Source organism: Chelon labrosus (assembly GCF_963514085.1).
Source record: "Chelon labrosus genome assembly, chromosome: 15".
Taxonomy (NCBI): Eukaryota; Metazoa; Chordata; class Actinopteri; order Mugiliformes; family Mugilidae; genus Chelon; species Chelon labrosus.
This window is the reverse complement of record NC_140348.1, coordinates 27031214-27103302: the sequence shown is the minus strand read 5'-3', so window position 1 is coordinate 27103302 and position 72089 is coordinate 27031214. Positions and strand designations below refer to the sequence as shown.

General features: G+C 42.7%; 2 protein-coding genes across 4 annotated transcripts in view; one reads left to right on the top strand and one right to left on the bottom strand.

Annotated features, from left to right (window-relative positions):
* Positions 1-10514, bottom strand: part of LOC311500423 (high-affinity choline transporter 1-like) — a 10771-nt gene extending 257 nt beyond the window's left edge. Inside the window, exons 1-8 of one of the 2 annotated variants that reach the window (XM_084561821.1) lie at positions 10042-10514; positions 7455-7571; positions 3310-3465; positions 2979-3127; positions 2725-2868; positions 2371-2524; positions 1310-1527; positions 1-1152 (exon numbers count right to left, since the gene is read on the bottom strand). The exon at positions 1-1152 is cut by the window's left edge and continues 257 nt beyond it. In XM_084561821.1, coding sequence (XP_084417947.1) covers positions 619-1152; positions 1310-1527; positions 2371-2524; positions 2725-2868; positions 2979-3127; positions 3310-3465; positions 7455-7571; positions 10042-10225 — 1656 coding nt within the window. In that variant the 5' untranslated portion in view covers positions 10226-10514 and the 3' untranslated portion in view covers positions 1-618. The remainder of the gene's footprint in view (positions 1153-1309; positions 1528-2370; positions 2525-2724; positions 2869-2978; positions 3128-3309; positions 3466-7454; positions 7572-10041) is intronic. The other variant, XM_084561822.1, reaches the window with a different exon arrangement.
* A 4847-nt stretch (positions 10515-15361) lies between these two features.
* On the top strand, positions 15362-58104 carry LOC311500581 (kinesin-like protein KIF20B). 2 transcript variants are annotated; one of them, XM_084562079.1, is made up of 34 exons: positions 15362-15414; positions 16813-16921; positions 17071-17160; positions 17260-17382; positions 17508-17646; positions 17812-17996; positions 18822-18876; positions 19012-19218; positions 19384-19495; positions 20261-20335; positions 20539-20685; positions 20802-20964; positions 21082-21234; positions 21330-21449; positions 21632-21771; positions 21943-22063; positions 23207-23354; positions 24295-24446; positions 25080-25535; positions 25695-26848; positions 27704-27842; positions 27961-28083; positions 28255-28315; positions 28571-28696; positions 29338-29468; positions 29672-29827; positions 30065-30235; positions 31886-32008; positions 32660-32767; positions 35287-35496; positions 52473-52547; positions 53515-53632; positions 55203-55354; positions 56719-58104. In XM_084562079.1, exons 2-34 carry the CDS (start codon positions 16814-16816, stop codon positions 56791-56793), a joined length of 5616 nt encoding a protein of 1871 aa, XP_084418205.1. In that variant the 5' UTR covers positions 15362-15414; position 16813; the 3' UTR covers positions 56794-58104. The 2 variants fall into 2 exon arrangements, with proteins under 2 accessions (XP_084418205.1, XP_084418204.1); XM_084562078.1 differs by lacking the exon at positions 15362-15414 and having other exon boundaries at positions 16757-16921.
* Positions 58105-72089: the final 13985 nt, after the last annotated feature.

The following is a 72089-nucleotide window of genomic DNA, read 5'->3' as shown; positions in this document are numbered from 1 at the left end:
ACAAAAAAGGATGTGGATAGTCTGCAAATAAAGGCATTTTGGATTTAAAGTAAGAAAGTTTCAGCATCAGTTTCTCTGAGACACACGTGAGAACAATCTACAAATTAGCAACCAGTAGCGACTGAAAATTGGGACACGGTCAGTACAATGGTGATGATATTGGTTACAAAGGCCCCCTAGAAATGTTTGCCCAGGGGCCCCAGTAGTCTCTCGAATCACCTCTGTCCAAGGAAAATTTTAAAATACATACAGCCTGTGACTTTCCGGTTGGTCATTAGAGAGAATCCTGCCACTGTCGCTGTAAACGTTGTCTCAAGCTTCTCCTGTTGAACACCAGAAACAGAAACGGTTCTCATCACAGCAACTCTATGAGCACACTGTATACACACCAAGCTGTTCTACAATGAACAGTTCATTCCCATAAGATCTAAATAAATTATGGAACATGCATCATGCAAGAACTTAAATAAATCCTTGCACTTTGTATTGTACATTCTTTATTAGTTCATTTTTGAGCAACACAATCTTGGACAGTAGACAGTTTCCCGTAATACCGTTTTGAAAACATGCCCAGAACGATGTACTTTTGGTCTTTATTCCTCTTCAGGAATACAGATGCTACACTGATGTTGATCTAATCATCGGCTGAGATGCGTCAACATGAGATGTGCTTCTTTTCAACTTCTCATCTTCATTCTGTTCTGTCGCAGCAGCTGCTTTCACATTGAACACATCCCACTTGTCAGGGAGCAGGTTGTGGTTGAAGATAACAGATGCCAGGTAGGAGAACAACAAGATGGCACCAATGGCAGACATCGCGGCGATGGTCCTAACTGGAGCATACTGGACGTAGACGCCGTCCTCCAGAGTACATCCTGGGAAGTGGATAACAGCTGGGATTCCTAGTATTTGGTGTCCACTAAGCAGTCGTAACAACAATCCCACCAGACAGCCCATGATAGCCCCGTAACTGTTTGAGATTTTGAACAATATAATGCAGAAGATTTGTGGGAAAATTAGAATGTAGGCAACTTCAGAACCAAGCAACCAGAAGATTACAACGCTGCTGTTCAGGCTGGTGAGTGATGTACCAACCAAGCCCACTATAACCACAACAGCACGAATCACCCACTTAGTCTCTCTGTCTAGAGCCTGAAGGAGAAAGTAGAGAGGGAGAGGAAAAGTTAAGTTCAAATGACAGGAGAAAAGAGTGCTTTCTTTTGTTTTTGCTTTGTTTCTCCATTCAGCAAATGGATGGAGACTCTTTCAAAATAATCAAACAGTGGATTTGTCAGTTACAGTTTTTCACCTGAGGCCTCAAGACGTTCTTATATATGTTGGAGGTGAAAACAGAAGCTGAAGAAAGCATGGCAGAGTCAGCTGATGACATGACGGCAGCAGCCACACAGCCAGTACCAATAATGGAGATGAAGGACGGGGTGAGGTGCTGCAGGGCGATGGGCAAGATTAGTGCTGCTTCCCCTCGTTCAAATGGAGATGGAGACCCATAGGAGGTTTGGTTCCAATCTGTAGCATGGTCAGAGAAAAGTGAGAGACTGAAAAATGGTCACACTATCTCATTTGAGTGACTTTATGAAAGTATACTAACTAAAACTGGGTAAAAGAAATTATGGAGTTGATCTTTTTTGACCAAGGCCTACTATTCAAGTCACTCAGGTCATTGAAATAATATGAATCTACAGATAAATATAAACAAAACTAAACAATCTTAATCTTTTAGTCAACATTAGAGTTGCCCTGCATAATATTGCACCCAACATTAACAGTTTCTGACTGGTTTTTACAGACACACGACTTTAAGTAAATAATCCATCTATACGCAGATGATACCGTCTTCTATTTTGTTGTTGATTCTGTTGATGTATTTTCTTTTCTGTTAAGCCTTGTAACATTAATTTAAGATTAAAATATTTGTTTTGAAGTTATTTTGTTTACATTTGTAGTGTCTTGGTTTGGTGGTTTTTATTTCAACCTTTGCATCTTAAAAATGGTTTAGTCCAAAGGGTATCTAATATCATGTGTTAAGGCATTCTCCCACTTTTTTTTTGTGGGCTTGGTTTACCAATTGTTCTACAAACAAAAGACCTCTTGGCCTCTGCTTGAGACATGCTGAGCAAGTTTTATACTTTTTGATGTGTTTGAAATACGATGGCAGCCTACTGAGTTAATCTGTTCAAGGTTTCAGTGTACAGGGTTAATGACTAAATAGGGGTTTACAGATGCCTGGGGGGAGGCTTTTTCAACAGAGCTATTGATTTCAATCTCTAATCACTGTGTTTCAGGTGGCATGATCCTAATATAGACTTCACTTTTCACAGTTTACCCCCCGTATTTAAAGGTTATCATTACCTGTAGACGAGACTGCAGCCCCAAGCAGGATTGAAGGAATCCCCAACACAAGAATAGCAAAAGCAGCAACAAAGCAAACGAGCTTAGCTGTGTAAGAGGAAGATGCCGACAAGGTTCTCTGGTGGAAGCTCTGATATCCCATATTGCCCAGTGACTGGTAAGAAAGGTGTTTTGTTGAAGAGTCCAATCAGGAAAAAAGGTTAGAAATAAAGACAGAGTACATGACATTTCAACTTGGAACACAGCCTCAGCCCACAACCTGTCCACCAAAGGTATTATCATTAAAGTATAACCTATATGTCGTAACTAGAGCCAAATGCATTTGATATGAGCCACATTTAGACTTCATCCCACCAGGTATAAGAAATCATCAATCATTATCCCAGTCTTCTTTAGCTCCAGTTTGCCAATCCAGGGAGAGTGTAAGGTATTGTTCATCATCGTCTGGCCAATGTTCACGGTGTGGGGGTTCATCAGAACAAAGGGAATGCAGAGGTACTGAGGAGACAAATCAAAACGGGAGTCAAAAACATGGCTTCTAAAAGTGTCCCGTAGATTTTAGGTGCTTCGTGTAGCTGTGTTCGCTCTGAACAAAAACTCAAACTCACCAAGCCGCAGAATATGAGGACAAGCTGTATGACATCCGTGTAGGCCACAGAGTACAGACCTCCCATCAACGTGTAGGTAATGGCAACGGCAGCAGAGATCCAGATGCATTCAGAGAAGGGCAAGTCCAAGACCACGCTCATGGTTCCTCCTGTCAAGCACATTCCCAGCCAATCATTGTTCACATTCATTGTAATGAGCCATGTTTAGACCACATTCCCATACACTCCATGTACTATAAACCATTTTGTACTTAAGAGGAAAAGGAATTCTAAGCATACTAAAAATACAGTCCTCTATTTCTGTGAAGTAATAGTAGTGTATAGTGTGTACCTAGACCAATTAGTGTTGAGGCCAACCAGAATATATCAAGACAAATTGAGACGAGGGATAGTCCAGCTGTTAGCACTTTCCCATATTTGATTTGGAATGGGTCCATCATGGTCACATATTTTTTGTCTCTCATTGGTTTGGCAAACACCAAGCCGCCTTGAAAGAAAACAGGACATCACAATTAGAAAATGATTCAGCATTGACAACCAAAAGGAGAAATGGCAAAAATATGTATTTTTCTATGACTTCTTCTTTTGTGCAGAAAATAATTTTACAGTAGCCTGAGGTTCTGAAAAAGAATTGTGGTCCAATGGAATATTTATGTTCAGTGGTCCACTAATTTAATGATTGTAAAACAAATGACCAACTTCCACACTAAGAAACACATTTGCAAAAAAATATTTACTCGTAAAATTGTGTTTCCACCTCTTCATTAAGCAACATTTCAGGTTTTATTTGTCAAATTACCCAGTCAGGAGGCAGATTTTTGTCTTTTTTCATATTAAAAACATCACAGAGAATAACATGTTAAAATAACCTTTCATTTATTTGACATGTTTTTTCCCTATCTATAAATAATTTACAAAACCAACAATGTAATATATTATCATAATATCAACCAACAAGGCTCAAAATTAAAAATTGTTCAACAGTCCATTATTCCTGAAAGAGAACAAGAAACAAGCATCATGGTTACTATTACATTACTGCAGCAAATACAACAATAATACATCTCTTTACACATATTCAAAGGAGTTACCTAAATGTACCTATCGAGCTTTGAGTAGTTGTGTGTGTGCGAGTCAAACTGCGTACTGTCAACTATTTTGACATATCATTATCAAAATGTTCACACAACTGTACAGATTCATACAAAATATATATTAAAGCTGTATGATGTATATTTTTGAGCTATGATCATCTGTTCAAAAGCAATATATCTCAAAAAGTACAGTTGGCAAACATTTGGATTTAATTATGTCTGTGTATCTCAGAAATTGAATGACTAGCAGTGGTTAGAAAATGTGTACAAAATGAGAAATTAGCGACTTGTGCTAGGCTGTTCACACTGACTGCTTACACTGGCAACTCAACCTAGCGGTTGACCGCGTTTTCTGAAGAATCATAGATAGAGCATTTTATTGTCTGACAAATTATATGATTGTTTCTAGAAATGATATCTGCAAATATTTTTTCTAACCTCAACTTTCACACATACTGCTGGACATTTTTGAGGAAATGCGCAGCACCAAGTCACTGCGGTTTTTTTCGACAACTTTCAGACAATAATATTTCTGAACTGGGTGGCACCCTAGCACTACTCAGTGAGGTGAATGAGGAGAAATATAATTTTTACTACAAGAAAATGGCAGCGAAAAAAAAAGGTCAACTGTGCGGTTACAATACAAGTCAAACGGTTTCACAAGAGAGACAAAAAAAAAACACCCCAAAAATGTGCATTCATGGATTACCATCTCTCCGAACCCTCACGTGACCTGATGTCTGCTGAGGAAAACACACAATCCACTTTTTCAAATAACATAGAACAAAGAGTTCTATATGAGCATGATATGAATAGAATACAAAACGTAAAATGACAAAAAAGAGTGAAAAACTAAAGGTCAATAAAGTCATAATCTTTAATTATATTTTATTTGAGCATATTGATTGATCATTTAATGATAAAAGTAACTAATTGTACTGATTACTAATGCCAGTTTCCAGTTATCATATTATGACCAAGCTGCAACCTCCAGGTCTGAGTCGTGAAACCAATGCGGAAGTGCAAAAAACTCCAGTTCATCGAGTGGCCGCTAGAGGCCGGGTCCAAAAGGGAGCAAATCTTTTGGCGCTGCCAGTGGTCGCTAGCTGCTAGCCTTGGTCTCTCTGCTTGACCTCACCTGACCTAATGACAACCTTTCAGCTGAGTTTGAGGTTTTGGTCCAATACAAATAATACCAGGCTGCTTTGCTGCAACTCCTACCAGAACATCCAGTAAGTGAATTTGGAGTATTATTTATATGGTCAGTGTCGGTTTCCTTGACAGCTCAATTCGTCATATTCAAACTGTCATAAAACTCTTTCCTTCATAGGTTTGCTAAAATACTGGCTTGATTCTTGTTTTTTCCAGTCTGACATAGACGGCTGTGGCTCAGTATGTAGAGCAGGTTGTCCACAAACCAGAGGGTTCGCGGACTTGTACATTGGGGAAACCAAACAACCCATCCACAAACGCATGTCCCAACACAGGAGAGCCAGCTCATCAGGACATGATTCAGCGGTCCACCTTCACCTGAAGGACAAAGGAGACTCCTTTGAAGACAACAACGTCCAAATCTTAGCCAGAAAAGAGCGATGGTTTGAAAGAGGAGTAAAGGAAGCCATCTATGTCAGACTGGAAAAATCTTCTCTTAACAGAGGAGGTGGACTGAGATTTAATCTGCCATCAATTTACAATACAGTTTTAACTTCTGTCCCCATTCACACCTTGAGACTGGAGACTCTGATGGACAAAAGGTGGTTAGAGCACCATTCATAGGGAAAGAGGACAGGGACAAAACAGTCTCCCTTAGCAATGTGGTAAGTATCTAATGTTAACGGTAATTAGTTGCACCAGTTTCTGGTCATTAACAGAAACAAGTCCAGCAAGATTCTGATGAGCTACACCCACAGATGTCCCTAAGAACTGATGAGCAATGAAATGTCTCCTCAAAAAATGCTACAAGTCCAGTTGCCTTTTTAAACACTTTTGGGGTAAACTATGACCTGGATCACAGAGAACCTTCACAGACATCCAGACATCCACTGTACAGTTTTGAAGAAAAAGTTAAATTCACACCAGCATGTTTCCTTTTCTTTTCTTTTTTTTTCCAAATCTTCTTTGTGATATTGCACAGTATTTGAAAAAATGTTGTTTTCCTTTTTTAAGAAGGCAAATAAAAAGATCTCTTCCAGATCACATCAGAACCTCTACCAGATGTTAGCACCAAGTCTATACAAATAATAATGGAAATATTTGAAATGAAGTGTCATCAAATGTAACCATTAAATATCACATTGACACAACATCTGCTGAGAATGTTTGGTTTCCCCAATTTACAAGTCTGTTCAAGTACAACTTGTACATTAGCCAGAGAAGGTCAGTAGTTTGAAAGAGGAGTAAAAGTAGTACAGTAGTAGTCAGGGTGACTGTGAACAAGAATCAAGACAATATTTGAGGAACGGGTTTTATGACTGTTTGAATATGAAGAATTGAACTGTCAGGACCCTTTAGTTTTGGTGATGTTGTGAACAAGAATCAAGTCAGTAATCGTGTTAACCCATGAAGGAAACTGGATTTTTGAAATCTGAACCAGAATCCACCAAATTATTTATTTATTTATTTATTTATTGCATTTTGGCCTGTCCTGTAAGTACACAAGTAGACGTGCAAGAAAAATCAAAATAATGTTTTGACTTTAATTTGTAATTTTTTGCTATTAAAATTAATATGATTAATGATTCATTTGTATATATCAGTATCGTAATTGCTTGTTACAGTCAGCACAAAAGACCTAAGGAGTATTGAAATGTGACCCATAACTTGTAACAGAACTGTAAGAGTTTTTTTTTTTTTTTTTTAAAGACATTTGACACTAAATGATGGCTATATTTAAAACTATATAATGTAAAAGTAAACATATAGTCAAACAAAGCTTGTAAAATGAGGCGGGACAAGTAGTATTTCCCGTAGCGAGGCCAATTTGTTAGCCGGCTGCTAGCACCTCGGATAGCGCTTAGCCTAGCTCGGTAGCCTGAGCTAACATGGTTGCGGAGAGTTGGCTGGGCAGGTACAGGCTGCCTTAGGTCCGCCCCAACACGACCCCCATGCCCATATGTGGAGTATACGAATGTGGGCGGAGTAAAGCAAAACCAACATGGCGACTGCAGGCTCCTCCCACTTGGGGGCTTCATTTCGAATTTCAGAATCCAATGGGTGACGTCACGATGGGTTTGTCCTTAGTATATACAGTCAATGAGTATAACTTGTTCTCAGACTTAATATTTAGTGTTTCAGCCTGGGATGCTTTTATTATTTCTGTGGTGGCTGTTGTTTGACACCAACACCATCACTATATCTGACAGATAGAATTAAAACATCTTACCAACAATGAAAGATGAGCTATACGCTGCCAACACTGTGACTGTCCAGGTCAGTCCCATGGAGGGGGTGTACATCATCTCAGTCATTCCAGCGATGAAGCCTCCTCCAACCCACGTAGCTACAAGTTGGATTAACACACAGGAAATCATGTAATAGACATTCATTCATTCATCTTTCCAATTTAGAATCACCAATGAACCTAACGAGCATGTCTTTGGATGTTGGGAGGAAGCTGGAGTACCCGCAGTAGGGTTACCAACTCCCTGAAAAATAAATAAGGGACACCTTGGCAGGGCCGGCTGACCAGATTGCCTTCACCCTTCGATTTTTTTTTAGCCCTTTTCTGTGTGTGTGAAACGAGTTTTTAACTATTTGAATTAGATGCATATTTTTGAGTGAACACATGGAAAACAAATTATTATTCAACAATTTATTTTCGATAGATATTTCATGGTTACATTTGATGACACTTCATTTCAAATATTTCCATTATTATTTGTATAGACTTGGTGCTAACATCTGGTAGAGATTCTGATGTGATCTGGAAGAGATCTTTTTATTTGCCTTCTTAAAAAAGGAAAACAACATTTTTTCAAATACTTTGCAATATCACAAAGAAGATCTGAAAAAAGAAAAGAAAATGAAACATACTGGTGTGAATTTTTTCTTCAAAACTGTACAGTGAAATTACTTGAGGACAGTAAGGATGTCTGTGAAGGTTCACTGTGATCCAGTGTCGAAGGAGGAATTTTCCCTCTCCTTCAGCCCAGGTTCTTTATACCTATTGGAAAGGTTAGTCCGACTGTGAATAGACCACCCGGCAACTTCTCTCCAATTGACAGTTTATTTAGCAGCAGAGAATAGGTCCAGAGTCAGCGCTGAGACTTCAGCTTAACCACCTTATGGGTAGAAAAGGAGAAGCTCCCAACTATGTGTGCACACAAGTTTTATTCTATCTGGGCTCCACCCGAGGACAATAGGAGGAGCGCGGCCTTTCGTGTATCAGTAGTTTTCCATGTGTAGCCGAGGCCGGCTCTAACTGGTTTCTACAAGGTGAAATATTAGAGTGTGGTGCATCTTATCTAGTGAACAAAGCTGCAGCAAAGCGGTAAACAACCCCGTATCTGGTATGATAGAAGAAGAGCACTTCTTTTTGTTTTTGCCCTCACATAACCCTTTAATATCCAACACCAGGTCATAGTTTACCCCAAAAAGTGTTTAAAAAGGCAGCTGGACTTGTAGCATTTTTTGAGAAGACATTTCATTGCTCATCAGTTCTTAGGGACTGGTGATAACATCTGTGGGTGTAGCTCATCAGAATCTTGCTGGACTTGTTTCTGTTAAAGACCAGAAACTGGTGCAACTAATTACCATTAACATTAGATACTTACCACATTGCTAAGGGGGACTGTTTTGTCCCTGTCCTCTTTCCCTATGAATGGTGCTCTAAAGACCTTTTGTCCATCAGAGTCTCCAGTCTCGAGGTGTGAATGGGGACAGAAAATAAAACTGTATTGTAAATTGATGGCAGATTAAATCTCAGTCCACCTCCTCCGTTTAGAGAAGATTTTTTCCAGTCTGACATAGATGGCTTCCTTTACTCCTCTTTCAAACCATCGCTCTTCTCTGGCTAAGATTTGGACGTTGTTGTCTTCAAAGGAGTGTCCTTTCCTGATGAGCTGGCTCTTCCGTGTTGGGACATGCGTTTGTGGATGGGTTGTTTGGTTTCCCCAATGTACAAGTCTGTACAAGAGGAATGTATAGACTTGCACATTTGCCAGATAAGGCCGGTAGTTTGAAAGAGGAGTAATAGTTTTGTTTAGTTTAGTTTATTTCGAAAATGTGCGGGTAACATAACAAAGTAAACTGAAAACAAACAAATCCAATAACAATAGTCAAAACAACAATAATAATGTGAACCCAACATGTCCAAAAAGGAGTAGGATGAAGCATATATGCTTAAAGGAAACCATCTATGTCAGATTGTCTTGGTTATGTCAGAACCAAGAATCAAGCCAATATTTTAGCAAACCTATGAAGGAAAGAGTTTTATGACAGTTTGAATATGAAGAATTGAACTGTCAGGACGCCTTTATTTTTAATACAAAATTAGCAGAATAAAACGAATATCTTTCTTAAACAGAAACCTGTCCTGCTTAACTTAAACTGTATAAATGAATATAAAACAATAGAAAGCAGAACATTCCTCTTGTAATAGTGCAATAAGAAAAGTGCAAACATGACGCGTGAGGAGAAGTTGTTGCTTTGTTGTCTTCCGGCTTCTGTCAGCTGATTGGTCACAGAGCAGGAGACAGCCTGGGAATAAGTTTACCGTAATGTTCATATAAAGCCCACTGTTATTCATCCATTCCATTGACATTTGACACACTATTTTTAATTCTGACGGTAATACGGGACAGAGTGCGACCCGTTTCAGCTCAATACGGGACAATTCCGTTTTTCAAGGGACGGTTGGCAGCCGTAACCCAGGGAGAACCCACGCAGACACAGGGAGAACATGCAAACTCCACACAGAAAGGAACCAGTGCTGACCACCAGCATCCCGTTTTCAGGTGCGTTATTCTCACCTGTCATCGTGAAGATCCCCACCACAAAGCTGATCCCCCGATTCCCCAGCAGAGTCATCTCCATTCCAGTGGCTGCACATTTCTTCTGCTTCCTTTTGGACCTGAACGAACCCCAGATGCCGGTCCCTAGAACCAGCAGGTAGAACAGTACCATCACTACAGTACCTGGGATATTCACAGCCATAATTGATTGGTTCCTTCTCTCCACACCAGCTGAAGTTTGACTGACTGACTGACCGAGAGGTTTAGAGAGGTGAGAAACTTTTAAAACCTCTAATTTACTATCTGCTCAAACTGGGTGGTTTAGATTGGTGAACCTGTCACACCTGTATGGAGCACCGAACACATTGAGCAACGCTTCGATAGTGGAGTCCCACCACCAATGACGCATGCGCAGTTTTCGCTGAAATCCCATTGGGCAGTGATGCCAACTTAGTTAATTTTTGTCACTATATTTATATTTAGTTTAGTTAAAAGCCCACGAGCGACTCTTTTTTCAAAACTAAAAAGCCACCAGAGACAAACCTAGCGACCTTTTCTGGTCTCATTGGAGACTTCTGGAGACTTTATTCTGCTCAACGAGCACTCAGGTGTCCCGAGGCATGTGCGATCCATTGTTTTGCAGCCTGGACGTGGAGGGCTGAATTTCTTTCAAAGCTTTTTTTTGTTTGTTTGTTTATTCCAACTTATACGACCATATAGGTCGTGTGTACATGCTCTCGAATACGACCCATGGGAGCGTTTCTTGTAATAGCGCTCCTACCGGTAGCAGGAGAGTATTGCGGATTGCGGGGATTAATCCACTACATCGGTGTCATAGTTGGACGAATTAAGGTAAGTACAGGAAATGTGTTTAATTGACATTTGAGAACAATATAACATGTTGTCAGCTCGTTTTAATGTTGTTTCGCTGTCTAGTATACTATCTAGAATTACTACGGGGGATAAAATTACCGTTATAAGAGCTAACGTTACATGAAAACAATGCTTGCCAAAAGTTAGGTAGCATTATAACAGCTATGTAAATATGACGTTTAGATGACGTCAGAACATGCACAGGTGAAAGCCTGGAATGGAAAAGGACAGACAGATAAGACAGGTGTCCACTGGTGTCTGTAAGCCGATTTTCAAATGCTATTATCATACTTTACATACTTCATTTACCAATCACAGTATCTATTGTTCTGAAGAGAAAGCGTGTGTTGAAGTAGTTAAGTAATATATTAATTTATAACTGCCCCATGGTCCCTGAGAACCTGAGGCCCTCTTGACAGGTCAGAGTGATCATTGGATCATTTAAAAGTGTGTCATCAGTCATTTTATTGTCACTGTATGAATACCTGTCAAAGTGTTTCAGTGAGAACAGTCTCATTCTAGCCTTCTCTTATCCCATAGCCTGCATCACTGTTTGATTGGCCATGATTTCTACAAAGGAACATAACATGCATATAATAGTAAGATACTGACTGGAAAATAAGGGGTAAACATGAAGTTAAACAGACAGGTAGCTCCTTGATTAGACAGTTGTGCTGATGTCATCCAGCATCAAAAGGACTTAAAGTCAAATCTAATTTTATTTATATAGCCCGAAATCAAATCAATTCAATTTGTCCCAGGGGGTTTACAATCTATACAGTATGTGACATCCTCTGTCCTTAGACCCTCAATGTCACTAAGGAACAACTACTATGATTTGTGTAGGGAAACCAAATTCTGACATAAGTTTCTGCAGGACATTATATTTCTGATGTTAGAAGTATTATGAGTAATGTTATACTGCAAATTAAAAACATGACATGGTGCCTGACTACATAGTATGTACGTTGTGTACTACATGCATATTGTGTTACATAATGCACTTTTTTTTTATCTAACTTGGCTACACTAATTTATCACGTCATCTTCAAATATAGGCTGTTGCATACATATACAGAATGTGGATCATTTTACCAGGTATTACAAAATGCCTGCATACCTGAGGAATCAACGTGTCATTGGAAATTGTACATTTTCCAATAATTTTCAAACACTTTAACAGTAATACTTAAAGCTGTCTATCTGTCTGTCTTGCAGTGGGACAAAGTGGAAAAACTCCTGGGAGCCAAAAGACAACATTCAAAGGTAACATCCTGAAATAGACTGTTACTGTGTCATAGTGATTTTGTTATTGTTGCTGTGTTGTATGACAGTTATGGAGACTGACAGGGGATTATGCCATACTGTGGTAATCAAAAATGTTCAAGTATAGACATGTTTCTTTTTTAATAATTAATTTTTAATGTTTGATTCAGACTGGTATTTAACTGATGACAAGAGTGAAAATCAGTTATATTCTTTGATATAACTGATTTATGATCTGTTTTGCTTGATCTTTGAGGAGGCAGGCTACATGAATGATAAATGTTAATGTCTGTTCATGTTTTAAAATAAAATACCTGCCACCTGTCTCTGTCTGTGTTCATTTCCATTCAGTTCAGTTTCATGACTGTTTACAGTTTATAAATTAGCAGCCTGAATAGGTTTGTTTTCACTAAAAAAGGGTGAGGGGTTAACAGACAACTTCATCCAATCACACCCATTACAGTAGCTTAGCCAGCATAAAAGACAAGCCCATGTCATCGAGAAGTCCATTCTTACCCATCAGATGAATTCTTGTGCTTATACTGCTTGTTAATCACTCAGAATTGATTTAGTTTTGATTAACATTTATTGTTAAAGGCATAAGCTGTGAACCAGTAGTTACACTATAGGTGATGATAGAAGTTACAATATTCTGAAATCAAGGAATGCCCCTGTCACACATCCTCAGTAGTGTTTTGTTGAGATGCTGTTTTTTCATTGAAACACACAGATGTCAGAAATGACCTATTGGACATCATAACAACGGTATGTGTAACTGATTTACTCAAAGTCCCTTGACAAATAGCTGTTGTGATGTTAGTTTACACACGGGTTCAAGATGCCTCTACAGACAGTTCAACCCCCCTCCCCTTCACCATCACCAAGGATCAGGTGAGCAGAGAGCTGAGGAGGCTGCGCCCAAGGAAAGCAGCGGGCCCGGACAAAGTGTGTCCAAGAATGCTCAAGGCCTGCTCTGCTGAATTGGGGGAGCCGCTTCAGCATGTCTTCAACCTGAGCCTGCAGCTGGGGAGGGTCCCCGCGCTCTGGAAGACTTCATGTCTCATCCCGGTTCCCAAAACAAAACACCCCAGGGAGCCGGGTGACTTCAGACCAGTTGCATTAACATCCCACATCATGAAGACTTTTGAACGGCTGCTGCTCCATCTGCTCAGACCCCAGGTCCACCACGCACAGGATCCCCTGCAGTTTGGATACCAGGAGAAGGTGGGCGTGGAGGATGCCATCCTCTATCTGTTACACAGGGCTTACTCTCATCTGGATAAGGAGAGCGGTGCTGTGAGAATCATGTTTTTTGATTTTTCCAGCGCCTTCAACACCATCTGGCCCCTCCTGCTGAGAGACAAGCTGACAGAGATGAGGGTGGACTCACACCTGGTGAGATGGATTACAGACTACCTCACAGAGAGACCACAGTACGTCAGACTGAAGGACTGCACGTCAGACACTGTGGTCAGCAGCACCGGCGCACCACAGGGGACCGTGCTCTCTCCCGTCCTCTTCACCTTGTACACATCTGACTTCCAGTACAACTCTGAGCTCTGCCACATGCAGAAATACTCAGATGACACTGCGATAGTTGGCTGTATCAAGGATGGACGGGAGGAGGAGTACAGGAGCCTGGTCGCGGACTTCATGAGGTGGTGCAGGTCCAACCATCTGCAGCTGAACACCTCCAAGACCAAGGAGATGGTGGTGGACTTCAGAAGGAAGAAATCACATCTCCAACCTGTGTCCATCAACGGGGTCGATGTGGAGGTGGTCCGGACTTACAAATATCTGGGGCTGCAGCTGGACGACAGGTTGGACTGGACAACAAACATGGACACACTCCACAGGAAAGGACAGAGCTGTCTGTACTTCCTGAGAAGGCTAGGGTCCTTCAACGTCTGCAAAAAACTGCTGCGGATGTTTTACCAGTCTGTAGTGGCCAGCGTCCTCTTCTATGCTGTGGTTTGCTGGGGAGGAAGCAGCAAGAAGAGGGACGCTGCTCGACTGGACAGACTGGTGAGGAGGGCTGGCTCAGTGGTGGGCACAGAGCTGGACTCTCTGGTGACAGTGGCAGAGAGAAGGACCCTGGACAAACTGCTGTCCATACTGAACAACGCCCACCACCCTCTGCACAACACCTTCATCAGGCAGAGGAGCGTGTTCAGTGGCAGGCTGCTGTCTCAATCCTGCTCCACCAACAGACTGAAGAACTCTTTCGTCCCCCTGGCCATCAGGCTGTACAAGAGCTCTCAGTGATGGCAGGAGACACAATAGACAATGGACATATTTTGTTGCACCTACTTACTGGACACTCTGTCATTGCCATGTCTGTCTACCTCTGCTACATGTGGTGACTGTGACTTTCATTCATTTATTCATTTCATTCATCTGTTTACAAACTAATTTAATTGCACACAGTCTTCCCCATTTGTAGTTCTCATATTTATAACAAACAAAAACAAAAAAAAAACCTTCTACCTCTATTGGTCACTTTATATTTTTAACAGGTCACTTTATATTTTTAACATAGTTTATAGTTGTATAAAACATTTTATTTCTAGTTACTTTATATTTTTTATATAGTTTTTCCTAGATAGTTTTTGTATTGTATGTTCAATGTATGTTACTGCTACTGGATGCTTGAATTTCCCCCGAGATCAATAGAGTATCTATCTATCTATCTATCTATCTATCTATCTATCTATTCACTTTGAGGGTGTGGGTAGTATTTTCACACTAATCGGCTCGTTTTCTACCCGGGATGACGACAGTAAGACACGTCTCCACTGCACTACATTTTATTGTCCACTAGATGTCCGTCCTAACAGAGCACTGTGTCACTGCTTCAACAAAGCCTCGATTGCCCATCACTCGTTGAAGGATCTTAAGGTTAAAAAACAAACCAAACTTAAGAAAACTAAACTGAAAATCTAAAAACTCACCCTAAAAAAAAACGTCCAAAACATATTTAGGCTGTTCCTAGACTCATTCTTGTCTCTTCTTCTGAGACGTTAGGGAGCGCTCATTGATATTTATACAAATTACGCGATGACGTCATCGAGCAGCTTTTAGGACAGCCAATAGCGACGTTCCTTGCCGAGGAGTAAGCGACGCTGCGATTGGACCGTTTCAAACCGAGACCGCGGCGGCTTTCGTTGTTGTGTTTAGCTCGACATTAGCTGGAGCGCAAAAGAGCATTCTTCTGTACTTAAACGTACTTAATGTGTCCAGCACAACCGTCAGGTGAGTGTTTCTGTTGAGTTATATCACAGGTGAGAATGCAGACCTGTCTCTGGGCGCGTTATCAAAAGATTAAAGTGATATTTGTTGAGCTACGCTACGAATTGTTATCAGTTGACAGGTGCTCCTCCTCCTGCTGCTGCTAGTCAGGTAACGTTTTTTTTTCTTTAGCTAACATGCTAGCTAGCTTAGTGGCACAGCGCGACCGAAATAACGTAAAATAACGTTAGTGTGATTTACCCGCAGTGGCACGAAGTTTTCTAAAGGAGCAATGAAGTTGTGTGAGTTTTTATTTTGTTTTATTTAAATAGACAGCGACAACAAAACGTTAAAAAAAACCCGTAACCGTTTGGTTTGACCTCATTAAAAGCACCAGGGACACCTTGTTAGTAAACCGTTTTCAGGTGAAACCCGGCGAAACAACTGTTAGTTAACAAAGCTGACACCAGTTGTTTGGTGAATGATCTGTTTAACGAAACCAGATCTGAGGCACCAGCTTTGTTTTTAGAAGGGCGTGGTGTTTATTAACTTGAATATCTAGTCATACTGATTATAAGATGACGTTTTATTTTTAAATAATCGATTTAATTAAATTGGAAAAGTTCTCGAGGCCGGGGAAACTGCTGGGAAACTTCTGGACCTGACATTCATTGGTGTGGATGTTACTTAGACATGTAGCACCCACCTAGACCAGACCAGACCAGGCACCCCCACCCCACCTAGACCAGACCAGGCACCCCCACCCCATAGCAATGACACTCCTTGATAGCAGCAGCCATCCCCAGCAGGATGCAGCCTGACACAGACACACACACAAAAACACTTTAGGAACAACTAAAAAAAAAAACATGAAGAACAGCACAAGGTGTTGACCTGGCCTCCAAATTCACTAGATCCCAAACTGATCAAGTATCTGTGGGATGATCCACAGAGGCCCCTCCCCTCAAAGGCCCCCCACTAACAGCAGGACACCCTCAGAAGGCCCATGTCCATTCTCTGATGAGTCACCACAAGGGAGACCTGCACAATATTAGAAAGGTGGTCATAATGTTATGCCTGATTGGTGTAGGTTGAATCAGTAAAGAAAATATTCATATTGAAGCAACACAAATGATTTTCTTAAAAACAAACAAAAACTTGACGTAAAAACGAACAAATAAAAACAACGACCATTTTCTCCTTTTGTTCTCTTTCGGTTTTCTTTTTTTTTTTTTTTCATATATTAAAGGATTAAAGGTAAATACCATAAACTACACGGACCGTAAACCCATATATCTGATCAGGTCATTTTGTTCAGCGTTCATGGAAACGGTTAAGTTTTTAAATCTCCGGTCACGTAGCCACACACAAGTCCTTTGACCCTGTTGATTTAATTTTCATGTTTGTGATCATGCATTGCAGGATGATGGACTCATCCCTCAGCTACAACCCTGACAAACAGGAGCAGGTGGAGGTTGACGGTTTGAAAAGAGACGCCTCGCTGGAGTTGAGCGCCTTACCAGACTCGCAGGTAAACGCAGTTCACAGTTAATTCATCCTGTCAGTGCGTGTCTGTGCAAATACTGTGTAGGATGAATTACTAGGGAAAAATAGAGACACAGTTTACACTGCAGCCACAATTATTATTATTATTTTTTTTACTTATGTGTATGTTTGCAGCATTCCTGCATCGAGGAGAGAGAGCACCTTCAGGTCTACCTCCGAATCCGTCCCTTCACCTCAGCAGAGAGCAGTAACGGAGAGTCACAGGTGACAAGAATAATTCACATGCAGGGAATTGAACTGAAGTGGCCTCTTTAGCTTTTAGCCACCTTAACACGTTTTCTTTTTTGTCTTGTCCGTTACCAGGACTGTGTTACCATCGAGCCTCCTGACACGGTTCTGCTGAAGCCTCCCAGTTTGTCCCTCTCAGCGAGACTTAGCTCTGACAAGTCACTCCCTCAGACCGGACAGCGCTTCCAGTTCTCTCAGGTTGGTGTTTCCTGGTGGATGAGGCAATCAGACACGTTTTCTTCCTCTGGCTTCAGAAATATCTATCCACTCAAGGTCCAAGCTGACTGGAAGAGAGTAAGAACTCCTGATATTTCCTTCTGTAGGTGTTTGGTCCTGAGACAGCGCAGAGTGAGCTGTTTGGTGGGACTGTAAAGGATCTGGTCAAAGATGTTCTTGAAGGAGGGAACTCTCTGGTTTTCACTTACGGAGTCACAAATGCTGGGAAGACCTTTACGTTCTTGGGTATAGTACAGTCCCTCATGTGTTTAAGTTTCCATTTAATAAAACCTGTTAGTCTTGCAACTGTTCCCTCTCTTCTGTTCTCCTTTTGCAACCTTATGCTTTAACTTGCAAAACAAAAGAGCAAGTCTTACATCGAGCCTTTTCAATATGCTTTTGTCACTCAAGGTCCAGACACCGATGCTGGTATCCTACCCAGATCTCTGGATGTAATCTTCAGCAGTATCGATGGACGGGTTTTCCCGGGGATGAGCATCAAGCCTCATCGCTGCCAAGAGTTCACAAGACTCACCAGGGAGAAGCAGGCTGAGGAGGCGCTGTTCAAGAAAAACCTCCTCAGACAGCTCAAAGAGGTAGTCACCTGTCTGAGCAGCATGTTGTCAGAGCAGTGGCTGCAGTCCAGTGAGATGTGTTCAGGAGCTGTGCTGCAGAGCTCAATCTACGAATGCTGTAGTTGTCCAAAAGAGAATAAATAGAACTAAAGCATAACAACTGGCCACTATTTTCTCTCATGAGCAACGCCGTGAAGCGTACTCACATTTCTGGGGAGGTGCACGTCAGGCCACGGTGCTCGGGTCTGCGTAGGTTCAGCGCTGTCGCCGTAGCGTCTAAATCGCTCATTAGACTGGCCAGGGTGTTGTGTTGTGGAGTGGGTGAGAGTCCAGCTCCACCCCTGCAACATCATTACTTGTTGCAGCCTGCTGCCCCAGCATGCAGCGGCATCCAGGAGCGTGCAGGCCACCACAGACTCGTAAAACGTCCTCAAGATTGTGAGGCAGATGTTGAAGGACCTCAGTAAGGATATGGGAAGATAGACAACTGACTGTTAGAATCACTGGAAGCACGGTTGCAGCCATGGTACCACTAATCAGAGCTACAGTGCTATATTTTCACAATTTAGCTCTGAAAACAGACGGACACGTACTGACTTACCATCGCTAGTGATAAAAATCCATTCCTGGTCTTAAGGCTCGTACCTTTTTAAAGTGGACCCTATAAACTGTGAATTAACAGTGGACGATATGTTAAAACGTGAAGATATTTCTTTCTCGAGAGGTTTTTGGTCTTGTTTTGTGTTAGTCGTTACTGCTACTTTTTTTTCTATATAAACGTGTTTGTCATTTACTTATCCAGAATATAACTCTTGTTTCTGAATAGTTTGTTCTTTGCCTTTTTAGAGTGAGAAAAGCAATGCCAGCCTGTTGAACTTCACCAATAAGACTCTTCTTGAAGGTAAGATATGTGGTCAGATATTGGTTTAGTGTTTCTGTAGATTTTTTATTTATTTATTTATTTGCACTGCAGCACAATTAAGATTACATTACAGAAATTAAGTCCAAACTAAATTCATAATGTAACCCTGCGCAGGCTCCTCCGTGCTCGGCACCACTGCAGCAGCAGAGGACAAAATCGGCATGGAGCTGGAAACAAACACTAAGTTCTCAGTTTGGGTTTCTTTCTGTGAAATCTACAATGAGAACATTCACGATCTCCTGGAGGTCGTCCCCAGCGGGGCCCCGAGGAGGACGGCGCTGCGCCTGTCACAGGATGTCAAGGGCAACGCGTTTGTCAAAGGTCTGAAGACACGGCTATCATCTGATCTTTACAAAACCTATGTTTAAATGGAACTTAAACTTTGTAGGACATTCATAAAATCAACAGAAGTAAACAATCTGTTCCACTCTTCCTCCTTAGCCAAGCATAGAACCTGAACTCCTGTTTTTGTGCGTTTGCCCTCAGATCTGCGTTGGGTCCAGGTGAATGGCGCTGAAGAGGCTTACAGAGTCATGAACCTGGGCAAGAAGAACCAGAGCTTCTCCTCCACTCGACTCAATCATCTCTCCAGCAGGAGGTGAGGACGACAGCCAGCAGCAATGACACGTGTGCGGACTTAAGGGTTTTCAAACGGTGCAAAAGTCAAATGAATTTACTGCCTCTGACAATATGAAAGTGTCAGATTTATTACACTTTGACTGCACAAATAGGAGGCCGATAGGAGATTCCACTGTTGATGGAAGTCTTTGCAGGGGCCTTGCTGTAGTGTAGTGTTGATATATCTGTAGTACGTCTGAGTTTACAAGAAACGACCCGAGCAAGTTTCTTTTCATGTTCAGTATCGGCCGATCCAAGATCCTCCCAAAACCTGATCAGAGTGCCGGGGTGGTTGGCAGGACGTTGCATCTATACAAATGATTAAACGTTAGTGAGAGGATCGTGTTTATTGTGACAACGATGGAGACAAATGAGCAAAAACATTCTTTCACAGCTGCAGGGCGACGTTACAGTGTCACTGATTTGATAGAATAAATGTAATATTGATTTTAAATATTGATCTCGGTAACACAATTATTACAAACTAAAGACTTCCCCAGACAGTCTGGTCATGACAGACCTGGACTGAATATTTTTCTCTACCTTTAATCATGGCAAAACTGAAGAATGCAGCACACCTTTAATCACTTATTAATTAAAAGTAAATTAGTTTGAGTGGCTGGTGGTCAGCTGTCTTCTAGGTGTTTTATTTCTCCCATGTTTTTGTGCTAATGGTTTGTTTGTCACATCTTAAATATAAAGGTACTGAGATGTGTGTTTGATTTTCCCTCTCTGTTTTTTACAGTCACAGTATTTTCTCCATTCGAATTTTGAGGATTGAGGATACTGGACCGTTACCAAGGGTCCACGCGGTCAGCGAGTGAGTAGAACGTTAGCTTTAACTGGGACAAACAGTACGTTACTTATTTTAACTTAAGTCTTTTAGTGTTTGAACTGAGTCTTTTACCTGTTTAGCTAAGACTGCACAGATCATTTTATCTGCATTACAGTTGTACGTTTGTTAAAATGTTAATAAAGCTTGATTTGATTTGACTTGATGTATCTGTGTTTCGTTCTCTCCAGGCTGTGTTTGTGTGACCTGGCCGGCTCCGAGCGTTGCGCCAAGACCCAGAATAAAGGAGAGCGTCTGAAAGAGGCGGGAAACATCAACACATCGCTGCTCACTCTGGGGAAATGCATCAGTGCACTACGACACAATCAGCAGGCCAAGTGAGACTTTTACTTCTCTCTCTGTCTTAAACTGATCCTGAGCTGATGTTCCAGTCGCTGCTGCAGCTTCAAAGTGAAAACCTGATGAAGCTAACTTGGTCTGTTCCCTCTCTCAGGCTCCTTCAGCACGTTCCCTTCAGGGAAAGCAAGCTGACCCACTACCTGCAGGGCTTTTTCTGCGGCCGAGGTAAAGCCTGCATGATCGTCAACATCAACCAGTGCGCCTCCATGTACGACGAGACTCTCAACGTCCTCAGATTCTCTGCTCTGGCTCAGAAGGTTCGTACGTTTTTTAAAGTTCCATCTCTGTGGGGAAACTCTGTCTGTATGTCAGTAAATAAACGTGCACATCTAAGATTATTCATTTTATTTGTTCTTTTCTTTTTTTGTTTTCAGGTCGTAGTTCTATCTTCCAGACTCCTTCCCATCATGCCACAGAGGTCCACCAGTGAGGTATCCTTCCTCGTCAACAATGCTGAGAGGAAGGCTCTTCGGAGCAGCAGGAGGAGCTCCCTGATTGGCTGGGAGAGTAGTCTGGAGGATGTACAGGTGTGAACTCATGGTTACACTTTACTACTTTATTATAATGCTGTATTTATCTCCATTTATAAATCTCCATTCTGTTATTTAAACATTGTTTGCAGGAGGATGAGGACGATGAGTATGAGGAAGAAATGAGCCTGATGGAGGACACCATGGATCAGACTGGCTGTGAAGATGATGAAAATAATGATAAAGTTCTCATCTGTAAAAAGACGTTCCAGGTTAGTCCACTTTAGTTTCATGAAACGCTTTAACAAAGAGGTTTCCACTGGATACACAAAATAAGTTTAGGTTTGAAGCTATTCACTGGCTTTAAGACTGGTTGGGTGAAGGTTATACGCCTTTGGAAGTAGGAAATCTTATAATAATCAGGTTGAAAATCCATTTGTGTGTCGTTCCTCAGAGGCAGGTGGCGCTGTTGAAGCAGCTGCAGGTCCAGCTGAAGAAGGAGCGAGCCGAGAGCCTGCTCATGGAGGGACAAGTCAGGCAGGAAATCAGCACCGAGTTCTCCGAGCTTTTCTCTGAGATGCAGAAGGACTACGAGTGAGACGCTTTGTCGTTTATACAAATGTCCAGTAAAGCACTGATGACGGATGTTTCCAAAAAGAATCTTCACAGAATTAAATTAGAAATGATTTTAACTATATTCAAATGCAGTGGTGATTTCCAAGGAGCATATTTAATGTCTTTCTAACGTGTTTGTGTTTGGCTCAGTGACCGTCTGGCGAGGGAGAGAGAGATCATGGAGGAGCGAGCGGAAAGGAGGATGGAGATTCTGAAGAATCTGTTTGATAAAATGGCTGCACCCGGAACCAGTCAAGATGTACAGGCCATGGTAACGCAGTCTTTCTGTTTCTTAGTCCACAATCTGCGAATGATATGTTTTGTTTTCTAATATCTGTCTACTGACACATGCACAACCAGGATGGAAGGACTTGATTTGCTCTGGAACTAATGAAAAGTTTAACAAAACCATCTCTAAAGAGTTTGGAACCCATAAATAATCCACAGTCAGACAGATTGAAGACGACTGTTCCCCTCCACAGGAGTGGTCCGCCAACAAAGATCACTCCATAATAGTCTGAGAGGTCCCAAAGGAACCCAGGGGAACTTCTAAGCAGCTAAAGGCCTCTCTCTCATTGGCTGATGTTAATGTTGATGAATCCACTGAACAACCATGGTGTGATGGACAAAGACACTGCTCTCCAAGAAGAACATTTCTAAACATCATGTGGACAAGACAGAAGACTATTGGGACAATGTCTAGTGGACAGATGAGACCAAAGTAGAATAGTTTGGTTTAAATGAGATGAACCAACACTGCATCATTCCAGCATCAGAACCTCATCCCTCCATCAAACATGGGGGTGCTAATGTCCTGGTTTGGGCCTGTTCTGCTGCATCTGGACCAGGACGGCTTGTCCTCATTGATGGACCAATGAATTCTGAATTCTACCAGTGAACTCTAAAAGAAAATGTCAGGACATCTGTCCATGAGCTGAATGTGAAGAGAAACTGGGTCATGCAGCAAGACAACGAGAACCAAGAACACAAGTGGTTCTACAAACGAACGGTTAAAGAAGAACAAGATGAATGTTTAGGAACGGCCAAGTCAAAGTCCTGACCTTAATCCAATAGAAATGTTGTGGAAGGACCTGAAGCAAGCAGTTGATGTGAGGAAACCCACCAACATCTCAGAACTGAAGTGGTTCTGTTCTGAGGAATGGGCTAAAATTCCTCCAAGCTGCTGTAGACCACTGATCAGCTGTTACCAGAAACATTTAGTGACAAGGAGGTCACAGCAGATACTGGACACAAGGGTTATACAAATGATTAATTGTCTTAAATAAATAAATGCACAGTGTCAAGACTTGTGTTAAAATCTTTACGAAGGGTCAAATAACCTTTAGCTGAGTACGTGGACAGGTGTGGTTTAATAACCTGACTAATTCCTCTGATTGTGTCCTTACTCGTGCAGGACACATGCTTGGATTCCACCGAGGCGTCTCATTCCTGTGGAGGTTCAGGCCGAGCCGGGCCTCGGGTAGACATGACGGCTGTAGAGGAGCTGGAGAGGAAGGTGCTGGAACTGAACAAACAGCAGCAGAACGCCCAAGAGCACAAAGGTAAAAAGACACGAGCTCATCAGTGTGTTAGTCGGTCAGAAAGGTAAGTACAGACTGTGCTGCACACGAAACCATCAAATGGCATGAGGTCACACCTGTAAGCAGATTGTTCCTGCACATATGGACCTATACAGCCAAACAACTTAAATGACGTGGGTGTTATCAAGCTTTAGCAGTGGTTAGCATCTCAAAGTGAAGGTTATGGGTTCTAACCTGCTGGCCTGCTGGGGTCTTTATGAGGAGATTCCATGTTCTCCCTTTGTCGGCTGTGTTTCCTCTCACATCGACATGCATGTTAGGTTCATGTGAGAATGAATGGTGTCCCTCTATAGCAGGGGTGTCAAACATACGGCCCGTGGACCAAAACCAGCCCGTCAGAGGGGCTAATCTGGTCCATGGCATGAATTCTCAAAGTGCAACTGCAAAGAAGCTGTTCCTGTTAGTAAGAGTAGTGGACCAGAACTAAACAGCAGATGGCAGCAGTGCGCTTCTTCTTTTTAGGTTGCTCATAAAATGTTTTGTAAAAGATCATTAAATGTAAACACTTTTATAATGGACGTCTTTGCACTAAAGCAAAGGGGAAACTGTGATATCATGTTAGTGGTCCGCGCCCCCCCGGCTCTAGAGGATAAAACAGATGCATTCCTAATTACGATCAGCTCTACCTATGCTAATTAATGACAGAATACAGTAACAACATATTTATATTATATATTACTTTTGATGAATTATGTCATTTGCCGTTTGTCATTCAGATATACCATTGCTACGTCGGAATAAAATGTATGAGGAAAAGTTCTGTTATGTTTTAGTAGTCTAAACTGCAGCCCTCGTGTTTATTCGTTATCTAATATGTACATTTGTGCCTTTACCTGTATGGTATTGTTCTTAAAGTGATAAATGTCAGGTGACCTCTTTATTTCCTGTTTTTATTTTCCAGCCCGTGAACTTGAGGATGAGGAGAAAACGAGGCTTCTCTCTCAGCTCCGGGACAAGTCCTCAGAGGTCGCCCGGCTACAGAAACAAGTGGGCGACCTGCAGAAGACGGCTGAGCTGAACTCACAGAGCTCACATGAGGGAGGGCAGCTGCAGGTAAGAATCCTCCAGAGCACCTAGCCGGGAGCAGGTGTGGAGTGGCCCGACAGAGGAGAGGTACTGTGACGTCCTCGGTGTCCCAATAACTCTGAGTGGGGCCAGATGTCGGTGAAGTGCAATCTGAGCTTAATGAGTATTCCTACGATGTCGGGGAGTTCATTTTCTTCCTGCACACTCATGTCTCTGTAGGTTCAGGGAGTTCAGTCAGCTCGACTGCCTAAACCCCAGGCTGTGTTGAAAGATGTGTCACTTGTAATATTTAGACTCACACAGACTTTATTCATCCTCAGGGGAAGTTGCTTGGTCACAGCGACTTATCTGATAAATATTTGAGCGTTGTTTCAACTTGTAATGGACGTTGTATGACAATAGAAGAGACAGCTGTCCACAAAAGCACTTTCATTGGGCTTTCACAGCTTTTATTTGAGTTATATTTAGAACCAGCCAATAAACTGTGGTGAAGGATGGCTTTAGTGCGCTCTAATGTCTTTTGCTGTTAATTGGTTTTTATCAGGAAACAACAACAACAACTGATTTTCCAGTCTAAGCTGTCGTCATTTTTCGAAATTAAATAAAAGGGGTTCTTGGCAAGTATGCAAACGTATCGGTGTGCTCTCCTTCTTCAACCAGGAGGCCCTGGCTGCCCTCGAGGAGGAGAAGAAGGCCAGAGAGGACGCTCTCTCAGCTCTGGAGTACCAGACTAAAGGTAAAGAGGAGGCTTTGGCATCCTTGGAGGAGGAGAGGAAAGCAAGGGAGGAGGTTGTTTCCACGCTCGAGGAGCTGAAGCGACGTAAAGAGGAGATGCTGGCGTGCCTCAAAGAAGAGAGGAAAGACAAAGAGGAAGCCATAGCAGCCCTGGAAGCTGAGAGGAGAGCCAAGGAGAGGATGGTTGCCACACTCGCAGAAGAGAAGCGGAGCAGAGAGGAGACACTTGCTGCTGCTGCTGGTGAAGAGAAGAGTGGCAAAGAGGATGTTCAGTCTGGTCTCAGGCTGGTTGAGGAGAGAGAGAGGAGGCAGCAGGAGGGTGATGCACTTCGACTAGAACTTAAAGAGATGGCTGACGAGCTGGAAGCTGCAGAACACCAGGTGAGTCGCAGTAATGTTTAAAACCACACAGCAAATTTAAATAAAGTTTATAGGAGGTGATTTCCTTGAGAATTGCTAAAACTTGATTTTTAACGTGTTCCTCCCAAAGTTTCATTTGTGTTTTGTTAAATACTCTTTGTGCTAAATCAATCACCACAGGTTAGCAGCAAGACGGAGAGAGCTGAACAAGCTTTAATCCAGCTACAAGCTGCTCAGACACAACTCGACCAACACTCCAAGGAGATCCAAGAGAAATCCTCCCTGATCGACACCCTGAAGCAGGAAGTTGAGCGACTGAAACAGGATGTGACGAGCACAGCGGTGTCATCTGGTGGTGTCACGGATCAGCTAAGACGAGAAGTGTCAGAACTCACAAAGAGTCTGGCTGAGGAAAAGGAGAACGGCGAGATCAAGCAACGACAAATACTGGAGCATGAGCAGGAGCTGGCGCAGATGAAACACCAGCTGGAAGACCAGCAGCTGATCTCTGAGCAGTTCACTGAGAAGCTGAATCAGAAGGAGGCGGCTTCAAAACAGCAGCTGGAAGAGCTGAAAAGGAAGCTTGAGGAGAAAGAAGAGAAGAGCTCCTCACTGGAGGAGCTCAGATCTCAGCTCAGGTGTCAAGAACAGGCTTCCAAGGAAGACGTAAAACAGTGGAAAGAAAAACTTGAGGCGCAAACACAAGCTTCAGAAAAGCAGCTGGAGCAGCTCAATGAGAAGCTGCGAGAACAGGAAGTGCTGTCACTGCAGCAGCTGGAAGAGTTAAAACGCAGACTGAGTGAACAAAAAGACTCTTCAGGCCAACTGGTAGACGACCTTAAAGAAAAGCTCAGCGAGCAGGAGAAAACTACAGAGCTGCTCAAGGCTCAACTAGAAGAAGTTAGGTCCAACGGTTCAACCGGTTCCTCTCGCTCTGAGGCTGAAGAAGACCTCAAGAGGTTGAACTCTGACCTCCAGGCTGAGATCGTGTCCCTGAGAGCTAAGGTTTCCAACGTGGAAGAAGCGAAGGAGTCGAGTTTAGAGATGGAGCAAACGCTGAAAGAAAAGGAGAGGCGGGTGGAAGAGCTGGAGAAGACCTCCGCACAGAGAGAGGCAGAGCTGCAGAGCAAGCTGCAGGAGAAGGAGGCGCAGATCACATCCCTGCAGAAGAGTCTGAAGAAGGCGCAGGAGGAGCGGGAAGAGGAGGAGTGCCGAGCGGTGCAGGAGGCCCGGCAGAAGGAGGTGGAGCGGCGCAGGGAGCTGCTGGCTGTGGCGCACGAGGCCATCGCTCAGAAGGAAGCAGAGCTGGAGAAGAGAGACGAGGAGATCAACAGGTAGTCGGTCGTTTTGTTTACAGAGTGTGGTTGGTAATTTAATCTCCTGCTGAATCAAGAGCAAGAGAGTACCAGACGTATCTCTTCTAGTACATCCTTTCACACCAGACCTAAGCCCTATTTGCACGGGATTAGTTTTATCTGAGGACGTCCTGTGATTCAGATATTCCCCCCTACGTCTGTGTTTCTTGTGACTTATTCACACTACTACAGCCTTCATAATTATTAAGAGACGAGGCAGAACAAAGCTGAGAATCAAACAAAACCAACATAGCACAGAGATCTCTTAAATATTCTTAACATTGAAGCCAGATTCCCTTTGTTTAAGTCTAAGCACTAACTCCTGGAACAATGATGAAAGCAGAAAATAAGAAACTACCTTTATTCTTCCCTGTGTGACAGTTTTATTTTCTTCACTTACCTGAGCGTCTTGATATTAAAGTCATTCATCAGCAGGATTAAATACGTTTAGTTCCCTTAGTATTGTACTAGTCAGCTGCTGGTGTCCTTCTTATATTTCAGGGCTTTAATATTTAGTTTGGTAAGTAATGTGAAATGCAGCCTGAACTGTATTCATACATATTTGATGATTTAAGGAGTGATGGCTCCAGCTCCCTCCTTACCTGTCCCTTGAAGGGAGGTAGTTTAAAAGCTTCTGTATTATTTTTATTTGTGTAGACGTCAGTCAGTGGCAAAAAATAAATCAAAACTTTCATTTTACACACACATCTTCTTATATTGTCGTGATGCGGCTGATCGATCTTTTGTGTCCATGTACAGTTTTAATCCGACCACTATATTAAAACCTACCGGTCCCAGGTTCATGTGATTTTATTTTTTACCTCACTCTTGCAGACTAAAAGAAAACGCCAAGCAGGACTCGGAGAAAGTCAAGAGCCTCAGCGCCGACCTCCAGAGGAAAGAGGACGACTCTTCAGACCTCAGAGAGAAACTGGCTGATTATAAGAAGCAGATCCAGCAGGTCCAGAAGGAGGTACGTGTTGTTAAATGTTGTAGAAGCACCATGTCAATATATTTAATGCAACAAATAAAACTATAAATCCATGCGAGGCACACAGCCGACAGATTGAATGTTTTGTTTTCTTCCGCAGATTTCAGCCATGAGAGAAGAGGAAAAAGTTCTGAGGCAGAAGCTGACAGAGGCGGAGAAAGCCAAGAAGCAGCTTCAGTCTGACGTCGCCAACAGAGACAGAACCATCCAGCAACTCAAAGTGGTAAAAAAAATAAACACAATCTGCTTCTCATCAGACTCAAACCTCTCTGGGATTCTATCCTTGTTTGCTCTCGTCCTGTGCGCCAGTTAGAAGTCGAGCAGCGGTGCCTTGGGATGTTAACGTCTCAGTTTAATTCTCTCTCGTCACCGCCTCGTTTTCTTCTCCCTCCAGGAACAATCTTCAAACGCAAAGTCAGACGAGTCGCTGCAGCTCTACCAGAAGGCCTGCAAAGGTAAAACATGGAGGGAGGAAACGGGCGTCTTCACAGTCTATCTTTTCGTGTGACAAACGGCAGTTAGCTTAACTCATTCAGTGTCACAACTGGGATGAATTTCCAAGGTGTCTTTTCTCGTAAAAACGTCCTTGACTAAAACACCTGAATAACCACAACAAGAGGAATACTGTTCTCAGGGACCTACACAGTTTAGTACCTCTTTAATGCTGCTGCATGTAAAACTGCATGTGTTTGTTTGTTGTTCGTTTGTAGGCCTCGAAGCCAAGGAGCGCGTGCTGGAGGACATGCGCTTGGCTCTGACGGAGCAGGAGGAAACACAGGAGCAAATGGAGCAGGTCCTGGAGGAGAAGCTTGACAACATCCAGGAGCTCTCAAGAGGTGAGAGAGAAATCAGAGGAAGAATGTGAACAGAAAACACTGAGAGAAGACACACACATTTCATAGAGTCGTATGAACACACACACATGTCCCATTCTCGTCTTCGGATTTGGGGGAGGGCACCGTTGCACCATGTGATGAGGGTCTGTAACTTTATCAAAACAGTCTCTCACTGTAGGAGGCAGGTTTCTGTAAACTATTTACTGGATCGGTATAAACCACAAGGCTGTGATTTCAGTCCTTACAGCGTTTTTGTGAGCACCAGCATCATGTTTTGTGATAGTTCCCAATCAGGAGAGTGTGTGTGCTGTCCCAATACGAAACCTGTGCTCAGCACTTTTTTCTAAACAAGCATTTCCCAGCTCTCTGCCATATGGACACACGCCTGTAGTCTAATCTCCTTGTCCTTGCAAGAGGTCATAAGACATTACATGAAACTTGCAACAACACTTTTTAATATTGAGTAAAACCAAAATCAATCCATTAAATCAATTAGAGCTGAGCTAATTTTATTTGGTCTGTATTTTATTGTTAATATAGAGAAACGGAGAGCTGTACTGTACAAGTTACAAAGGTTAACTGAAAGCAGTCGCCTTCTTTGCTGAAACTAGTGTCCTGATTGTTCTCTGGACTGTTTTCAGAGGTGGAGAGACTGAAAGGGATGCTGTTGCAGCAGGACGGTGGAAACAAAACACACCGCCTGATCGACAGCCCGTCAGACGAACTCAGAGTGGCCAAGAAGGAAACGGCTCACGCCCAGGAGAGCTTGAAGGTATCGATCCTTCTTAGATAAGGGACACATAATGGGACTAACTTCCCATAGGAGCATTGATTGTTAATGGAGAATAAAGTCAGTGAAAGTAGATTTTAACATTGTTTGAGAAAAAGGAAAGTACGGTTTAATGAGAACCACTAAGACTGAAATTAATTCCACATGCAGACTTCTTTCAGACATCTTTTTCTTTTTCCCATTAGATGTTCACTGAGAAACACCAGGGTGAACGCAAGAAGTGGCTGGAGGAGAAACTCTCCTTGATCGGTCAAGCCAAAGAGGCAGAGGAGAAGAGGAACCAGGAGATGAGGAAGTATGCAGAGGACAGAGAGCGCTACACTCGGCAGCAGAGCCAGTTGGTAAGAAAAAGACGTGCTAAATACTACCTGAAACATGTGGACATGCTACAGTTCTAATCTGCAGAATACCTGCAGCTGAAGATGTTCAGCTTATGGTCTAAAACAGCTTCACTTCTGTCTATCAGAACTCTTGTTTTTGACGTTCGGTCTGCTATGGAGCTCAAATACTCTTATTTTACACTTAGCATTTCTGCATTTCTGCTCAAACATACGCCACCAAATCCGCATTTCCCTCAGGAGTCCCAGCTGAAGGAAAAGGAGCAGACCATGGAGAAGTGGAGGAAGGAGAGGGACACTCTGGTATCAGCCCTGGAGGTCCAGCTAAAGAAGCTTCTGTCCAGCCAAGTGGAGAAAGACAAACTCATCCAGCAGCTACGGCAGAATAACCCCCAGCCAACGCCACCAGAGGTCAGTGTAACATAAAGATGATGAGACGACGTAAAGTCTGACAGAAATCAATAAATCTGACTGAAGACGGTGGTTTAAGACTCAAGATAGAAAGATATATTTAAATCATTTTAGTGATTAAACAAACGATTAAATGAAACAAAACAAAAGAATCTGTCATAAATCAGCCAGAAGGGAACAATTACTAGAAGTTAGAACCTGTATTTAATCCAGTTTATTTACCGTTTAGATGTGATTTAATGGGAGAGTTGAATCCTATTATTAACCAAAGAAAAACATTCCTGTACTCCTGCAGGAAGGAAGCCTCTTCCTGTTAATAAGGAGACATATCTTTGTCCTGCTGCTCGCATCGCTCTCTCACACTTTGTCCTCACGGAGCTTTTGTTTTTCTTCCCAATAACATAATTTCCTCCACTGAGCTCTCCCCCAGGGCTGCAATGATTCACCAAATCAAACTGATGCATGTCTGTATTGATTTATTAATGTGTGTCAGGCTGAATTTAGCGACAGGACTGCAGGTAATTTTTATGCAGGCGTCTCTCGCCGTATCGGGGACGCTCCATAAGTGTGAGGGAGTGAAATAATCCAAGCCACAGAGCGACTCATACGAGGATAATTGAAAGCATTGTTTTAAATAATTCTAGGCTGCGGTCGTGACATGTTGTCGTACTACGTGATGCTTCATGCTGATCGTAAACGAGGAAGCAAAACGTGTTTTAATAGACGGCCAATTACCTGATGCTGACATGCGGGTGTCACGTCGGTGGGAGAATCAAATTAATTCAGAGCAATACCAAGCTCTGGTGAATCTTTCCTCTAATGAGTGTAACACCTCTCTGACACAGCCACGACTTAAAATGACTTCAGTTAGATTGTTAACTGAACCAGACTGCAGTGAAACGACGGCAGACCAGACTGATGGCAATGTGTCTGAGGACAGATTTGAAAATCATTGTTTGATATCAAGAACAATTCAGTTTTTATTTGAGCAGCTCTATTAGCCCAGCACCACTCCACACCAACACTGAACCATTACTGTCAAATCTATTGCTCTGTGCACTGATCAGCCACAACATTAAAACCTCGACCATCTTGTGACAGTTCAGTGTTCTGCTGGGAAACTTCTGGACCTGGCATTCATTGGTGTGGATGTTACTTAGACATGTAGCACCCACCTAGACCAGACCAGGCACCCCCACCCCATAGCAATGACACTCCTTGATGGCAGCAGCCATCCCCAGCAGGATGCAGCCTGACACAGACACACACACAAAAACACTTTAGGAACAACTAAAAAAAACATGAAGAACAGCACAAGGTGTTGACCTGGCCTCCAAATTCACTAGATCCCAAACTGATCAAGTATCTGTGGGATGATCCACAGAGGCCCCTCCCCTCAAAGGCCCCCCCACTAACAACATTCTGTTGATCAGACACCAGAGATGAAGGCTGGTCACCTCACTATTTGAAGTGTGCTGTTCCTTTTCTTCTTGTGTATGAGCTGCACGTGTCGTCTGCTTTGTGTGGGGAAAGTGATTTAATTTCATTATATCCAATCTGCATTATAAAGTATTAGGATATTTGGTGCTTAGAGATTTAATAGTAGTAGCTCTGGATAACACACACGTGTACATAAACTTCCTGTTACAGGATGAGAGTGGTCCCAGTGTGGCAGAGCTGCAGGCCGCTCTGTCTGAGAGGGAGGCCGAGATCCTGAGACTGAACCAGGAGCTCAAGGCCTCAACAGACAGACAGAGGGACACGCTCACACAGGTCAGTGTGTGTGTGTATATATATATGTGTGTGTGTGTGTGTGTGTGTGTGTGTGTGTATATATGTGTGTACTGGAGCCAGAATGAGAATCTTTTTTTGTGTAAATAAACCACCCTTACTTAAAGGAAGCTTTTAAAGATTTGTGGTTTAACCTTCACCAAAGGACAGCAGCATCGCTCATCTAGAGTTTATATCTCTTATAATGTGTTTTTGTGGTGAATCTAAATATTCACACCAACACTGAGAATGCTCGTACATTAATATATGTATATACCGTAGTTTAAAATTTCCATAATGTTACATTTCCCTGGTGCCTGTTCATATGTTCGTTGTCTTCTCAGAAAATGCTCGATGTTCCTTCGCCTTTTACTTTATTTATTCATAGATTGTCTTCATTCAAAGTGAAATAAATGTGAATGCAACTTTACAACTAGATGGAAAAAGGTTGGCTTGTCTTTCATTGAATACTGACATTACCAGGCTGAAACTTGTTGATTTAACAGCCTGAAAGACCGGAGGAGGCTCCTGCATGAGATAATGTTCTTTGAGATAACTGTATTAGAAGCTATGGTTGAACCTGGTAGATACATGTAGGGTGAGAACCATCAACTGTGGATGTTCATTATCTCTTTTTTTATTTTCCTGCCGCAGACTAAAAGCAGTGAGAGCCCTGCAGCGTTGGTCGGGAAACCCAAGCAAACCGAAGCTGTTAACAGGACGTCTGGGAAGAGGGACACCAGGGCGTCAGTCAGCAGTCAGGTAAGCTCACGGCTGTGTAGTACGCTCTAAATGCGGGACATTTCCCACTGAACCAGTTTCTGATCTGACGGGACCATACGACAGAAATTAAACGGCCGAGAGATTCAGACACTGTTTCGTTCGTGGACTTCTTGTCCTTCAACATGAGCTGCTTCTTTCTCTGTCTACTTTTTGAAACTCAAGGAACCACATGTAAGCCTGAACTGAGATTGAAGTGATCTATATGGTACTATGAGGTAAAATGGAGCTGAGGAGGATTTTAAATTCTGGATTTTACAGGGAGCCAATGAATAATGATCTCTCTTGTTAATTCCTGTCGATGCTCTTGCTGCAGCATTTTGAATCTGAGGCTTTTTAAAGAGCTGTTTGGATCCAGACAGTAATGAATGACAGTAATCTTCCTTCCTGAAAGAAAGAAATCCATGAACTAGTTTTTCAGCATCACTCTGAGACAGGATGTTCCTAATTCTGACGATACAAAAGAGATGAAAGAAGGCAGTCCTGGTCACTTGCTTTGTTTGTGAATTAAAGGGCATATCCTGCTCAGACTAGATGTTACATTAACTCACCGTCTAATGTTGTGGCAGTTTTAGTTTTTAATTTTAAGAACATCCGTGGGTGGTGCTCATGACTCAGGAACAACCAGACGGTTTCCAGATAGTTTGTCTTTTGGACAAACTGTTTTTTCTTCACATTTGATTCTGTTCATAATTTAAATTTTGAACATTTCAAATCTAACTTCTTTTCTCTACGTCATTCCTCTGAGCTCTATAGATGCAGTTATGTTACAGAGGATTGTCTAATACCATCTGAAGCTTCCGGTCACACCTTTCTAACTTCAGGTTTACAAAGAGCAGTAAAGGCAAATAAACTAGATCTAGTCAGTATTTGGCAGGGCCACTCCTTTCCTGTATAACGGCACCAGATCTCATTGGAGAGGAGCTCCATGGAGAACTTGCCACAGCTCTTTATGTTCAGATCCGTCCGTCTGTTGCAGGGCTCCTTGTTCTTCTTGTGTCTGCATAAAGCTCTTTATGACTCCGTCTGTCTGGGCCTTGTTTTCCTGCGCTGCATCATCACACAAACATCGCCAGGGTACAAGTACGACGTATTTAAACTAGTTCAAGAGTCGGCAGGTACTTCTCAGCGTTCTTCTTCAAAGGAGAGCAGATTCTGTCTACATCACCAGACTCCATTTTCAGAAACGCCTCTCCAGCCTTCAAAGAGGCTTCAAATGCTTCAAATGCCTGTACCTGTCTCCAGCCCTCAGGCCACATATTTCAAACGTTAACTCAGTATTACAGAGCATCTGCTGACTGACTCCTCCTCCTCCTCCTCCTCCTCCTCCTCCTCCTCCTCCTCCTCCTCCTCAGTGAAGGCTGTACCAGCAGCCCGGTGGGTTCTGCCAGTTCTGATCTCATGGCTCTACTTGACATCTACCAGTTTCAAAGGGGAGCTGGTTTGATGTGTCTTTTATCTGCTGCCCCTTGACAAACACCCTGTGATCCTGGACCCTCAGCGTTGCAGCTTTTCTGCTTTAATATAAAGAAGGAATCTATTTCATATGTGTAATGCAGACAATAGATGTGTCTACGACAAACGCGTCCATTGAAACATTAAAAGTTCCTTCAGTTTTTACACTGTACTGAAGAAAAAGTTAGCAGCAGGTTGAACAAAAGCAATAAACGGTACGCACCTCTGAGAGATCTGGGCTTCTATGGATTTAGATGTGGTTGGAAGAAACTATCGGCCTCAGTAGAGCTGAGTGAAAGAAAAACCTGAACCAGGCTGCTTCTGTCTGTCTGGATGTCAGGCTAGCTTTTCTTTCTTTCTTTCTTTCTTTTTGCGATGCTGTCTTTCTTTCTGATATGCCTTTATTCTTTCTTTCTTTTCTTTCTGAGATGTTCCTTCTTTCTTTTCTTTCTGAGATGTTCCTTCTTTCTTTTCTTTCTGGGATGTTCCTTCTTTCTTTCTGTCTTTCTTTCTTTTTGGGATGCATTCTTTCTTTCATTTTTTCTGGGATACTTTCTTACTTTCTTATTGCAATGCTTTCTTTTCTTTCTTGCTTTCTTCCTTTCTTTCTGAGATGCCTTTTTTCTTTCTTTTCTTTCTGAGATGCCTTTTTTCTTTCTTGCTGGGATTCTTTCTGGGATGTTCCTTCTTTCTTTCTTTATTTATTTCTTTCATGGATTCTTTCTTTCTTGCTGGGATGTTCTTTCTCTCTTTCTTTCTTTCTTTCTTTCTTTCTTTCATGGATTCTTTCTTTCTTTCTGAGATGCCTTCTTTCTTTCTTTCTTTCTTTCTTTCTTTCATGGATTCTTTCTTTCTTTCTGGGATGCTTTCTTTCTTTCTTTCTTTCTTTATTTCTGTCTTTCTTTATTTCTGTCTTCCTCAGCAACAGTGACAGAGGTGTGAATACTGTTGTTGTGGCAACTTGCCGTGACACTTTTCTAGTTCCAGGCTGACTAGCTCAGACCGGATGGAGTAACCTGACCTTGATATCACGTGTGGTTCCACAGGGCTCAACCGGCTTCCCGTCAGTCCTGGACTCCTCCGAGATTTCCACCGAGAATGGCAGAATGAGTCGCTTTCCCCGGCCCGAGCTGGAGATCTCCTTCAGCCCTCTGCAGCCGAACCGCGTGGCCCTGCGACGCCAGGGGGAGGAGAGCGCCGTCACGGTCAAAATCACCCGCTCGACACGCAAGAGAAAGAGCGGCGAGATGGAGAAGGTGAGAGCCGGTAACACAAAAAGCAGCTTTTCCACATGTTCGCCAGATTAAACACTTTTCATATGGAAACTATGAGCAGATTTAAGATGCTTTGGGAGGCAAAACTTTTAATTAATTGGGCATCCTCATGTCTTCTAGGCTTTGTGCACGTGGAAATATTCCTCGGTATGAAGCTGCATTTGTACACCATGTACCCCTCTGTGGTTCCGAAAATAAATCTTCCCTAGACGCCTAAAAAAAAAAAAAAAAAAAAAAAAAGAGACACGAGGCTGAGATGAGATGAGGTTTTGCAGTTATTTTCAGAGATGATCGTTTTTCACACATGTTCCGTGGAGAAAATATCACAGTGAAACCTTTACCCCAGCTTCCAGCTATCCTGCTCTGGTAGCGTGGATTTTCTTCTGGATGTGGAACAATAGCAGTCGACAACACCTCTGGGACGGCAGCGAGTAGCTTCTGTGGCCATTGTTTTACAGCGGTGTTATTCATTTATAGCCAGACAAATACAAACATGCCAGAATCGGTGTCACATAAAAACATATGCCAGAACATGCAATCAAATGCATATAAAACATGTAGTGTGCAGGTCACATAGAATGTTTCGCACGTGTATAAACACATAGAAATGTGTTTTTTTTTTTTCTTAGTCTCACCAAGAGCATTATGACTTTGCCAGAAGCTCAACACGTGCCGTTTATATACTGTGTGACTAGTAACGAGGTCAACAAGACGGCTCCATCTGTGCCATTTGGAAATGGATTGCAGAGTTTTCACGCTGTGAGTCGGTCAATACTACAAATGTTCTGTGAAACAATGTCGCACGTTGCCTTGGAAACCGGGCCCAGTACAGACCGAAGGGGCTTCCAGACGGGATGACGTTTTAAAAGCAGCACTCCACTGGAGGGTGAACAGTGTAGAGGTCGTTTTCAGGACACTGTCTGTGACTGGAGTTTGATTTAATGCACAAGCAGCTGCGTTTATGTAAATGTTGGTTTTCGGCTAATGCTCGGGAAGTACTGGCTACCTTATGGTCCTAAAGGCATGTGACACATGCAAATATACAAATATATATTTTTGCATTTGTCACATGCCCTTCCTATGCCCTAGGGTTGAAAATGTAAATTTCCAAGTATTTCAATGAGTGCCCCATAAAGGGTTAATACATGACAATGAAAGAGCCCATGTTGCCTCAGTGAACTAAATGAAACCCTCACAAAAAATAAGAATAGAATAATAATAATTGACGCTCTTAAACAGGGACGTCCCGATCAGTATCAGGGTCCGACCCAGACATTGTTAAAATGATCGGATAGGACCAGGCTTTTGTTGTTATTGGTTCTGCCATGAACACAAAACCTTGTCCCGGTAGCTTCAAAACCTCTTCAGTTTTTATGGCGGTTTACTAAAATTGAAAAAGAACAGAAGGTCCTGTGTCTGCTGTGTAAACTGAAGGGAGTCAGACAGCAGTTAGTAAATATTGGATTGAATTGAATGTGGATGTCTGGTGAGGTGGTAGTAGTTGATCATCATTCAATACTACCAACCGAGTCCACTCAGTCAAAGGCTGCACCCAAACAACAACAACAAACACTGAACTTTTAAAAGAAGAGAAAAGTTTCCTGGAGACAGCGTCAAGGAGAAACATCTTCCAGAGAGGGTTAGAGAGTTTATGGCAGCGTTGGATGACCAGAACATTTCTGGAGTAGAGAACACAAGGTACCAGCTACCCTCTCCACACTACATTAACTTTGACTGAAAGATTTATTGGACTGAATCCAGTCCACTCTAGGAGAAGACAAGGAAGACAAGGACAGACTTTAGGAAGCTACAGGAGACCAACTCTAGGAGAAGACAAGGAAGACAAGGACAGACTTTAGGAAGACACAGGAGACCAACTCTAGGAGAAGACAAGGAAGACAAGGACAGACTTTAGGAAGACACAGGAGACCAACTCTAGGAGAAGACAAGGAAGACAAGGACAGACTTTAGGAAGACACAGGAGACCAACTCTAGGAGAAGACAAGGAAGACAAGGACAGACTTTAGGAAGACACAGGAGACCAACTCTAGGAGAAGACAAGGACAGACTTTAGGACGCTACAGGAGACCAACTCAAGGAGAAGACAAGGAAGACAAGGACAGACTTTAGGAAGCTACAGGAGACCAACTCAAGGAGAAGACAAAGAAGACAAGGACAGACTTTAGGAAGACACAGGAGACCAACTCTAGGAGAAGAAAAGGAGAGACTTTAGGAAGACACAGGAGACCAACTCTAGGAGAAGAAAAGGAGAGACTTTAGGAAGCTACAGGAGACCAACTTTAAGATCGGATCTGGACTCAGTATTAAAAGATCGGTATCAGATCAAGAGGGGAAAAGCTTGATCAGGACATCCCTACTCTTAAATCATCATAGATTCAATATAATACGTAACTGCAACTAAGACGTGTTTCTAAATATTTTTTAATCTGGTCACAGAAACAGAAGTAAAACTGTTCTTGGCAGTTATTCCTGTAAAGCCTCCAGCACAGTTAGTAAGAACATGCATGTTCACATACCATGTATGACTCTCATTAATCATTAAGGAGCGACATGCATCCGTCCTCCCACATCTTTGATGGTGCACACATACAAACACAAACACACATCACCCCAGAGAGCACATTAAACAAGCTTCCCACTCGTAGGTGCACGAGGTCGAGCGCAGTTCACTTGTCACATCACTCTTCTTCTTCCGTCATCGTCAACTTGTTCGAGAAATAATTTACTTTTTTCCCCTCTTGAAAAACTTTATGAAAACATACCGTGCCAGCGTAGAAAGGAATGCCAAAAATAAGAGGGCACTGCAGAAACTTTATTTTATACATCTTATTTTCACTTCTTTTTAACGGGATATCCAGCACGTTTGCTCCGTGTGCTGCCAAATATACCGGCATAGAAGAGTTGTGTCTTGGATACTCATGTTATATATCATAATTATTGCAGTCTGACAGTCTTGGCTGTTTGTTGCTCATGTAAGCCCTGCATAGTCCTGCTTCAACCTAATCTCCTGTGGCAGTGTGCATGGGAGGTGCTGATACGAGTGCTGAGGCATGAAAATACCTTATGGGCGTAAGTCATATGCACGTGCTCAGTTTTTCAAGTTTACGACTGACAAAGTTACTGCAAGGAGAAACTTGCAGGTTTAACTGTTTCCTAAATTCATATTTAATCATTGTTGTGAAATATCCCTTTTAAAAGTTGTTGCAGTATTTTATCCAGTGCTTCCTTTTCAAAGGCAACCTGGCTACTTTTGTGGGGGTTTTGTATGGATGAGGTGAGTCAGGGTTTCATTGCTGCATCTCTAATGGAGCTTCAGATGGGATGTCTAATGCAGGACTGTGTGAGACTGATGGCTAGGGAGTACTGTCAGACTGTCAGCTCAATGAAATAGTGAATTGTGCACCATATGTCTTCTTTTCTGACTTTTACATAAATATACTATGCCAGCTCTCAGTTTATCCAGATTAGTGTCTGTAAATGACTACACTCCACTAGGGATGTCCCGATTGGGTATCGGGGGACGATCCAGGCATGTGATGCACACAATGATGCAGCTGGTCAGGATGCTCTCAGTGGTGCCTCCGTAGAACGTGCACATGATGGGGGCCGGTGCTCTGGCTTTCCTCAGTTAGGACGGTGGTCATAATGTTATGCCTGATCAGCGTACATATCACTCAAACCTATAGCATCCATGGGATTCTTATATTAGCCAACAAAACCTACTAAGGCACTGACTTTTGTTACCGTTGGTTTTGGACTTCTAGATGATTCATAATAAGACATGAACATATCTTCATACCTGTAGAACGTGGTTAATTTTAGTTTGAAGATATTTCACTTAACTGTAAATTTGAACTTTTGAAGAAAAAGAAGATGCACGTTGACTGAACGCAACTTTCCAAGATAACCTTTTCCTGGTTGAGCACGTTAACCGTGACATCTCCCGTCCTGGAGATGTGTTGGCAGATGAGCATTAGTTTCACATTCTTGCTCAGGGACTTGTTGGCAATATTTTGACAACGATTTTCACACCTCCGATGACGGCAAGATACCCTGAATAATTTATGTCACCAAGGGCACGGGTGTGAATGTTAATGGAAACCATCGTGATTACCTGTAGGCTTTCACCGTGTCAAAAACAATAAACCTGGCAAAGCTCAGTGTGTTTAATATTTTAATTTAGATTTTCAGTGGTTCAGCAGAAGAATATCGAAGAATCATTTAAATAAATTAACAGCGACGCATTTTAACTACAGCAGCTACTCAGGTTTCATTGGTACATTTGCAATGGAAGGTAACCAAAATTGAAATTGCTACCTCATGTAAATGTTCTTGAGGCTCGATTTCCCAGTTGCGTCTTGACTTCATAGTCCACAGAAAACCAAGAGGAAGTTGGCACCAAGAGGAAAGCTATTTGAGAAACTGAATGAGTCAACTGTGTGATGCAGCAGCTTAAGACCATTTGTTCACAACATATTGAGACATAGAGGTGATGCATAGAGCAACGCTTGGAGTTGGCGTCTATGGTTTTTAGTTTTTGTACCTGTGGCACAACCATGTTGGAACTGAGATCTTTTTATAGTCATTTGATGGAAACAATGGATGATCTAGACATCTCCTTTCCGACGTCTTTATGGCGTAGGGGAAACTGTATTTGAAGTTTGTCTCAAAAAAAGAAGTCAGTGATTTAAAGTCTTTGAGTTTGATCGACACAAAGTATTGGGTCAGACTTTGAATGCAGTAGAGACTGGTCATGTGTGATTTAGTGTCAGGAATTATTGTTTGACATAAAAGGAAAAGAGTTGCAATGTGAAATAATATCACATTTACTGACTTAGAATATAGAAGAACTGCTATTGAAAGAGTTTTGTGAGTGTGAGTAAACGCTGTGGTTGTTTTCCAGAAGTTTAACCTTTTTAAAAAAACTTTTATTTTTAAGGAAAACCTTCTGCCCATTAAAAGAATAGTCACACGTTTCATTTGGCCTCATCTGTGTCTTAAAACAGTGACTGGTTAGAAGTGTGTGAAGACATGTTGGTGATGTTTCTCCATGCTGTGACAGAGGCTCATTAGATGAAGCATGTTAGGCCTTGTTCATGTAACAAGCCCTCCTCCATTGTAACCAGGCTCTTTTGACTCCTTGTAGTCTTTGCTTTTGATGCTAGCAGCGGGGCGTATTCATACACGGGTGAAAGCTGTGCGATGAGACCCCAAAGTAATTCCACTAATGACTGCCGTTCTGCTGACTGGGCTGATGTTGAGAGAGAGAGAGAGAGAGAGAGAGAGGGAGAGATCTGGAACAAAAACAGAGAGGAAGTAGATTTAATGAGGAGCCCACAAAAAGACGTACGTGTTTGTGTTGAGCTTCTGCAGCTCATTCAAACTTCAGTCAACATTTATAAACATAAACACTTCCCTTTTTAAGAAGCCAGTACAAAAAGACTGCCATGGGAAATTCTCTCTTTTTCTTGACATAAAAATCTTGGCAATCTTTCAAGAGTCCTGAGTTTTCAGAGAGGGAGGGAAGACTTTTCAGTGCCATTTCTGGCGGTCGCTTTCATTTCATTATGTTTTTACAAACAGTGTTCTTTGAGCATCACCTCTGGTATCGCTGATGCAATGACCCAGTTTCCATTTGAAAGTCCACAGAGGTGAACTCAACTGAACATATGAGAGAAATAATGATACAGAGGATTTGAAATGTCAAGAGCCAACGGATCATGAGTACGAACACATCAATGACCCTGTCATCCCTCACAGAGTAGTGGGCCAGTCAAAGGAGGCTGAAGTAATGTCTTGTACCCAACAGCAAGAGGGTGCATAGAAAAGAAACGGGGAAGTGGGCCGATGTAAACTGAGAGAAAAGAGTACAAAGGGAGGTGTGGGCAGCACAGAAAGAATAAATTGCCAGCCAGAGCAGAAGAAAGTGAAATGGAACAAGACTGGGAGGAAGGACTGATGAAGAATGACGGAAGAAGACAGGGTGGGAGGAAGAGAGGAAATAGCAAAGCGGAAGGAGGGAGAATGGGAAGATAAAAGCAGCAAGCAAGCAGGAATGGAGCGCAGGGAGGAGGGAAGTAACATGGTAAGATGAAAGAACAGGAATTTTCGATGGGAATTCTCAAGGAGGTTAAAAATGAGCAGAAGAACCTGACACAGTGGTGACGGTTGCTGCTGAGAGAGTTTAGAGCAGAGTGGAGTCTTACTGTGCAGCCTGTACTTAATGTACACATCCATTAATGTGACATCTCCTTCGAGCTTTGGCTTTATCACGCCCTTTGAAATGTAGATGTGTATTCTTACTGCACCTCTGCAGATCCGCTGCCATGTTTCATTGTCAGTAAACAATCTAGCCTGTAATTATTAGCTCAGACAGATGGTACAGTGTGTTTACTTTACCATGAGGGAAATATACAGAGGATGAACTAATTGGACCCATCGTACGCATATACAGCACTCAGAACAAACACGGTATCGTCATTGATCCGTCATATTTATGCCCTTACTACGCTCTCAAATTCTAAAGTATTATGAATGAAGCTCCCACCCAGCACTAAAACTAGACTCCATTTGTTTCCACCTCAACCTCTAGTACAGTACTTTTTGTTTTGCTCAAACACTGCGTTCCTTTTCCCATGTCAGCATCACTGTATCTTGTAAACACAGAACCAGACACCCACTCGTATTACTCAATAGCAGGCAGGCAGACAGTAAACACTTCAGTGGAAACACATCTTGATTTAGAGGGGTAACCTACCAAATGCCATTTCCTGCATCCTCTCGTTAGAAATCTCGTCGTTGTCTTGCACGAGACCACGCAGCAAGATTATTCCACATGTAACATTACAAGTTCTGACCCTGAGAGCATCTTCGGACCTGAAAGAACAGAAAACCCAAAGTAAACCCAAACACCTCAAATATTAGGAACCAATGACAACATTAGTTTAAAGTTAAATTGATTCGATTTGGGAATTGAAATTGAATCAATTCATGAAATCAGTAGTGATATTACAGCCCTAGTAGTGATTGAATGAGACCCGAAGGAAAGATGAGCTAGTTATCCCAATCATAGATCCTGTGTTGGTTGTCTCCTCAACGTTCATCACCTTTATTTTACCCTACAGCTTTACATGTATGCACAAAACCACAGAGTATAAATGACACCGCCTGTTCTTAATAACCTGTACTGACTGTATGTGAAGGTTCTCAGTCATCCAGGTCATGGTATACCCAACAAAGGGTCAAAAAAGGCAACTGGACTTGTAGAGTTATTTTGAGAAGACGTTTCACCACTCATCCGAGTAGCTTCTTCAGTTCTAGGAGACTGGTGGGAAGTCTGGGGTTTAAATAGGAACTCCTCCTGAAAAAACTTGCTTGTTAGCAAGTTTTTTCAGGAGGAGTTCCTATTTAAACCTCAAACTTCCCACCAGTAGTGTAGTAGATCAGCCATGACCGTCCCTCCCCCACTCCACATACAAAGCTTATGATTGAGGCTTTCCAGTTCCATCTCAACTCAAACCAACTGGGTCCCCTGTCGTCATGGAAGCTCAGATGAAAGTGTGGAAATAACGTTTAAACATAAACTGAGACTGCATTTCAGGATAAAAAAGACTCCATTGAGGAGTAAAATTCCATATATTTGGAAATATTCCTTGCATCTGAGCCTTAGTTGTGGAGCATTTTGACAGAAAGAATCCCTCCTTCTGTAGAGCAAGTTAGCTGATCTCTGTGTCATTATTATTGTTGTTTGGAGGATTTTCTAGTTACACAGATAGACCCCCAACATTTTTCCCACAAAGTATTGACTCACTTCCACCAACTTTTCTTAAAAAGTAAAAAATATATACCGTATTTTCCGGACTATAAGGCGCACCTGAATATAAGCCGCACCAGCTAAATTTTGGGGAAACTACAGATTGTTCCATATATAAGCCGCACCCGACTATAAACCGCTGTTGTTTTAATGTTTAATTACCGTAAGGGTTTCTTCTACCACGGAGGGGATTGTCGGGACAGAAATGACTGTTTGGAAACGCAAAGCGTCCCATTTATTTACATTTGACAAACATAAATCTTTCGATCAATCAAACAAAAAATCAATCGATCAAACTTTCACATCTTTGACATTACAAACAGCATTCGTGCAGTGCACAAATAATACAACGGTGCGCTCCTAGCGCACTTCCTGCAGTCATAGTACCGTAGTAGTGCACTATAACAAAAAACAAAGCTTACAACGCTTGATGAGGCACGACCGTTTACTGTATCAAAATAACCAGAAAAGTCAGTTCTTAATCCTCGTGTCATCATCTATGACATGATAGTGCGCCCCTGGTGACCGTTAGCTGTAAAAATCCATCCGCCGTTGTATAAGCCGCAGGGTCCAAAGCAAGTGACAAAAGTAGCGGCTTATAGTCCGGAATTTACGGCAGATTTTTCTTTTATTATTATTGTGTTTTTTCAAAACAGAAGTTCTGCAATGCCAGGTGTATGTCTCTTCCATTAAGCTACTTACAGCCAGTGTTGCTTTAGGCTAGGAGACAAGCAGTACATTGGCCAGAGGGTGGTTCAGATATTCTCTAATTGAATCCTTTGCGGGTCCGGTGCCAGCATAATCTTGGCCTATCCTTGATCCAGCTGCAAGCAGAGAGCAGGATCGCAACTGATTAAGGGGACGACACTTAACGGGGTCTCACCGAGGTCACGGATAGAGTGAGCGTCAGGAAACAGACTGACAGACAGCCAGGTCCTCAGAGATGCTTTGTGCTTGTTTTTGTTCTTTACTTCTTCAACACAAAATACTACTAATTTGACTAAGCAGGGATTTGTTATTGACTCGTGTGACATAGATAAAGTCAATTTATTCCTCGCTGTTTGTCAACATGGCACAGCAGTGGAAGAGGAAGCTATTAACGTCTTAAATGACTGGCTGCAGGAGTGTGCCTTTGTGTTTTTAATAGGGTTTGAATGACAGCCGAGCTCCATCGGGTGTAAAAAGCAACGAGACGTGACAATGCCGACCAATTAGTTGGTTTTAGGGTTTAGGGTTTATTCTGATTTAGTAAATAGAACTTTTACTCTTTCACTTCTTGAGAGGTGGTGTTGATAGTATAAAACTGGAAAGCATACCTGGTACTGCAGTACTGTTCCAATATAAAAACTTAATAGAAAAGGCTCTAATGGAGCATAACTAAAAAGAAATGTTGTGTCCTCTGAAGACACAGACACTAATGCTCCTGGAGCTACACAAGCACTTAAATCTTTAACAATGCTTCTACACTGGCTTTGTGTGTCTTTCCCTGTGACACTTAAGTAGTTGTGCTTCGTGGCTTTGTCACAGAAAGCATTGTTGTAAATACCCAAATGTATATTCATACACGCACAAAATGGCACACAAGAATGTAAGTACATGCTTTAAGCTCATGGATATTAATGGCCTCCCTCTGTGACTTCCAAATGTAGCCTCCCTGAGCAGCCCCGTGTTATAATACAAGCAGTATGCATCTCCAAACACACATAAGAGAGAGAGAGTTGGTTTTGAACATTAAACATGGATGATAGAGGGAGTGAGGGACACTCTGGGTCCAGTGGGTGCTTTATATCAAACCCCACCAGGAGCCTGAACGGTATAAATCTTTAATGCTTCCTCTTAAAATGTCATAAAACATTAAACCACACCAATGCTTCCATCTCTAATGATCTAACTGGAACGCTATGAGCTTTAAGTAGATGTATTTTTGTGTGGTGATTTTCTTGACGGCGTTAGAGCTGTGAACAGTGCGCCACCAGCAAATAAACAACACGTTGTCAAGGAGGCAGCAAAAAAAAAAGCAGTTCATTCACTAGAAACATAAAAGACTTTGTGCTGGAGACAGATTTCAAAGTAATGGTTCAGCAGGTTCTCACTTTCCTGTCAGCTGTTAGATTAAAAGATCAATGGACTCCAGAGCTCACTAACAAAGTTTAGTCTGAGGCTACGTCAATAACTCTTTGTCAGACCAAGTGGGTATACCTGCAGATACCGAGGGCTAATCAAGAACTCAGTAAATAAATTACAGTTCTAACAATGCTGTTAGAAATGTGTGGTCAGATGACCTCTGTAGCAGAACATTTAACCCTGTGAAGCCTGACATATGAAGTAAGTCAGAAAATTCACTTTATTAATACTGTTGTACTTAAAGGATTTAAAATTTTAAATAAATTAATATAAATAAATAAAAAACAACCGTTTCCACTTATGATTAATTGGAATAATTAATAGAAAAATTACATGTGATTATAAGAAAACTCCACTCATATGGAATAAATTAACACTGCTTTTAAGATTAATCTTTTAAATAATTATTTTTAATTAAATTATAAAAATGGCATGGCCATGAATGAAGTAATTATTAGTACTTCGGTAAATATTCATATTGAAATATCAGCAACAACATAAGTGATATTCTTAACATATCCTTTTCAAAATTAGCAAAGATTTCCCTGCAAAAAAAAAAAAAAACCTACAAAGTTGATGGAAGCAGCCATTTTAGAAATGGCTGCCAAAAGCTACAGACCGCAGAGCATGGATAGATCCACCAGGGGGCAGATGTCAAGTTCCAAGTTGTTGACAGCAGGTTTTTTAGGGAAGTATTGATTATGTCGATGGTGCAGAGGTTTCAGAAACTCACAGCAAATATGAAACGTTCGAGGGTTAAGCCGTTAACAGACGAGGTAAATCAGAAATTCTCAGAATGAATGTCGATGAATTTTGCACGTTAATAAAAGTAAATTCCACATGACACTGTTAGTAGAGTAATTAGATCACCAGAAACAAAATGTACTCTGATGTTTTTAACCAAACTGTTTTTGTTTTTTAAGTCTCACATTTTCAGGCGGAGTAAACGACGAACAGCACGTCAGGTACATTTTTCTTTTCAGTAAATAGCATCTAGTTTTCATCCTCCCCATCTCACAAGCGGATTAAAAAAACATTCCCCTAATTACAGTCATCCCATTTCTCACCATCATTTACCACATTAGTATAGCCTTCACTCCTGGCCTTAAAAATGCATCGCTACCGAACATGTTACATCATTTATTAAATAGTTTTATACAACCACTACCAGCAGCAGTAGTGTAAACATAAAGTGTGTTGCAGGGTGAAGCGTGTTTGCTTCTTTGAATCCAAATTTCTCACACAAATATAGGAGTATCTAGTCAGGGGGGAACAAACATTCCAGCCGTAGATGTTGGATGAGTGGTGGTGAGGATATATGTCCTTCCCTGCATGAGTAAACAGTTTGAAAACAGACGCTGGAATTGCTTTGCTGCCTTTGCTCATCTTTGCAATAGGGAGAGTAAAGCTGCGTGAACATTGTCTGATTACGGCCAATAAGCAGACATCACAGCCATGAGGATGTTCACATGTGAATGAAGACGCCCCAGGTTCCCTCCAGTATTCACTTTCAGTTTTTTGTTTTCATGTTGTTGTGTTGCGTAGAACGGCAACATGGGTGGGAGCCAATTGGACCCGATATGTAAATGTTGTGGAAGTGGGATGTTTTGAATGTGATTTGCATGAACTGAGCAGAGAATGAAAATTCATACATTAATGCAGGAGATCAGTTTCAGTTGTTGATGCAACATTACGGTTGGAGGAAGTAGTTTCTGCTTCCTTGACTGTATTACATCATGCACAGAGGTGTTTCTCATTAAACAACCTCTCCTGCTTTTACACACCGTTGTTTTCCCACTTCTGTCTTCCTCCATTATTCTCTCTCCTTTTCAAACTTTTTCATTCATTCTCTGTCTGTCATGATGGCTCACCTCTTCCAGCTGGCCATGTCTGTCTGTTTAAAAAGGCTATTTGTTTCCTGTTTACCCTGTTACGAATCAGGTAATGCGCCATCTGGATTTTATCATGTGCAGTGCATCAACTTGATAGTCCTACAGCCAGTCTGAGACATTTTGTTGTAAACAAATTTAACTCTACAGCACTCAGATGTCTCTTCATCTGTACATCAGAACATAAAGCTTGCACAAAAAACTTGATTGGCCCGGCTCGGAATCAGTTCCCAACAGAATGACTCCAGACCCACTTTCCCCAACAAGAGTTATGTGGTTGGGGAAACTTCAGTCTGAATCACTTTCAATAGGAAATAGCAGAACTCTCTAAGCTTGTACGGTTTAGCAAATGGATTGTTGTGTGTGATAAAACATTTGATCGTATTAGAATAAAGGCTGTTACATACTCTGCAAGAAGTTTGTTTTTGCAGCCCTCGTTTGGGAGTTCTCACAGCCTGTTCTTGTCACATCATTCTGGGAGAACTTTTTCTCCTGTAGTGTGTGCGGCTACTATAATGTGATTGGTCAGAAATTGGAAGTGGACGTGGTTAATGTGGAAAGCGGAAATGCTGGCGGCCGCTCTGTGAGCCCCCAGATGCACCACATTGGCCGTGTCACTATGTTGGTGTCATTTCTCTGGAGGAGTTGAGTCTGTTCCTGCTCCCCTGCAGGAACTTCAGACTTAAAACTGCCCTTGTCCAAGGACACTTAAGCAGATTACTTGAGGTCAGAGTTATCACAGGATGGACTACATGGATCCACAACATGTAGCCAGGATGGTACTGCACAGGCCAAGCTGAAAATGTCTTGCAACAGAATCGTTAGTAATTCCTTCTAAATCCAACATTAGTGAAATCTCTGGGTGCTCCACCTACGAACTGTGAGGATCCTCTTCATATCAGATAACCGATAAGGTCCTGCTAACACATGAGGTCATGTTACTCTTTGAAGCAGCCTTAATATTTTAGACAAGCATTTAGCAGCTAAAGTGCTCTGTATTTCCCTCAGGAGTTGTTAGAGACCAAAGGTAGAGCAGATTGAGAGTGAATACTTGATGCCGACACTACTCCAGACGCATGATAATGTTGTTTCTTAACTGCTGCTGGTGTTTGCGAGCAAGATAGCTGTATCTGCTCAAAGGATGATATGTGAGATTCAGTCTTTACAACTTGTTTCTACCGCTCTTATGTGATTTTATTGAATGTTCTTGACTGTCAGGTCAGTAAAATATGTTATCCACATATTAATATTTGTCTTAGCAAAGGCACAGGCTGTATTTACACCAATCAGACATAACATTATGACCACCTTCCTGATATTGTATAGGTCTCCCTTGTGGTGACTCATCAGAGAATGGACATGGGCCTTCTGAGGGTGTCCTGTTGTTAGTGGGAGGGCCTTTGAGGGGAGGGGCCTCTGTGGATCATCCCACAGATACTTGATCAGTTTGGGATCTAGTGAATTTGGAGGCCAGGTCAACACCTTGTGCTGTTCTTCATGTGTTTTTTTTAGTTGTTCCTAAAGTGTTTTTGTGTGTGTGTCTGTGTCAGGCTGCATCCTGCTGGGGATGGCTGCTGCCATCAAGGAGTGTCATTGCTATGGGGTGGGGGTGCCTGGTCTGGTCTAGGTGGGTGCTACATGTCTAAGTAACATCCACACCAATGAATGCCAGGTCCAGAAGTTTCCCAGCAGAACATTGAACTGTCACAAGATGGTTTAAATGTTATTCACTTCTCCAGTCTTCTCCTTAATGCTGTGGCTGATCAATGTTTGTCTATAATTATTATTAATTATAATGCCTTTGCTGGTGATCAGTACTTTTCAGAGGCTCGACTTGTTGCTTGAAGTGTTTGTCTTCCTGAGACCTGATTCCAAAACAATGTTAAACGCAAAGTGGAGGCTTCCAGTGTTCCTGCCATTCATCTGGCTTTTGCAAAGTAATTAAACTGTCAAAATCAGCGGAATGATTTACATTTAATTGCTGCCTCTTAAATGGAGTGCTCCTGTTTCATCCTCGTGACACCCAGGCAGGGAGTCTCATGGTTGAAGTGGGTTCTTATCTGCTGGGTTTGACGTCTGTAGGCGGTGACCCAGCAGTGATACAGCAGCCCATTTCATCAGCCACCCGGACTCCTGCAACATTCAATCTTCCTCAGAGATAATGGAGCGCTGGCAGTCTGGAACATGTAAACCGGCACAGCATGAACACGCACGAACAAATAAATGTCTTGTCTTCTTTACTCTTTGCAGTAGTCTTTGTCACGCCTGTCTTTGTCTCCGTCTTTCTCTTGACTCTCTCGTCGTCTCTCATCACGACTAGCCTCTCTCAGCCTGCCGTGTCTGTCTGTTTAGCAGATGAGTTCCTAATGATTTATTGATGATGGTGTGGCTTTTCTCTAGAGGACACATCGCTGCTGTCCCAGAAAATCTTTATCTGAGTTTTTAGCTTTTATGTGGGTATGGAGAGTTTTTGTGGCCCTATCCACAGGAGTGCTGTGTGCTCTGTTCTAGTCCTCCAGATGACGGGGAGTATATTTATCAGTCATCAGAGTCACTGATGAGATAATGATTGTTGCTGTAATTAGCTGCTAATTAGCCTGATTTGTTCTTAAATATGAGCGTTTATCCTGCACCTTATTGACACGGCTGTAACCACAGCGTTTTAATGATGTGGATTTGGCAACAGCTGCATAGGGGGTGTGTTTGATGATGTCTGTGCTTATTTTAGCCCAGAATACCAGCAAGGTTTAGTTTATTGCTAACATGTGTTACTGTGCATGTGTTAAGGCTCATTTAAGGTACTGCAGGACATAGATGGCCTACGTATCCTACGCCGGTTTGAGCTATTTATACATATACCTAAACCGCCTATTAGATGAAAGTTAATAACAATATAGTTGCTACAACTGGTCCATGAGTGGATTAATCTATCCGTTGTTTCTTGATTAATCTATTGATTACCTGCAAATGCATGTAATCCTTTGGTTAACTTGTTATTAATTAGTATCTATAATTAGCGTCTATATGTGTTAAAACAAACCATGCTAACAAACCATTAGCATTGCCATTAGCATCTGCTCTTGAGTCTTTGTTGAGTTCTTGTCTGAAACACGATGGCGACTCCCAATCACCAGATCAATCAGACTAAACTCAGTGGTATAGCCCAAATACTGACGCTGCTGCCTGGTTGCTTTGGTTTCTCTGTTGAGATGCTCGTGCATAGCAGTTGTGCTGCTGTGGTGGGGCGAATCATTTGGGGTCACTTCTGACGACCACGTTCAAGGTCTTTCAGTCGTTTCCCAGCTTCGTTGTTGTTGTTTCAGCCCTAAATAATCACCCGGAGAACAAGTAGTACACATGGGAATCTGCTATTCTTTGAAATCTGCAGCACATATCTGCCTCTCACTATCCACTCTGCAGTCTTGATTCACATTTATCTCATGTCTCATTCACTATCATCTAATCTCTCCCTGTCTGACGCACACACACTTCATCTTGTTTATTTTCTCCATACACCCATTTGCAGCTTATCACTTATCTCTCAACTTCTTTCATGCTCTTTCTTCTTAACCCTGTCCATGTCTTTCACCCACAGTCCAGCTCCACCATGCAATTTCTTCAAAAAAAAACATGACTCCTTCTCTTGACTCCTGCAGTTCTTTCTGTCTCTCTCCTCCTTTTGGATTATTTTTTTAAAAATATCCACTGACTCACTGATGACTCCACATGTCGTGACTTTTTTTCCTGCTTTTCAAAGCGGAACGGGTTTATCTCGCCCACCACGCCCACTCCTCTGCCCGGCCGGCGAGCCTCCCTCTCAGGTCAGCTCCTTCTGAGTCACAATCACTTCATTTGCTAAAGTGCCAGAATATGTCCTGGGATTTATCGTACTGAAACTGATGAAGGCATGTTCTGACGTTTGAGTTTGTCGGCGCCGTGGCCTGAACTCACTGCTTTCCTCCCACTGATGGCCTGGATGAATCCTTGCATGGTCACTTCCTAGAACATGAACGCCACATGGACGCCTTGAAACGATGGCAGCTGTTTTTGTTTTAACCCACAAAGCTTCAATCTGCTGCAGAGTTATTGTTTTTCATTCACTCCTACTGTCAGACATTGTCAGTTTGGAATATTTAGTGTTGCATAAAGACATGAGAAAGTCTCTTAATCATTCCTGTTTGACTTTGAGGCTGCCCTGCACAGTAACATCTTGACTTGCCTCCTTGCTATTGGTGATTTGTTTTGAGCTTTCACTGAAATCACAGTTGAGCTTTACTGAAATGAAATGCTCAGCTCTGTGCCTTTCGATGGGCTGGAAACAGAATGAATAGTCCCTTTCATAGGTGCAGTAACAGTTCTCAGAAAAATTGCTGAAAGCTACCAAGGTGGCAAATTCAAAGGTTTACATTCACATCCTCCATGTAATCATACCCGTCATGTAATTTAATGCATCACTCCAGCAGACCAAAGAGTAAAAGAGCAGAGACTTCAATTATAATACCAGAAAGATAGTTGGTTATTTGAGGCGTACCTGGGAAACGTAAGAAAAGGACCAGTTGAAGCCTTTTTGACTGTTACCAAAGGCTTCCGTCTTTAAAGTATTGAACCAGAGCCGAAGAAAACATCACATTTGTTTTCTTTGTTTGCTTTAATGAAAGGTTTTCCACCGGCGGTTGACCATGGCGCTCATCATGTTGTGAGAAAGAGCACTAAAGACAAATTGGATGTTTTGACTGGTAGCAGTTGAGCTCGTCAACTCTTTGTGCCGCTCTGTCAGGTAAATGGCGCTAAATTGGAGCTTGTTTTCTCTCCCTGAAAATTATTCAGCCTGGTAAAAAGAGAAACTGACAGCCAATCGAAGTGCGGTGCACCAAGTGTGTGATTGTTTTCTCCCCACGTCTACATTAAATTAATGACTGGCTCCATCTCGTCCTAACAGTCTGGTCATTATGAAGCATTTTGTGGTTGTTTTTAGCCTCTCTCTTACTCTCTTTCTAACCTACTTGTTGGCTTCATACTAATCCTCTGCTACAGATGACTCAGTACACACTCAGAGTTTTTAACGCTGGGCTCGTTTGTGCCTTCATGTTATGTGTGTTGTGTGTTAACAGGAAGAAGTGGAGGCCGAGAACAGAAGGAACACAAGAACCAAACTGACGCCAAAGCTGACCCCACGACAAGAGGAGGTGACGACGGAAACGCTTTGAGCTTAAATAATTCGTAGATAATTCTTTAATGTCACAGAACCATTCACAACATGAATACTTATTTGCCACTAGGGATGTCCTGATCCAATACTGATCTTTTATTATCGAGTATCAGTGGATCCTGATCTGATCATAAATGTCTGAGTCAATTAGATTCAATCTAAGTTAATTTTAATTAAACTCTTCTTCTTCTGACTCTTCTGAATTTTCCTCTTCTGACTCTTTTGCTTTTGACTCTTCTGACTCTCCTTCTGACTCTTCTGTCCTTTCTTCTTGTGACTTTTCCTCTTCCAGTTCTTCTTCTGGCAGTTCTGACTTTTTCTCTTTAGATTCTTCTTCCTCTTCGTGCTTCTTCTGACTTTTCTTATTCCGGCTCTTCTTCTTTCTCTTCTTCTGATTCATCCGACTCTTCTTCTGAATTTTCCTCTTCCGGTTCTTCCTCTTCATGCTTTTTCTGACTTCGTCTTCCCACTCTTCTTCTTCTTCTTCTGCCTCTTCTGACACTTACTCATCTAACCCTTCTTCTTCTGATTCTCCTGACCTTTCCTCCACTGACTCTTACTCTTCTTCAGACTCTTCTTCACTTCTGACTTTTCCTCTTGTGGAATGTTTGGCAACTTTGATGCTAACCTGCCGCCACTAAAGAAGATGTTTCAGAGAGTAGGTCACTGAAACATCATCGTATTCTTACATGAGGTCACATATTCAAGTCATTTGCTAGTTTGACTAGGCTTAAATACAGTTCAGTTTAGTGTTTATACTTAAATAAGTACTTTTAAACACAAAACAAATGCATGCTTGCACAACTACATGAAGTACAGTATCTAAAGTTCAACTCCAGATTTGCTTCAAATCAAAGCATCATTAACAACACGTTTTACAGAACCCAGAGTCTGAAAGAGAGACATGCTAACATGCTAACTGTGCTTCATGGTTCTGTGATCAGAGCTCTTCCCCAGCGAGTCACCAGGACTCCCAGAGCAGCCTCCGCAGCAGAAAGGAAGGAACGCTGCAGAAGATTGGGGACTTCCTGCAGAGCTCCCCGACGCTGCTTGGCAGTAAAGGTCAGTGGAACAGTGTGGGCCTCTTCACTGTGGGGTGATACTTGGGTTTTATCTGCCTCTTTGTTGGAGAGAATTATGATGGTGAAATGTGGCGATGACCAGGGGATGCAGCAGCAATATCTGTGAAATATTTTCAAACTTTTGTGCAAGAATCCTCAGAGATGAGCCATGTCAACGTATCAAAACCAGAAGCTAAATGAAACTTGAGCAGAAAGTTTTCTGTTTACTAAAGAAGCCTGTTGTCCTCCTTCCTCTTATTTTCTGCTAGCACACCCAGGTTATCCTCCTGGACTGTGCCTGATTTCCCAGCAGTTCCTACTTATATCTTTGACATCTTGGTGCTCTGCACATTTACACCACCTGTCAAAGTCGCACTTAGGTCAGACAGCCCCCGGCTCTCTGAGTTATTTTGCCCGACGCAGCCTCCCTGAGTGTTTTTGATGCAGAGGAGGTAATGACCCAGGTGTCCTCGCCGTTGTCTGAGAACAACTAAAAGGTCAGCGTGTGAATTTAGACGATAGATTTACTGAAGGAAACGGGGCGGCCAGGAACTCCAGCAAATCCCACTAACGGGCCAAGAACAGTGAAAGACTCTACGAGCAGCTTTAATGTTCAGAACAAAGTCTCATTTATTAATCCACCGCTGAAAATAGTCCAAGTGCAGCATAAAACCTGCTGTGTTACTGCAGACTGAGTAGATCTAGGCTGAAACCAACAGGTGAGCAGTAAAGTGATGTAACAGTCATGTGCATTTAATCGCATCTAGAGTAGTAAAGCCATCCATGGTGTGAGCTGCAGTAATGAAGCCTGTTAATGACGAAAGTCTGCATCAGTCCATCGTTGGCGTCTCTTTACAGAAGCTGCTTTACTGATGCAATAATTCTACGATAGTAAAAACAACTTTGATGATATTTAAAATGAGTTTTCATATTCTAGCTGCAATCAGAAAGAACGCTGGGGTTATTACAGTATAAAATACAGTCAGTATATATATATATATATGTGCTCCTCGCTGCAGTCTGCCTCCTGAACTTCATCAGTAAATGCACCACTCTTAATTCCCAGATGTGCTTTTTTGTTTTTTGAGTTTTTTTTAAATGTCACAGTCTAAAACGTGTGCGTAGGAAACCTGAGGAGTTATGAAGTGAAGGATAACACGTGTCTGACGGAGGAGCAGGTCAAGGGCAGCCAGTTTTGGGGCACTAATGGTGGCTTAGAGGAGGAAGACGAGACGGCGAACACATTGGAATCCAACCAGAGTCGTTTCTGTTGTATCCTCAGGGACGGCCCGTTTCACTCGGCTAATTTATTGTCGCCTCAGGGTCCCAGAGCAAGGATGGCGTCGTCCTTCTTTCTGCTGCTCGCTTCCCCTTCTCTCCTGTCTCTCCATCATGCGTCTCTCACCTTCACTCCTCTTTTAGCTTTGTTATTTTAATCCCTCACCCAGTCTCACTCCTGCCTGATTTATACGTGTCGTCCTCTCTCATCCTGAACCCCCTCCTCTGCAGCATCCTAATCTGAACACTGAATTAAAACTATCTATTCTATTCTATTCTCTCCGTCTCTGCAGCCAAGAAGATGATGAGTCTGGTGAGCGGTCGCGGTGAGACAGAGCTCGCAGGCTCCTCTTCCTCTTCGTCCCTCAGTCTGACGGGCAAGAAGAAGAAAAGGAAACTCTACAGGCCGGAAATCTCCTCCCCCATGGACATGCCGTCCCACCCGGTGAGTCTCCCACGTGCACGGCTCGATCTGGGCGTCAAACTGGTCCTATTTAGAAATCAAAGCCAAGTCAAATCAAATCAAGCTTTATTGTCATTTTGACATGAAACTGTGTTCTCTCTCAGATCTCTGCAGACTTAAACAGGTAAAAGACTCGGTTCAAATACTAAAAGACTGAAGTTAAAATAAATAAAAGTGCGCGGTGCACTTCCTGGGTCAGATCAGTAGATCAGCAGTCTAACAGGTGGTGGGAGAAAGCTGTTGATGAGTCTGTTGGTCCTGCTTTTGATGCTCCGGTACCGTTTGCCTGATGGCAGCAGTTCAGAGAGTTTATTGAGAGGCTGAGAGGAGACTCTGGTGATGCTCTGTGATCTGTTCCTGCACCGGCTCTGGACGAGTTCATGAACAGGAGGCAGCCAGACTCTGATCACTCTCCCCGCTGTCCTCACTACCCTCTGTAGGGTCGTCTCGTCTGCCACCGTGCAGCTGGAGTACCGTGAGGATGTACAGTAGGTTAGAACAGTCTCCACTCAACTGTACAAGGTTATGAGGATGCAGTCGTCCCTTTTGACAGTCGCAGTAAAGAAAACCTGTTGAAATTCCTCAAAACAATCAGTAAAAGCTTTGATGTGGTGTTGATACAGAAGTGGAGACTTGTCAGCCTGACTTAAACCCACTAAGGCGTTCTCAACAAATGCATTTTGCCGTCATTATCTTTAAACATCTCGTTTCTTTATAAATCTAAACATAAAGCTCAGTACTATCTTTGCTAGAGCAGCATTAGCGTGCTAGCTGTTTGCCTCTGCAGCAACGACTCCCAGGCTCAGACTAAACTGGATGGACCAGTCCAGATACCGACGCTGCTGTCTCATTGGTTCGATGTCAGGAAGCGGTAGAGGTTGTTCATCTGTGAAAGGCCATTTCATATCTATAAAGTTTCCTGCCTTTTAACGCATAGATCTATTTTGTCCAGCATGCCTGGCGGCGGTGGCAGCCGTCATTAAACATCGGGACGTATTGACGTATTTACGTGATCGATTATGTTGATGCGTTGTCGGCCCTAATGTCCGTCCACTCACTCTTCACACGTTCACTGAGTCCAAACCAGAGCACGTTCATCCTAACTGACAGCATGAGAGGTCACATGGTTTAATGAACTGACCCTTTACAGTCAGGACACAGAGGTGATGTAATTATTGTTCTTTTAACGGCATGAACGAGTGACTTAATGAGCACTCTGATTGGTTGGCGGGTATTGGCCGATCCAGTAAATTAAACACTACAAGACGTCTGTGGTCCTCTGATTACAAGCCTGAAGTCGTACGCCGTGAAACACGCTTTAACATTTGCTCTTTTTCTGGTCGTAGATCATCAGCAGTGAGCTGGAGGAGAAGGAGAGCCACCATCAGATCATTAAGAGGTGCCTCCGCCCCAGGAAATAATTCATCTCCATGTGATACCGGACCAAACAAATGAAGGAAGCATTTAGCTGCTTGTAGCTCGGCACATTCCCTGAACGTAGAGGCACATCTTAGCATTTAATCTAAAATCATCATAATCTAAATAGTCTTAAGAGTTTTAGAGTAGAGAACAGTCAGAGATGTTTGAGGTCACATGACCAACGTGGCGTTTAAAGGAACAGTGTTTGGTTTATTACTGAGACTGAACACAGACTGAACCCTCCAACCTGTTAGCTAGCGGTTTGTCTGCTTTAGCCTCAATGCTAAGCTAACCTGATAGCCTCCTGCTCTGTGTTGATCTCAGACATGACACTAATTTGTTCTCAGAGTTAAATGACATTCCTCAAATAGTTCAACTGTTTCTTATAAATGTTTTACCTCGTTTAGTTTTTCCTGAGTCGCTGCATCTACTTTAAACCAGAAAGCACTCTGTGTATCTTTACTCACCACTTTATATTTAAAGTTTCATGTGCAATTGTTTTTAGTTTATTGTTGTAATGACTGGAGTCTGGTTGGATGATTCTTTTTTTAAAGCTATAACTGTTGAGAGCTTCTCGTCCGTTTCTCTCCAACGTCTCACAGTCGACCATTAACTGGTTGGTTTGTTCTGATGGAGCTGCTCACATCGACACTAACATCCACGTCTCACTCCACTCGCTCCATAAACTCCTTCTGCACTTTTAAGAACAAGATCTGAGCTGAGGAACAAACGTCTATTTACACACGGTTACGTTGAATAATGCAGGATCAAATCAGCAGTGGTTCCACTGTGAAACGCCTTCATGTAAAGTTCTCTTCAGGTTACCGTGTTCTGTTCTAGAGAACCCACGTTCTTTTGTACGGTTCATTAAAAGTTTATTTCATTACTGAAGTTTTGTTTCTGTCCTTTTGTATAAGATCAAGTTTTGAATGTATGTGCTGACAATTAGCCTGAAGACCAGACCGACATCCTCCACCTACAAATACTTTATGTGGCAGAAAGTTGAGTCTCCATTAGGAACTGATTCTGCTCCAGCAAAGATCTGTCGGACCAATCAGATTGTTTGGGGGTGGGGCTTAATGTGGTGATGCACGTCATCTGTGAAGGGTCTCCAGGTCATTGTACAGACAAAACGCTAAAGAAAGCCAACTAGACTTGTAGAGTTCAACTCAGCAGACCCTTAGAACTGAAGAAGCTACCTGGATGATTGGAAACGTCTTCAAGAAACTCTACAGTCCAGTAGTCGTGCTCGTCACCTGAGCGCCTTAGAGTTGAGTTACGCAGCCTGGCCAAATAAATAGTCTCCACCTGGATTTAACTATTCAAATAGGTCGGAGCCTCCTATTGGATAATTACTGCATGGGTGATTATCTTTCAGCTGACAACAAGTTATTTAAGCCCATGTTTAATAGTGAAAGAACATTTCCACACGTACAATGTGAAGGGAACTCCTTAAGAAAACCACTAATCAGTGAGGCTAACTGGGAAAAAAAGGCTTCAGTTTGTTAGGGAGCATAAAGATTGGACTCTGGAGCAATGGAAGAAGGTCATGTGGTCTGATGAGTCCAGATTTACCCTGTTCCAGAGTGATGGGGGCATCAGGGTAAGAAGAGAGGCAGATGAAGTGATGCACCCATCATGCCTAGTGTCTACTGTACAAGCCTGTGGGGGCAGTGCTATGATCTGGGGTTGCTGCAGTTGCTCAGGTCTAGGTTCAGCAACATTATGTGTCCAAAGAATGAGGTCAGCTGACTACCTGAATATACTGAATGACCAGGTTATTCCATCAATGGATCATATTCCAAGATGACAATGCCAGGATTCATGGGGCTCAGATTGTCAAAGAGTGGTTCAGGGAGCATGAGACATCATTTCCACACATGGATTGGCCACCACAGAGTCCAGACCTGAACCCCATTGAGAATCTTTGGGATGTGCTGGAGAAGGCTTTGTGCAGTGGTCAGACTCTCCATCATCAATACAAGATCTTGAGATGTGTGTCGAGGAGGACCATCCATTTTTTTCCCCCCGTGTATCCGTTGAAACACGCAACATAAAGAAATCCAAAGAGAAACCAACGGGGACACATTTACATCTCATTGCGGTACCTTAACTAACGTTTGATCTTCAGAGCAGACTGGACCGATCAGAAGGAATATTTAATCAGACGTGGAGGTGGTGGTGGTGGAAACCTTTGATAATCTGATCTCCTAATGACCAGAATCAAACCAAATAATGACCAGATTCTGTCATGTTTTTTCTTTTATTATTCTTTTTCCAAGTGTAACATCCACACTCGTGTCATTTTGGTGCAATACTTGGTTTTCAGGAGCAATTCCTTTGTCTTTATTCATGATATTCATCAATTGAGTCATTATAGATATTCAGCCTGTCGTTGTTAGTATCAGTAATATCAGCTGGACCTTTAACACATTTACCTTTATCTAGTTTATCTAGTTTATCGTATTCTATTTTGTTGTTCCCTGTCTCTGCAGCACCTTAACTTCCCCACGGGGATAAATAAAGTCTTATCTTGTCTTCTCATGTGAACGCTGCAAAACAAGCAGCTGTTCAAAGGAGTGTTTAAAAGATGAACCGAGCAGGAGTCCATGAGGACGCCAACGTTTCTTCTTCTTCCTCTAAATATATCTTATGATCTGAAGCCTTTGCAGCGGTTCCACTTGTGCATATTTTCTCTCCTTTCAGTTCCAGACTCGTGTCAAAAACATTTTTGCTGCGTGAAGCCGTCCGGTCTCTAGGTCTCCATCAGTCTCAACGCCGGCTGTCAACACTAATCACTCACCGTATAGAAATTAGGCAACAGCTCAATCACCTACGCACATTTTACATAACAGCTCCGTGGCGTCAAGAAGCCGTTCTGATTTTTGACTTTAATCACTCGTTGCTTTCAGGGTTATTTATTTCAGCTGCCGAGGCGTGTGGGAGCGCAAATACTGGAAGTCCTTCAGCTGGGGAGGAGCTTTGGTCCAGATGCTGATCAGACCCTCAACAGGTTTAATGCACAGAGAGGTCACTGATGGTCTGAGCTCACCTTCAGCATATGTGGTGTTTAGAAAAGGTTCTGGAAGCAGAGACGTCACTGAAAGAAGCATCATCTGCAGGTTGAGCTTTTAACTGGTGGAGGAATAAATATCCCTCTGCATGTGACGGGATTCAACCAATCAGAGCAACAAAAGCATGAAGACATGAAAGCAAATCCTAAACATGGCACTTCTCCAACAGATCTGATTGGCTCCGTAGATCTTTGCAGGAGCAGAATCTGTTCCCAACAGAGAGACAACTGTCCTCAACAGAGAAGACTTTGGAGGCTTTGGAGGGAGGTCGTGTCCAGAACCGACTTTCAGGGGAAGTCAGAGATAATCGTTTTGAGCAGTTCAACTTTTCTGTATTTACAGAGACAATTCATAAGTCAAAGAAGAGTCTCTTTAAGTCTTAATGCATAACAGGAGGACGACTTTCATTCAGTACATTCAGTTGCATCTTTACAATTTAAACTTTAATATAAACTTCAGGAGACACAGTTAAAGAGAGTTGGAGCTGATTTTGCAAAGTTACAAAAAAACGATTGGACAAAGATCTGTCATTGGTCTAGAGGGGGGTCCACCCTGGACAGGTCTCCAGTCTATCCCAGCTGTCATTGGTCTAGAGGGGGGTCCACCCTGGACAGGTCTCCAGTCTCTCACAGGGCTAACACAGAGAGACACTCACACCTACGGCCAATTTAGAATCACCAATGAACCTAACCAGCATGTCTTTGGACGGTGGGAGGAAGCTGGAGAACCTGGAGAGAACCCACGCAGACACAGGGAGAACATGCAGACTACACACAGAAAGGCCTTTTGAGCAAATATTGTGCAAAATTCTTTCTTTGTCGTGGCATCATCAGATCTGCAGCCACGTCTCTCTTGTTAAAGATTTTGACCTGAAGGTGGCGCTAAATAAAAAGGGTCCAGGTCTTAAAAACGTCTGCAGGCAGACTGACTGCTGCTTAGATTCATTTAGAAACGTTTAGCCGATGGACGGGGAGGAGGAAACATCACTGGGTGGAGGTTTTTGTCTTCGGTTTGTGTCTAAGCCGAAGCAGCGTGAAAGTCTGAAAGAAAAGTTTGATTAGAAATAAGCTGTTCTCTGTTCTATGGCCATATGAGCTCTGTGCTCCAGCTGTTCTTTTACTTCTAGACTCCTTCACAGAATTAGTTCTTTGTGTGGAAGTCTTGTCCCCCCCACCCCCCCGTGGAGCTGCTTTAAATGTGGGCTGTGATTTGACATCAGAGAAGAATATAACCTCTATTACAGCATGAACCGTCGTCCTCTCCACTTTCTAGGAACGCAGTCGTTCTCTTCAGTCTGGACTCGTCACAGCTTTGCATCACTGTCACTCAGGCGGCCTGACGTGTAGAGTTTATATGAAGTTATATGAAAGCGTCAGAGTAAAGGTGTTGAAAGGTGTCATATCTGCTGTTACTGACGTCAGAGGAGTTCAGGAGTCCGTTTGTCCAGACTCTGACAGTGTTACTTTTATGCTTTTATTTTTAAAGGCTTTTAATTCAGTGTTTACCAAAAATAAAAAGCAAGAAGTTGAAGCATCCTCCTCTGAGGATCAGGTCACGCTCTGAACTCATCTTTCTTCCTCTGCTATAGAATCATCTTTCTCATCCTTTTTATTATCTCTCTTGCCTGTAGCCAGTCTCCAGCTCAACAGCCTCAGCCTGTCAGTCAGAGACGATGAGAGATGCCAACAACAAACAGAGAAATCGTGTTATAAAACCTTTTTATTTTACTCATGTTAGAAATTAGAATAATCAGCAGGTTTTATTTTAATAAAAACGTGCTGGGAGTGCAGACTGAAGCAGAAGTCATGTATTTATTTATTATGAATACTGTGCACTGGTGAATTGATGGCGGCAGATTTTCTGCAGGATTCACTTTGCATCAGATTAGGCAAACAAACTTTTTAACTTAAAGCACCATGTCACCCAGAAAGTCCAAATCTCTGGATATGTCCTCACTCTGTCTGTTTTATTGAGGAGGCATCGCTAGGTAACTCGTGAAGACTTGGTATCCCAGAATGCATTTAGTGGCTGCTGTCCCATAAAGATGGACGGCGGAGCTGCTCCTTAAAAGTGAAGCCAAATCAAGTAGAGCTCCCCCTGCTGTCTGGCTGCAGTACAGGTCATATAAGCTCCACCCCCTCCATGTTAGTGGGCGGGACTTGGGCCAAACTAAAACACTGTCATTCTGTCATTTTAGGTAGTTAATGTAATGCTGATTAATGTTCATGTGTCAGGTTTTAGGATAAGTTTCGTTTTAATTATTTGACGCTATAGAAACAGGATGTGACATCATGGCGACTGCCAGTTGCCATGACAACCATTCCATAAAGTGGTCCAGAGAGACCGTGAGAATTGTAAAAAAATAAATAAATAAGTCCAGAGTATAATCCATCATCTCCTTGTAACAGGTGGAGGTAGAGCAGAGCGTAGTATTAATGAAACTAAAACATGAGTGAGTCTGGAGGAAGTGTGGGCGGGGCATCAATATCACAGCTCCACGTGGCTCCGCCCCTCAGACTGTAACTGATCAGACTCTGGATCCAAACTCACAAGATGGCGCTGCCCATATCCCCGGGAACATAGAGTCAGTTTGACCAATGAGAGGAAGTGGAGACGACGTGGTGTCCATGTTTATATACAGACTATGCTCAACCCCTGGTGTAAAGCGCTTTGAGTATCAATGCTGCAGTTTGTCTTCTGTGTCGACCGAGCTGATTTCATGTGTCCCGTACAGAAACAGTGATGAAACACAAACTCTATCTTCTGTGGTGCTTCTTGTTTTACTGGTGATAACGGTTTGAATATGTGCTTTGGAAAAGGCTGTGACTCTGTGCCTTAGTGAGCTTCGCTTTCTGCCCCGTGAGAAAGACTTCAATCTAGAGACATGATTGGGAGGAAGCATCATAATGTGACTGCACAGGACAGAAGAGGAAGAAGAAGACGGCAGTAGCAGATAGTAAATGGAGAGAAAATACAGGGACGACGGAGTGAGCATCCAGAACAAAGAATAAATGAGACGAGAGGACGAGAGCGGAGCGAAGGTGAGAATTTAAAAAAGAGGACAGAGGACACATCCATCTGAGAGTGTGTCTCTCTCTCTGTCTCTCTCTGTCTTGTTTCTCTGCAGCCTGTGAACTCCATCTGAGCGGTGAGAGAAAGGAAAAGCCGCCGTGTGTTCTCTGAGTGATGGAGAGGCTGCCAGGATGCAATTTTAGCAATCACTTCCAACACAGCTGGGCTCTTTGTGGCGTCTGAACGGCTCCACATCCACTCACACAAACTCACATTAAACTCCACGACAAGTTAGTTCATAACACGGAGCTTCAGTCAGAGACGAGGACGGCTGCTACGTCCTCCTGACGTCCAGTTAGAGCGTCTTCATTCTCATTCTGCATCCTCGGGGCAAACGATGGGACAAACCTGTGGCTCATTTAACATCTCGTCGATTCATTGGTCTGTGTTTTAACAAGCTCTCCATTGACATTTTGCTTTTTTTAACAGTGACTCATAAGAGCAACCAAGTTCTCAGTCAAAGAGAAGAAAATTGGTTTAATTAACTTGTCGCTTGACAGCAAAAGAGCAAAGATAAACAGAAGGGTGGATCGATGGAGGACGCTGCAGTAGAAGCTGATTAATATTTCCAGCCAGTGATGTTTCTGGTCACTGCTGATCCGTCTTCTACAGCAGTTAGAACAGGTTGATATATTCAGGATACTGTGTCACTGAAATCTAAAATCTCACCTCCAGATCTTCTGCTTTCGAGGTCGTCATCAACATCTTTTCATGGTTTGACTCTCTTCTTAAATTTCCCCTTTACAGTTTTAAATGTTTTGCTGTTTTTCAAAGCGTCCTGTGGCCGTTCCTTCTGGAGAATCGTTGGTTTTATTAAAGATAAACTGATGAAGCAGCAGATTGTAACCTCTGCCTCTGACGTAGCTCAGAGCTGTAATGATCTGCTCTCTGCTGGATCGTACGTTGTAGAAACCTTTAAATAGACTTCCAGCGTGGTGACTCAGCGTGGTGTCCTGCCCGGTCTAGATCTCTCTCTGTGTCTTTGAAACATGAGGTGGAATTCATGACCGGGACCGTTTCCTGGCCGTTACATAAAAGCACCTTTTTAAAAGTCTTTGTCAGCTCTTTTCTAAAGGACGGCCTTATTACAACATGTGGAGCGGAAGGAAGGAGGCAGTTAGCTCTCTGTACATTTGACAAACTAAAAGTCAGAAGAAGGCGCCAGACTGAAGCAGGAAGCTCATTTCATTTATTTGCATCAGTGACTCAGCTTCTGCTGCAGATCAAACTAATCTTTAGGAAAACAAACTAAGCGGAAGGAAGTGATCTGAGCGTTAGATGAGGGGATTGACTCTACAGCTGGAAACGTAGAAGAAGAACCAGCCTGGCCCTGTCCAGACCCAATGAAATCCACCTATCAGCACATCTAAATCATTTACTTGGCCGCGTGCAGAGACTTTCCTGGAGTCCTTTCACTACTACCGCCACTAAAACCGGTTTTCTTTTTAGCTTCTGGATTAAAACGTCAAGATAAACCACTAATCAGTCCTCTCTGGAGATGTGGAAAGATTAACCCTGAGCTTAAACCTGTGATTCATCAGGTGGAAACTTAAGATTCTTTATCGTCATTGTTCATATCTCTGTATACAAAGAAATTAAGCTGCATTAAAGGAAACCAGGATCAGTAAGTGTTTATGCATCAGTAGACAATTATGTCTTATTGCAAACTAAGACACAAAGTAAATCCTAAGGTCCTTTGGTTCTTTTATGGATCTAAAAAGACGCTTAAAAGTTTTTGTAAACCACAGAATGTTCCACATTTCTGCATAAAAATGACCTAAAACATTCAAACAATTCCTGAAAGTAGACAAAGAGGACTCAGTTTAAACACATAAGACAGAAATATTATACATGTGCACTGGTTTACTGACAGAAAAATAATCATTTGTTCATGTCTGTGTAAAAGTAACACGTGCAACGTTTACGGTAACTGCTGATCCGTTGTCTACGGCAGCTTGGAGGAATTCTATCTCATGTAACATTCATGCACGTGTCAAATGTTTTGTGGTATGCTGGCTTCCAGAGGGAAGCAGTCAGAACAAGTGGCGTGCAAATTCAGGATACCGTTAACTGTTTTTGCATGCACTGGGACGTGAAGATGCCGAACCAGGATGCTCTGGATGGAGCAGCCGTAGAAGGTCACCAGCACGAGTTAAAGATCCTTAGAGGGCTTAAGAAATAGAGCTGCTTTAGTTTAGTTTGGTTGTCCAGGAGTGGTCTTCAAAGTTTTTGTGTCTCTTTTTAGTTCATTCCAGACGTTTGGCTTCAAGCTAGTTTCAGGTTTAGTATACATCTTTAGCTTCTTCCACACAACCACTGATTTTAGTTCATTCCTCCATGACAGCCAATCTGTGACTTACTGAGATATTTGTACAACTTTAAATCTAAGCGTCCATCTGGCACCAAACATGATTAAAAGGCTTTTACAATCATCACACACAGAGGCCACACACTAACATACACACCAGCATGATGTATTAAAGTCTGCAGACAAAGTGACAAGACTCCCATCTGGACCAAAACCTCACTACGCTGCACAAACCTTTTCTCTTCAGACGGAAATAACAGCAACAACAAAAACCCACTAAATATAAATATGAGAGCAGCTTTAGAAATGTCTGAACGCGTCTCCGTCCAGCTGGTTAAAGTGTGTGAGACATTCAACCCGTTCCTCCACTTTAGGGAAAAGAAAGCAGCAGAGATTTTTATTTTTTTTCCAATTACTATGTGTCCACAGAAAGCGCTGCAGCAGAGCTTGTGTTCCTGCTCCGTTCATCTGTCGGCCGGCCGGTTAAAGCCCAGAGCCAGGACTTTAAACTCGGGGTCACCGTTTCATTTTAAATCCAATGTGTGCAGGAGTACAAGAGAAAACACATCACTGTCCTGATAAGCTCCGACTGCGCCGGGTCCTCTGCTCTGTCCCCTGGAGCCCAAATGGACCAGACCAAAGACATGTCAGGACTGAGGACAAACAAATTACCATCTCATTTCACTTCATTACTCAGTCTGACATGTTCATTTATCCGTTGTCCTGGTAGGAGCAGGTAGAGACTCTGTCCCCTCTACGGTCCACACCAGCAGAACTTGATCAAATATGATTTAAATCAGTTTCTGGAGGTGAACAAAGATGGATGGATTTCTATTAATATCATCTTTATTAATCCATCAAACAAAACTCTGATTGGTTGCTTGGTTGGTTTTATAAGCATCGTGATAAATGATCACACGTTTGAATCAAAAAATCTGGAAACGAGCACAACAATTTAAGAGACTGATTTAAATTGATCCATTAAGAACAACAGTCAGTCTGGTTGCTCTGTAACAACTCCACCCAAACACTAGTGGGCGCTGTGTCTTTTTTTTGCCAGTTGGGTTCATTTTTGTTTCTACTTCCTGCCTCTCTTCCAACGATGGCGACTGAAACTTGAGTCGTACAAATGTTTGTGTCTCTGAACCTCCTCAGTCAACCTTTCCTCCATGTGTTCCATCTTTATTGATCCAAAACAATCGATTAGAAAATTGCGGAGATGAAGAAGCAGCTAGAAATACTAAAGAGGAAACACGCTGCTACCAAGAGGACCAATCACAGCCCATGGTTACATTTGTGGGGCGGTGCACGTCAGGCTACGGCATCAGCGTCTGTGTAGGGTTGGGGTGTTGCCGTAGCTCAGGGGCGGAGTGGGGCACTAAAATCCACCGGGAAGATTCTGACCGCACCGCCGGCGTGTATGACGTGTATGATTACTGTTACTCTTCTGTTCACCCGCACATTAAGCCCCGCCCCAAACGATCTGATTGGCCCAAGATTCATAAAACTCACACACAGACTGCAGCTTTAACATGCTAAATACGTGTACCGTCTTGTTCCCGCAAATTCATTCATCTTCTGCTTGTCCTCTGGAGGGTCCCAGGGCAGGGGGCCGGGGGGTCTGCTGGAGCCTATCCCAGCTGTCATTGGTCTAGAGGTGGGGTCCACCCTGGACAGGTCTCCAGTCTATCACAGGGCTAACACAGAGAGACACTCACACCTACGGCCAATTTAGAATCACCAATGAACCTAACCAGCATGTCTTTGGACGGTGGGAGGAAGCTGGAGAACCTGGAGAGAACCCACGCAGACACAGGGAGAACATGCAGACGACACACAGAAAGGAACCAGTCGGCCCATGGATCAGAACCCAGTGCTTACCACCACACCACTGTGCCACCCTGCAGCAGTTCACCGTCCTCTCAGTCCTCCATTCCCCCACCATCTGACCCAGGGTCTCTGACATGAGGACCAGAGGAGCTGGACATCCGACGTCCAGCCCAGAGATCAGTGAACGAGCTGCTCCACCTCCTGAGACGGAGCTGCAGACACGTCATCCCGTCACGTGTGAGGCGGTGAAGGACAAAAACAAACGAGTCACCGGCCCCCGTGACACGTCTCTGTGATACTCTGCTCATAATTGTTACTGACATCCTTCAGCCCACCAGCCTGTCCCGGCTCCTTTGGCGCTAACACTGGTGCATAATAACGGGGTCCTGACAGACCTGGAGCTCTCATTAGTCAGCGGGCAGCGAGCAGTCTGACGAGTCTCTGAGCCAAACAGTGACAGGAAGCCGCCACCGCCGCCGCCGCCGCCGCGTAGCCCCGACCCTGTGACCACCTGGAAAGACATAAATGTCATGTTGTCTGATTCAGATTAGAGCCTGTGGCGTCCTGAAATCTGAATAATGGGCTCTGTGATGAGGAGGGAAAGCTCACACCTGATCTGACTTCTAATGTCTGGGAGAAGAAACATAATGTGTTCATTTAGTGTAGAGAAGCTCTGACAGGTCGTAGGGTTGCTGCCCAATTAGCTGAGACCACAAAGAGACTCAGAGCCGATGAGTCTTTCTCTCTGCTGCAGAGAAACAAAAACCAAACGATGGCGTCCACCTCGCACGAGTGTCATCACAATCAAACAACAAGCAGAGAGAGAGAGAGAGAGAGAGAGACTGGCCTACGACACCTTTCTTTTATGCGTCTGTTATTTTAGCGGCAGTGAACCACTGAACTAACGAACCTCAGCGATTGTTCTTTAATGTTTCTCTCAGACGGTTAAATTAGAGCTGAATGTAGGACAGCAGTGAATCTCCAGATGGTTGCGTCTCTTTCATCACAAACCTGGATCCTGGCTGCACTCAGTGTCTGTGTGTGTCTCTGTGGATGTGTGCTCTTGTGAGGGACAATGTCTCATGGAATACTAACGTTGTGGGGACGTGTTGGATGTTTAAAAGAATAAGAACTATTATATAATCAATTATTTCTAATCCTGAAGAGCAGACGACACTAAATGGGTTTATTGATAAAGTTTCAGCATGTTCAACTATTTTCATGTGCGAAGTTATGGTTGGAACCCAAGTTGTGACTAAAGATAACTAAAGTTAAAGTTGTACTATACACAGATCAGCCACAACATTATGACCACTGACAGTAGAAGTCAATAACATTTAAACCATCTTGTGACAGTTCAATGTTCTGCTGGGAAACTTCTGGACCTGGCATTCATGGGTGTGGATGTTACTTAGACATGTAGCACCCACCTAGACCAGACCAGGCACCCCCACCCCATAGCAATGACACTCCTTGATGGCAGCAGCCATCCCCAGCAGGATGCAGCCTGACACAGACACACACACAAAAACACTTTAGGAACAACTAAAAAAAAACATGAAGAACAGCACAAGGTGTTGACCTGGCCTCCAAATTCACTAGATCCCAAACTGATCAAGTATCTGTGGGATGATCCACAGAGGCCCCTCCCCTCTGAGGCCCCCCCTCTAACAACAGGACACCCTCAGAAGGCCCATGTCCATTCTCTGATGAGTCACCACAAGGGAGACCTGCACAATATTAGGAAAGTTGAAGTGATTGGTTTCTCCTTGTGGCTCCGCCCTCATTAGTTTCACCTGTGTCTCATTAACCTCCCTGTCTGTATATATAGTCCCTGCTCTCTCTTTGTCAGGTCTCCTTTGTCGTGTTACCTGCTTCTTGTTTCTGTTCTATCTTGTGTTTCCTTGTTTCCAGACTCTTTGTATCACTTTTGTTTTTGTGTTTCCTTCCTCTGCCTCCCTTTGTGTCCTTCATTCATTCAACACCTCTACCTCACTGTTCAACACCTCCCAAACGAGACAGCAGCAGCTCTATTTTTCTCTTTGTTTGCTTCTTCATCATCTCCACCTCTTCTCTCTTTGTTATTTGACTTTTGTCTGGACTCACCTTTGAAGTGACACTAAACACGACTTGAATCCTGAATCCTGGGTCTCTTCTTGCTGCCTGTTTTGCAGCAGAGCTTCATTTCAAGCCTCTCAGCTCTAGGAGACGCGGCTGCCAGCCAGTACCTGATCACAGCCCTTCTGTTTCAGTTTATGTTGGGCCGACCTTCTCCTCTCAGACTGTTCCTTGGCTGCCGTTGCTCCTTCTACAACATTTAACGTGTTAGCCAGATTTACTTCTTATTAATTAATGTCCCTCCTACTCAGACTGATGCTTCACCATCTGAGCTGAAAGAACAAGAAATGAGGAAGTTTTATGTTTAGTTAACTGAAGGAGATCATAGTTGCATCTTCTTATATATGTTTAAATCCTGTGCTCTGCTTCATAAGTGGATTTAATGTACGTGACCTTTATGGGATTGTTCTGCAGTAAGATGATCAGAAACAAGCAGCTTCTCTCAGAAATGACTGACTCCACCTTTAAAGCTTCTCTGGAGCTGCTGGAGTTTTTTTAACCAAATCTCTAAACCTGTGCACACACCCTGACTCCACATGATTCACCGACTAAAGGAAGACTCTCTTTAAATGATTTATTAAGCTCTTTTATTCTCAGGCTGACGTGGGATGAAAACATTCCCTAAAACAACAGATTTCATTAAAGCACCGTCTCATGGAGTCGGGTTAATCTACCTGGAGTCTCCGTCTCATTCCCCAGCTTCTTCTCTCCACTCTGAGCTCTGAGTGTATGTTCTTGTACGTGTTCTTTAGATTCAGTTAAATTGAGTTTTGTAACATGAAGAAGAAGATAATGAAATAATTAAAGAAGTAAAAACCACGACTGAACTCTGGAGTCTTCTACGAGACAAAGTGAAAATCAGGAGACATCCAGGCCCTGATGGCCGGCTGGGACAGTCTGTAGTCTTAAGGTTTAGGGATTGCTTTTACATTTAGGTCATTGGTCTGAAACTGGGAGTGTTGATCCCTCAGGTCGGTCTGTTTGGTTCTGGTGTGAACACAGCGATCACGCTCTGTTCTGGAAGAAATTGACCGTGTTGAGACCGGTTAGAGGATGGTCTCTCAGCCCAATGGATGGATGGATATTTAATTTATACTGTGGGAAACTGAGACAGGAGGAAGTGAGACCAAAAAAAAAAAAGGTCAAACACTCTAATATTTCATTGGACCTCCTTTAGCTTTGATTACATTCTCTGTATCATCTTCTCCAGTGTCTCCAGATTTATTTCCATCCAGTGTTTCATTCATTTTCCACCAAGATCTTGTATTGATGATGGGAGAGTCTGACCACTGCACAAAGCCTTCTCCAGCACATCCCAAAGATCCTCAATGGGGTTCAGGTCTGGACTCTGTGGTGGCCAATCCATGTGTGAACATGATGTCTCATGCTCCCTGAACCACTCTTTGACAATCTGAGCCCCATGAATCCTGGCATTGTCATCTTGGAATATGATCCATTGATGGAATAACCTGGTCATTCAGTATATTCAGGTAGTCAGCTGACCTCATTCTTTGGACACATAATGTTGCTGAACCTAGACCTGAGCAACTGCAGCAACCCCAGATCATAGCACTGCCCCCACAGGCTTGTACAGTAGACACTAGGCATGATGGGTGCATCACTTCATCTGCCTCTCTTCTTACCCTGATGCCCCCATCACTCTGGAACAGGGTAAATCTGGACTCATCAGACCACATGACCTTCTTCCATTGCTCCAGAGTCCCCAAAAAAAACAGAAACAAAAAAAACAAAACACAGACAACACCTGCTGCCTATATTTCCTGCAAAATTATGACCAATCACAAAACTGTTTGCAGGTTGTGTCTGAACTTTGTCTCGATCGCCCTGTGAACACAAACCAAACCAAGGTTGAATACAACATTACATCAGTATTATATGGACCCTCACCCTCCCTGAAGATATGTTCTTCTTCACTGAGGACGGCCTGACTCTGTGTGATGATAACATCTAGTGGGTGATTAACACGCTGATCGATTACAGACACGGATGATTAATAAGAGATTTAAAACCCAGAGAGACGATAAAACGATCCAGATCAACACTCCTTCACAAAAACAGCCTCAAACTAAAAGTGACTCCAAAGTGACCGAGTCTGGAGAAAGCAGACCTGACTTCATGTAACTTCAGTCTGCTGGTGGAGCACACAGACTCCATGTGAACTGCCGGTCGTTGGATTCAGATGGACTGAACCTACCTGAGCACTTAGAGACAGAAGACAAAGAGACACAGAGAGAGAGTCTGAGTCACTTTCCATTTTCCCCCTGGCTTCATCCGTCTCAGGCTTCCCCACCTCTCCATCCAATATTCACCAGCAACGCTCAGGTGTTGATCTGCTAGTGCACCTATCCTCTGAGTGTGTGTTAGCCGCCAGCTGCTGCAGCTTTTACCAGGAAATCACTGTGGTCACATCTACCCCCAGATTAGATTAGATTAGAAGTGAACAGTCTGGAAACCTTTGACGGACTCTTCATATGTGCATCATCAAACAGAGTTCTCCTAATATCTTAAAAGTTCATGTGAATTCAGATCAACAGTAGCTGAAAAATGCAAAATAACAGAATTGTAGTTTCACTTTCCATTTTTATTTGCATTTTATCTGAACATATGTTGTATGATCAGTGTCGATATAAAAGGTTTTGTTCAAGATTCTCTTCATTTCCAAAACAAGACCTTCATTCAGATATGCATGAGTCCAGCCATGTGTCAGTGTGTTGTACTGACAGTCTGTTATGAGCTCTGTCATCCAGGATACTCTGCTGATAATTTCTGACTCACTCTGGGGATGTAATGTAAATTGAATGTAAATTTCTGAATGTATAGAACCATTGGTGACCATGATTTTCACTCATTAATTTATCATGCAGAGACAAACGAG

Excerpts from the sequence above, each read along its gene's own strand:
- LOC311500581 (XM_084562078.1), top strand. The coding sequence starts at position 16,790 with ATGTTTGTGATCATGCATTGCAGGATGATGGACTCATCCCTCAGCTAC. Across the intron at positions 27,843-27,960 it reads TCCAGCAGGTCCAGAAGGAG|ATTTCAGCCATGAGAGAAGA; the intron begins GTACGTGTTGTT and ends TTTCTTCCGCAG. Across the intron at positions 30,236-31,885 it reads CCCAGCCAACGCCACCAGAG|GATGAGAGTGGTCCCAGTGT; the intron begins GTCAGTGTAACA and ends TTCCTGTTACAG.